Below are 72,089 nucleotides of genomic sequence, written 5' to 3'. Positions count from 1 at the left end.
TATATTGTAAGTTTCTGACCTTTCGACTTTATAACCAACATTATAAACATGACACTTTATGTTAAAAAATATTGAACTTGTTTTAATATTTGCCGACTGCTACGTGATGTCTGTATTGGTGGTTTTGTTTCAGATTTTCCGGTAACAGTTCTTGTACAGCTCCATATTACTAATATAGACAGCATCAGTGAATCAAACATGGTAAGGAACACAATAACATTTGTCAGGACATATATATATACTTTCTAAATATGATGAAAAAAATGAAGATTTTTAACGATTAAAGTTTTTAAAGCGTTTTACTGTACCTAAAATTGAATTGATAGTGCAACTTCATCTATACTACATTTAACTAGTATGTAATTTATGTTGTTTTTTTTTACCAGTGACTTAATTCCTATATAGCATATATACAAAATGTAATGCTAAACATTTTGGCTACAATTTTGAACCATTACCAGGATCCGTATTTATAATATTTTACTCAATTTCATTCATATCTGTGTAGGACTATTCTATTGGAATGTTTCTTCGACAAACATGGAACGATAGTAGATTAGCCTACAAGAAAATTCCTGAACTCAGATCTTTGGAGCTTGACTCTCGTCTAATTAGCAGTATCTGGGTTCCTGACCTATTTATAACCAATGAAAAGAAAGCTCAGTTTCATACAGTTACAGTGCCAAATAAACTGATGCACATTTATCCGGAGGGACGAGTTCAGTACAGTATAAGGTAATTTATATAATGATGCTTATTTACAAAAAGTAAAATGCTTGACAACACAATGTCTAATTATCACGGTATGTTTCTGCATATTAAGCAAACAACCTTTGCCTAGTCCCTCTTAAGATTTACATGTTGGCTAAGTATTTATTTTCGGCTTAATTTATATAGAAATGATAACTTTCTTTGGAACCTGCTAGTAAATTTATGCCCAGAATAATGTGGACATATAATGAAATGTTAGATGTCAGGGGACGGCTATTTGATATTCTAGGGAGAGGGCTGGACCCTGACACTGGATTTGCTTAAAAATAATGCTCTTAAAAATGTAGATCTAACACTTATTAAATCGTACAAAATTAAAACAAATTCTAACACGACCGGCAAATAACTTACATACATGTAGAGCAAAATCTATCTCGGGTTATTCTGCAACATACCACTTGCGTGCAATAACGTCATCCGATCCGGTGCGTAGCGCGGTCGTAAAAAGTAGTTACTATTTCTTCTAACACTGTTGATGCTAGTATACCGTGTTAGAATCGAAATGATAAGTTCCCAAGTGTGATTTATCATAGAATAACCCGAGTTTTTCGTTCTTATGCGAAAAAATATATCACTCAGGCCTACGGCCTTCGTGATATATTCTTACGCATAAGAACGAAAAACTCGGGTTAAACAACGTTTGGGAACTTATTATTTCTTAATTAAAACATTTTAAAAAAGAATCTTTGGTTTACTTTAAAAACATATATACGGACCTTCAAGTTCTGAATAAAATGAATATAAATGAAAGCAAAACAAGAACAAAAAAACAACAAAAAACACTTGGCCCCAAGTAATATCCAGCACCCCCTCCCCCACTTATGAAATTATTCGTCTATAGATATATGCTATACAAACTAATGTTATTTATATTTCCTACGCAGTATACTTGCACATGCTTCAGGATATCCGCCACATTACATTGCAATATGGACTTACGGAAATACCCGCTTGATTCACAGACGTGTTACGTTATGATGGAAAGCTGTAAGTCTGGAGAACGATATCACCCTTATGCATTTTACACTAGACAAGAAACAGATCATTTCTATATGCATTTGTTATCATGTAAAATATCTAAATGACTATACTACGCAATACCGGGTTGCATAATAATACAGGCTTAAAACAAAAGATAAATCTCTGCCAGAAATTATCATTGTACTTTTGTATGACCTTATGATTACAACTTTGTGAGTTAAAGCTATTCAGATGTGAAATAGATTGGTTAAGATCTTTAGAAGCCTTATCTATTGAACTAAACTAATGGAATTCTGCAGTAAAGCGTTTCATAAACTATATTAAAAAATTATTCAAAACAATATATGTATATCATAATGACGGGTTACATATGTCTTCGTAAATCTGTATCAATCAAAGAGACACTTAACATAAACATCCTAAACAAATTACAATTACAGGGGTAATGTCTTCTGGTGGTCGATATTAATATGCTTTCAGATGGATATAGCACAGACATCCTAGAATTTCGCTGGAATCCAAGTCCTGTATCGCGAGACACAAGACTTGCTCTTGCACAATTTGACCTTGGAGAAATGAAAAGATTCCAGTGTGATAAAGAATATATTTCAGGTTTGAAGTTTTGAAAAAAAAAATAGATTTTCGACAGTTTGCTTTGCAACTACTATCGACTTCACGATCTTTTTGCAGTTACTAAAGTGATTTACAATTTATAGATTAATAAATTAAATGCATTTTGACATTAAAACAATTTCTGCGCAATTGTGAAAATGTTAATAGAACAAGTAGCTTGTTTTCATAAATGCATTTACGTATTTTTCTAGTACAGATGTTGATATAAGTGTTGTCATTTCAACAATCGTCTCGCTGTAAAAAAGTTTATATTTTCCTAATATCAGTAACAACTCAGTATGTACTTTAGCAACATTCAGCCTATGATTTAGCAACAAAAGTTGTGCATATAGGACATTTAATTTGATTTGATATTAAACGTAGCTTATGATTGTATAACTTGTGTTGCATTTTCCATTACTGCTCATAAACAGACTCAAACCGAGTCTGCAGTTTTCACTGTTTGTCTTGTTTTCGGTGCTTCCGAGGGATCTACTTTCCAGATCTACTTTCCAGATTTCAATTAATCATGAAATTCGCTGCTTGTTTCAGTTACATACACATGCATAATGTTAGAACTGAAACTGACGAGACAGTTTGGTTACTACATAACACAAATCTACATTCCAAGCATGTTGATTGTAATACTGTCCTGGGTGTCTTTCTGGTTGGACAAGGAGGCCGTACCTGCCAGAATATCACTTGGATTGCTGACCGTTCTCACAATGACAACACAAAGTTCTGGTGCGCGAGCGTCTCTACCAAAAGTGTCTTACGTAAAAGGTAATATTAATTTCAGAAAGTAATACATGTCTACATATTAAATAAATGTTCCTTTGTAAATACTTAGACCAAACTGAAAGTCAATTCTATTTGATCAACTTACACCGGATGACAAGTCGAAAGCGTTTTTATGTATGTCACCATCTCAGAAAAGGTTATTATTGTAGCAAATGTTAAGCTCTTAATTAAAAACCCAGACATTTGCCCCTCCGTGTATTATTTCATGTGTGGGCGGGCACCTTAGTAGAATCACGAACTTAACGAGCGGGGACCCAACCAACAACTATGAGCTTATCAATCAGATTAGGAGAGCTTCGAAAGCCTATGAATTTAACAACTAAACATACTCCTATATTTGTACCATTTATCAACATAGTGGTAGGACAAATAGAATAGATAACACACGGGTAAATAATTTCAAACTGGCAAATGCAAACGACATATTTCAAAATCTTATATAGATGTTCAGTATTACGAAGGTATTAATATTATCATGCGAAATGTTAGGTTTACTTACGACTCCCTCAGTTAAAGATGTATTATGCTTTTCTTTATCAAGATTATTTTATCGTTAGATATTAAGTCTGATCTAGAACCTCTGATCAAATATATTAGCTTAGGCAAAGGTATAAACTAAGTGTTTAATACAGAGTGCATTTTACAATTTAATGTCATATTCAGTAACAGCATTTTGTTAAAATAGCTGCTAATGTTTTAGTTGCATTACATCTATTTACTGTAATATCGTGTACACTACTTAGTCTGAGTATGCGGTATTTCAAATATAAAACATAGTAATGTTTATATACACAAATACATTTTGATATTGTGCAAACATATTCCCGTTTTCAAATGTACTGAATGTGTAAATATACATTTTTATGATCTGACAATAGATCCATTGTCTTAAAGTGGCTAAGAGCTATAGGATCATAAAGTTTAATAAGCAGTAAAGAAGACAAAATATAAAAAAAATTTTAACATTATAGGTATTGACGTATGGATGGCAACGTGCTTGTTATTTGTGTTTGCCGCTTTGATTGAATTTGCATTCGTGAATGTGCATACTCGTGTTGAGAAACGCCGACAACAAAAAACAATACCAGAAAATGAAAAAATGCAGAATGTGAAAGACGCTGGTAATGAGGTAATTGCTTTCCATTGTTTTAAATATGATTTGATGATTGCGTTGAATCATATATACAATATCGTGCTTTGTAAGAGTAAATGGTGTTTTAATGTTGATGACAAAAAAGAGCTTTTGTGTGTTTAAACCTATTGCAAATGTTTCAATTTCATTTGCTTGTTATTAGAGATGCATTAGACTGTATTGTGACACAAAACATTTTTAAGTTAAACGTAAACTAGATATATATTCTTACAAGTATATATAAACAGTTACAACAATCATAGCTTCGCCTAAATTTCAACAGGTATGAATGTCTATATTGAAATTCAGGTAAATGTTATGTAACATGGACAAGTTGTCATTGTTTTTGTTGGTTTTAAGGTCATGCCGATGCAATTGTATGTCATATGGCGACTTTCTCCTTTTTGATGACCCATTAGGGCTTCTTAAATAGAATTTAATTGTTCAACACTTTTAGGCACATACCGCAATGACAACTTCTCTTGAAGATTTAATAGTTTTATAGACATTCAGATTTCGGTTATAAAAGTGTTTATGAATAAACTTTAGAATTTCTATCTGCCTGTTGAAACTGTAATGTATGCATTTTTTTCTGATTTACAGAAAACAGAATTGGACGAGAAAGAACATTCAAGATTTCAAATGTTTATGCCAGGTCGCGAGGTAGCTCATACTTGTGATCGTATATCCAGACTGGTTTTTCCCCTTGTCTTTCTGCTTTTTAATATAATACACTGGTGTGTCTACACATTATGGATTCCAAACAGTACTACCATTTCCTAAAGAGAAGTAAACGATATCGTATTTGCCAGACTGTTTGCAATGCAGCTATTTCTGAATTTGTGAGAAGCATCAGGAAAGAACTTAAATGTACAAATTGCTTGTTTGATACATGCACAATCACCGCCTACATAGTTTATAATCATTACGAACGTTTTTCGGTATTCGGCATTTTTGTCAGCTTACTGTTGATTATTCAATTGTTTATTTGTTGTTTGTTTTGTTTTATCAATAAACTTCATGTATATCAATTACACTGTCAGTTTTAATTAAAGATACAACTAAACTTGATTGTAAGCCTTCTTTCAAATATACTAAAAATTATCTTTTATGTAAGAAATTAATAGTGGCGAGAATTTGACTTTGACGGATCATTAACATACAGTGGCAATTGATACACACAGCTACAATGCGAACAAAACTATGATAATTAGTACAGTATAATATGATTTTGTCGCAGAAAATGCATCAATATATCATTTCATTACAGTCTCTTAAAATATTAGCATGTGAAAAGATAACATGAATACAAAACTGATTCATGTCTTCCCAAATTGTGGCAGTTGTGCTGGTTTTGTGCTGTCTATCTGTCTGTCCGTCTATCACAGAGTGACGTTTGTCCAGCTTACTCATCTGAACAAAACACCTCTGTAGGTGTTGCCAATTTCATTACTTCTCATGAAATGACAGTAAAACCGAACCCGTTTATATTTTGCTTAGGTCCGATCGCCGCTTTCAAAATGCTTGTCTTTAAGATTTCATTTCACCATTCGCACCTCTGACACTGGCCAAGAGACCATCCATAACTTACTAATAGGGATTTGCTTTTTCCCTAAATAAAATAACGATATAACATACTACAAAATGATACTTGGAAATTGTAAGTCAACTTCAGGGTTAATGTATTTACATATTCTTCACAGCTTTTTCATTCAGTCAGCCTTATGTAAATATCTATTAAGTTGAGACACATCTCAGTAAATATCTCGCACTGTTGAAACAAAGTGTGATGTAACCCTAATTATACTTAAAACACGATAATTTGGTTTTATAGACAAACAATATCAGCCAATATTTAAATAATGTTAAAGGTCACACTTGTGAAAGTGATATTACTTTATATCTATATACACTACAGTCGAAATTCCTTCAAGTTGTATTGTTAGAGAAAATCTTATGCTGTATTGAGACACATTGTGTGTTTAGCCCTCCCTTAGGTGATCACTTTATGCATTTTATACTTAGTCTAACAAAACAAAAAGTGGTAAAATGAGTTTATCTTACAGTTGCAATAATTGTTATCGGAAAAGACATTACAGGATACAATCAGTTCACTGTGTTTCATCTACAAATACACCAAGTATTGTGTTTACCATTACATTAATTGAATTTAACGTTCAGATAGTACACATCCAAGTATTTGACTCAAAAAGTAACGAATAAGTCACAGTAGATTATGTATTTCTCTTTGTTTTCAATGCAAATAATGCAAAAATTGATATAATGGAAACACGTTTGGATATTTTATAGTGGTCTTTTTGGCAGAGATCTATTACTACATAACATTGAAGGTGCTCTTTGTTTACATACAATGTAAATCAACAACACTGAGTCCATGTGCGGGGTGACTGTATATGACCCACCTCAAAGAACAAAACGGCACCTGATTTTAAAGCTAAAGAAATATATGTAAGAAGATCCATGGCTAGTTTTAAATATTATTAGTGTTTTCTGTTGTGGCCCCTTAAGAAATAATTATCAGAATAAGAATTATTTATATGTGACATATGCTGGTGGAGGGTAAGGAGTTTTAATCATGAATATTAAAAAAAGGAAATGTCACAACATTTAAAACATGCATGGCACATTGCGGCAAAATGTGGACACTGTGTAAGGACTATATGTTTTAAGTAAGTTTCAATGAGTCTTACGCTAGAGTACTCATTGCATCCGTTTGCATTTTCATGAATCAGTAGTAAAACTTAGCACTAGATTTTTGGTGTTCGTATTAACTTAACGGAAACCTAGTTGGACATCTGATTTGGAATCACCATATATTATAACGGTTATTACAAAAAATTCTCTCTTTCATTTGTATCCGTTTTAATAAACTATCTAAAGTCACTAGTCATGATGTCAGATATTAAGACCTAGGTGTTACTACGTTTTTCATCGATACCCCTCCCAAGCCCCCAACCCGGAATGCCAAAGGTTTGTTCTGTTTTGGGAGTATTAGGTTTAATCAAGATTCCAAATAAGTTTCCATTACTTTTTACTACTTAATGCTCGATCTGCTGACAGGCGACAGGTCGTTAAAAAAAAGCCAAAGTGTCACGCTTTTCCTACGGATGAATACGTTTTACTAAGTTTCTTTTACGATTATATGCGTTTGCAACGATTTAGTACGTTTTCACATGTGATTACTAGTAAGATAAAAGAAATACAAAAATTGCAGGAAAACGTAGCTTTTCGTACCAATGTGTACTAATACGAAGTGATGTCAAGCAATACCGACCGAAAATCTGAGAAACGTACTTAATCTAATATGAAGTGATACCTAGCAATACCTATCAAGACATAGTGAGCACGTATTAAAGCTTAAATACTGGCCGTCATAAGCAAGTACCCACTTAGTAATGTTGGTTTAAAATAAACAAAGCGCAAGTAATCAAGATAAATTTCATTTTGGAAATAGATTTAACATTTCAAAATATATTTTAGCACCGAAAAGTGATTTAATTCCAAACTAAAGTTCTCACTGTATTGAAATGTGCACAAGGAAACTAAAAGTCACAGACCTAATAGCAAGTGTGTCCGCCTCTAACATCAATACATGCTTGGCATCTTCTGCGCACATTGTATACGATACTGTGGGATGGCATTTCATTCATTTACGAGCATAGCTACGTAACCCAGTTTAATGAAAGCGGCGGCGTTTGCTGACTCACTGACACGTTGTGCATGGACACTTACAGTCTCTCGAGCAACCTGTACTGCAGTGCAAAAACTGTTACGCATTTGTTGACGTGATGTGCTTCTCTGACGTCCAGAACTTTCTCTGTCACTCACAGACCCAGTTGCATTGTGCCGTTCGGCAAGTTTTCTTATTGTACGATGTGTGCAATTCATTGACGTACCACCTCCCGATATGACATACCTCCTTCAATCATCCCAACGGCGTAGTTACGTTGAACGTCATTCCAACGTGCCATTTTAGTGCAGTTATGCACAAAAACCATGGCGTTTATCTGTAATATCCATACACTGATTAATAACACATAAAAAACTGTGTTATTCGTGAAAAGGCTCATTTTGCACGTGCACCACGAGCAAGCCAATCGACCGTTATATTCCGTTTATTTAACCTTAATGTATAGTCCAGTATTGACCATAAAACCAATTTATACCATTTAAATTTCAATCTCGATTGCTTAGGCTAAACAAAACAATTTTCAGAATGGGTACTTTCTTATGACGACAATTATATATTACGTAGTCGTACATAGATGGAAGCCGAGTTTCAAAATGATTTATTACGTCAATTAACGTTCTTAATATGTTTTTCTATGTTTTAATACGGATTACTATTTTTTAGTAGTACGTATGTTTGGAACCCCGAGTTTGTTGAACAAATGAACCTTGTTTAATCAACGTTGCATGCATAGCTGTATCTAACACCTTTTCCTACTAATTTTGCCGTCCGACATCGTTTAAAAGCCTACGCATTAATACCTAGTCCGTAATACGCAACAGTGTGACTGGGCCTTAAATATTTTCGCCGAATGCCGTACTAAGATTGAATTCATGACATGGACCGACCCATGCCACGTGACTTAAGTTAGTAAATCAGACTACTTGATAACGCATTTAGTGATTTATCAAAATGAACGATTTTTTTTACAATGCTCTGCCTGATTGGAAGAGAGTGTCTGTTTTATCTCTCTGCTAATTGTGCAACGCTGATTGAAATGTCAGACAAAGCGTTTATCCTTAATGACGCTGTTTACAGTTTTAAAGCTACCTTTCTCTCAGTATATTTAGCAAGAATATTGAGATATCAAAAAAAGATCAAGGGTAATAAATCGATTTACAGAAAGAGCTGAATATGGCCTGTGTATCATATAAATAAGGTTGGTGTGATTAGCCGATCTATCAAAGTTTTCTAGGTAGAGATGTGACTTCCAGACCACTTCTGTAATTATTCGTCGTAGAATAAACGAAACAAAATATTGCACACATACGAAAACTTTGCGAACCATTTAAATTGTTAAAATCAGGTGTTTAGTTTAATTTTTCTGTTTTCAAAATATTAGACAGATGACAGAATAACACAAATTCCATGAAATCCTCATAAACTTCCTTTTATACTCAAACTACATAAGCAGGCGAGAAATAACCAAAACACGAGTAATTCTAACTTATTTATTTGGCAAAACTGGCTTGATACACCATGACTAAAACAATATGCTAAATTTCATTGCAGGCAACATAAATTGAAGTAATTGAAAGTATAAGTTTGGTGTAATCGAGCCAGTCTGCTGCAATCTTTCTTGGGGACGAGGCTATTAATGAATAGCCGAATGACCGCAGAAAGTGCAGACCAACCCGAGACAGCCAGTATGGCGTTGCTCAATGAGGTAAGGTGGTGGGGATGGATGGAGGTTACAAGCCTCTGGAGTTCGAAATGCAACTGACAAAATCGTTAAACCGCGTGTAATGATATGCGTGCCGCTTCCAATGAATATTAAGCTATATGTCACATTACTCAGTTCTATATTAGAGGTAGACCTAAGGAATCGAAAGTGAATGCAGATGACCATTTATTTCATTTTTGTATAAACCATGTTTATTACATAAACAACAATTTATACTCAAACTACATAAGCAGGCGAGAAATAACCAAAACACGAGTAATTCTAACTTATTTATTTGGCAAAACTGGCTTGATACACCATGACTAAAACAATATGCTAAATTTCATTGCAGGTAACATAAATTGAAGTAATTAAATGTATAAGTCTGGTGTAATCCAGCCAGTCTGCTGCAATCTTTCTTGCGGACGAGGCTATAAATTAATAGCCGAATGCCCAAAAAGAACCTCCCTGGCTGCATCCAACTGCAGCTGGAAGCGGCAGGAGGTTTAGCCCCATGAAAGGTTGCTAAGACCCCACTGAGCAATACAAAAGAAGAAGAACATAACAAAGCAGATGTAATAATATAAATAGTGCTAATAATGCAAAAAGTCTACATTGATAAGCCAGACTCTGTGCGAGCAAATGATGTTTAAGTCTACAGTCTACGATGGCAGACTATGGCAGACATCAAAAAGCCTACGGTGGCAGGCTGCGGGCAAATGAAATTGAAGTCTACAGTCTACGATGGCAGACTATGGCAGACATCAAAAAGCCTACGGTGGCAGGCTACGGGCAACGGATGCAAAAGTCTACGATGGCAGACTTGGTTGTTATAGCCTACGATGGCAGGCTGCGGGCAACGGATACATAGGTCTACGATAGCAGACCTGATGTTGAAGTCTACAGTCTAAGATGGCAGACTATAGCAGACATCAAAAAGCCTACGGTGGCAGGCTGCGGGCAACGGATGCAAAAGTCTACGATGGCAGACTTGGTTGTTATAGCTTACGATGGCAGGCTGCGGGGAACGGATGCATAGGTCTACGATGGCAGACCTTACTGAAAAAGCCTACGATGGCAGGCTGCGGGCAAACGATGTTGAAGTCTACAGTCTACGATGGCAGACTATGAGACTATGGCAGACATCAAAAAGCCTACGGTGGCAGGCTGCGGGCAACGGATGCAAAAGTCTACGATGGCAGACTTGGTTGTTATAGCCTACGATGGCAGGCTGCGGGCAACGGATGCAGAAGTCTACGATGGCAGACTTGGTTGTGATAGCCTACGATGGCAGGCTGCGGGCAACGGATGCATAGGTCTACGATGGCAGACCTGATGTTGAAGTCTACAGTCTACGATGGCAGACTACGGCAGACATCAACAAGCCTACGGTGGCAGGCTGCGGCCAACGGATGCAAAAGTCTACGATGGCAAACTTGGTTGTTATAGCCTACGGTGGCAGGCTGCGGGCAACGGATGAAAAAGTCTACGATGGCAGACTTGGTTGTTATAGCCTACGATGGCAGGCTGCGGGCAACGGATGCATAGGTCTACGATGGCAGACCTTACTGGAAAAGCCTACGATGGCAGGCTGCGGGCAAATGATGTTGAAGTCTACAGTCTACGATGGTAGACTATGGCAGACAACAAAAAGCCTACGGTGGCAGGCTGCGGGCAACGGATGCAAAAGTCTACGATGGCAGACTTGGTTGTTATAGCCTACGGTGGCAGGCTGAGGGCAACGGATGCAAAAGTCTACGATGGCAGACTTGGTTGTTATAGCCTACGGTGGCAGGCTGAGGGCAACGGATGCAAAAGTCTACGATGGCAAACTTGGTTGTTATAGCCTACGGTGGCAGGCTGAGGGCAACGGATGAAAAAGTCTACGATGGCAGACTTGGTTGTTATAGCCTACGATGGCAGGATGCGGGCAACGGATGCAGAGGTCTACTATGGCAGACCTTACTGAAAAAGCCTACGATGGCAACAGGCTGCGGGCAAATGATGTTGAAGTCTACAGTCTACGATGGCAGACTATGGCAAACTTCAAAAAGCCTACGGTGGCAGGCTGGGGGCAACGGATGCAAAAGTCTACGATGTCAGACTTGGTAGTAATAGCCTACGATGGCAGGCTGCGGGCAACGGTGCAAAAGTCTACGATGGCAGACTTGGCCGTTATAGCTCTGAATGGCAGGCTACGGGCAAAGTCTAGTGTGGTAGACCTTATCGAACCAGCCTACGATGGGAGGCTTCGGGCAAATGATGTTGAAGTCTACAGTCCACGGTCCGCGGTGCCAGACTATGGCAGACTTAAAAATGGGCTACGATGACAGGCTGCGGGCAACGGATGCAAAAGTCTACGATAGCTGACTTAGTTATAATAGCCTACGATGGCAGGCAGCGGGCAACGATAGGTCTACGATAGCAAACCTTATCGAAAAAGCCCACGATTAAAAACTGCGGGCAAATGATGTAGAAGTCTACGATGGCAGACTATAACAGACTTCAAAAAGCCTATGGTAGCAGGCTGCGGGCAGCGGATGCAAAAGTCTCTTTGGCAGACTTGATTGTTATAGCCTACAATGGCAGGCTACGGGCAACGGATGCAGAGATCTACAATGGGAGACCTTATCGAACAAGCATACGATGGCAGGCTTCGGACAAATGATGCTGAAGTCTACATTCCACGGTGGCAGACTATGGCAGACTGCCGACAACGGATGCAAAAGTCTCTGATAGCAGACTTGGTAGTAATAGCCTTTGATGGCAGGCTGCGGGCAACGGATGCAAAAGTCTACACTGACAGACTTGGTTGCTATAGCATGGCAGGTTGCGGGCAAATGATGTTGAAGTCTACAGTCCACGGTGCCAGACTATGGCATACTTTAAAAAGCCTACGGTGACATGCTGCGGGCAATGGATTCAAAAGTCTACGATAGCAGACTTAGTTGTTATAGCCTACGATGACAGTCTGCAGGCAACGGATGCATAGATCTGCGATAGCAGACCATTCTGAAAAAGCTTACGATGGCAGGCTGCAGGCAAATGAAGTTGAAGTCTACAGTTCAAGGTGGCAGCCTATGTCATACTTCAAAAGCATGCGGTTGCAGGCTGTGGACAACAGATGCAAAGTCTACGATGGCAGACTAGGTCGTTATAGCCTACGATGTCAGGCTGCGGGCAACGGATGCAAAGTCTAAGATGGCAGACTAGATTGTATTAGCCTACAATGACAGGCTGCGGGCAACGGATGCAAACCTTATTAAAAAGTCTACCATGGCAGGTTGCGGGCAAATGATGTTGAAGTCTACAGTCTTCGGTGACAGACTATTACAGAGTTCAAAAACCTACGGTAGTAGACTGCGGGCAACGGATGCATAGTCTAGTCTACGATCACAGATCTGGTTGTAAAAGCCTACGAAGACAGGCTGCGGGCAACGGAATCAAGTTTACGATGGCAGACTTGGTTGGAATAGCCTACGATGGCAGGCTAAGGACAAGGGATGCAGAGGTCTACAATGGCAGACCTACCGAAATAGCCTATGATTGCAAGCTGCGTCCAATTGATGGTAAAGTCTACAGTCTACGGTGGCAGATTAAGACTCCCAAAAATATGCATAAAGTAGCGGACTATCTACGATGTTTACGACAGACAAACACCATTGAAGAAGCGGACGATGGCAGGCTGCTGGCCAATTATACAGACAATACATTCAACGGTGACAAAGTATGGCAGACTTCCATGTTAAGCCTAATGTGACAGGCTGCGAGCAACGGATGCAAAAGGTACTGCTGAGACTTCATTGCAGACGATGCCAGGCTGCGGAGGCAGACCTGATTATAAAGTCAACTTGGGTAGGCTGCTGACAGTAGATGTAGAAGTCCACAGCGGAAGACTTGATTGTAAAGCCGACGAGGGCAGACAACGGCTAGCGGATGCAGACATGTTAGCGACAGACCGATGTGTATATGCATAATCATATAATTCCAGGCTTTTAGTAAGCAGTTGCATAGGGAACACTCTAAAGTTGTATTGATATCACAGCAGACAACTGATTTGGTAGAAATAACTATTTTAGCGGGAACAGTGAGAGCCGAAGGACGCAAAAGTCAACTAAGATAAGTAAATAGATCATAAATAAATAAATAAACTAAATATCCGATTGCTAGAATAAAAGAAATAGCAATATACGCTACATCCCAATATATACAAATATAAGATACAGGTATATCTTCATGAAATTGCGAACAATTGTTAACTTTAGTGAAAGAAAAATGCATATGTATGATAATGGTAATTGATCATAGAAATAGCTAAGAGAGAAGAAACGAAGAATGATTAACTTTACGGTCATCCTGAAAGATAAACGTTCTCATGTCAACGTTTAACAGGTGGGCCGGTGCTTTGTCTCAGCTGCATCAAATACTGTAAATAAGTAAAAGGGCCTTTGGTAACGGGAAAGTATTACTTGCTAGTGTAATGCGTTGTTTGCATTAATATTGCCAATTACCATTGAGTTTAAAATACAGTGATTAAAAATGTTTACTTAAGTTCGCGATTCCCTGCCTGTAATGTGAGCACAAACGCGGCGCCGATTAAACAAATACTTACATAACTTAAGCGGAGTGTGAATGTCATTGTTTATAATAGCGTCAGCTCTATGCTTAACAGTACACGATTGCGGTTAATCAAACAAAACAAATACACGAATGTCATGAAATTCAGTCCCCTCAATTTATTAACCGAACTTTCACAAGAATTCTGAGATTGAGAGATTAGAGTCCTGAGTTTTTTTTAGTCAGTACTTACGTAACGCGTATATAATCTGAAGACCATCTGTGCCAAGTGTTTTATCAAATGACCTTCCATTCAAAGTTTCGAACACATGCTGCACCTATACGAAAACTATGACAATTATATTTTGTGACAACAAAACCCATATGTTTTAAAACAAAATTAAGATTGCAAATAAACTTGTTCTTGTGATAGGCACACCATCATTTGACACATAGAGAGATGATGTAGACTGTGAGAAAGTTCTGCTGTTTCGAAGCTTCAAGTACGCTGTAGTTGCCGATAAAGGACACTTCGTAAACATAAATGTCGGAGCCAGCTCTAAATGGATCAGTTTTTGATCTCCTAAATTGACTACAGTTCCAACACCGCTGGGCACGGATCTGGATGATGTTTTGCTGAACCAGGTGCTGCTTTGCGGAAGTGATCCATCTGGAACCAGGATAAAGACTCTGCTATTACGTTATTTTTCACGGAATGTTTTGATTTCAAGGTGAAATTATTTTTGACTGCTAGCCAAGTTAATTTTCTCACAAGCTGCATGATTTTGAGACACTTGGATTGACCTTTGTTCAAAATGTTAAGCGTCATTATCACAGGAAGATAAAGTGCCCTATCAGCAGACGTTGAGAACTTGTGTTCATAGAACATAGACACGCCATTCCGCTTGTATAGAAATAGAAACAGATAAGAAAGGTCTTCTGGACATTCTTTACTCAAATGCACGTGACGGTATAATTCTAAGATTTTTCTTTTAATAATCCATCTATGAACTGAATGATTCACTCAATTCACCCCTCGAAAGTCTTGTTTTCTGCGTAACTGAATCAAGTTATAGTATATATCCTAATACTGCAGTTGGCCTACAGTTTTTCGATTTTGAAAGAAGTACTTTAAGTTTATTGAATATAAGCTTCAGTCCCTAACCTGTCGTATGCCAGCTGTAACCATTACATTCCGGGTTTTGCACAGTAAGCAAATCATCTAGCAGATGAAAATATTTCTACTCCGCTATCTAGCATTCCTTGCGAATATTTTGGAGAAGACAAGGTGCACATGTGAACACGTAGAATTTTTCTCCTTGTTTTTCATTTACTAAGTTCCTTTATTGTTTTGTTTCTGCTACGAGACGCATTCCTTTGACTCGGTATCGTTTATAGTGAAACACAAATATTCCGAAATTAAGTATATAGATATACGATTGACTATTTATTGAAGTGAACACTGTTTAGACATCCAGTAAACACATTGTACTTTACGATTAACGATGAGAAAAGTGCAAATTTAATATTACAAGCTTCTGGAGTTCAAAATCGTTAAACCGCGTGTAATGATATGCGTGCCGCTTCCAATGAATATTAAGCTGTATGTCAAATGACTCAGTTCTATATTTACTAAAGGTAGACCTAAGGAATCGAAAGTGAAAGCAGATGACCATTTATTTCATTTTTGTATAAACCATGTTTATTACATAAACATCAGTTCTTACTACAATTCGACAACCATCTTTTTTAAAGATAATTCTTGTTTCGCTTGTAATACAGATAATTTTATGTCGCCTTTCAAATTCAGAATCAAATGAACCTATAGTTTGAAAATGAGTCATATATAAATATGTCTACCACACATATGAAGATATTGCACTGTAAATAAGATTCCCTGTATACAGCTTAGAAAGTCTTCCAGTATTTGATTAAAATGACTTCTGTGTTTGATTATCCGTATTTTATTCAAAACTTCACCGTGGTAGGAAAGGAATGCTATTAGAAGTGTATTAAGAGCTGGACCAATCTAAAGCAGGATACAAAACATAACAAAACACATGTATATTTTTTGCACACAATTTAATTGATAAAACACATCTTAAAGATATATAAAGTATACATACAGTGTATGATTTTGCTTTGTTTAACATTACTAATTTAAACAATAAATATTTAATAAGTGATTTTCAAATTATAGCTCAACGATACCGATAATTAATAAGTAAATGTTTAAGGAAATTTTTGTCCTATTTGTATATTTACATGTTTATTTGTAAAGTTGTTTTACTTTTCATCCGCTTCGATATGACTGAAACTGAACTTGTACATAGACTTGTTTGTAATTATATTTAAACTGTTTGTATTTTCTACACACTTCTGATCAGAGGTATTTTGTATACCTAGGAATCGTTAAATTTAGATGGATTATACATAGCTATAACAGACATCTTATCAAAACATAGCAACACTGGACAAGGTGTGTGAATTACAAATGATACAGATAAGGATTAACTTGATAAAAATTCATTGGAATGATACTTCATTTATAATAAGATTTTTCCTTAATTTACTGTTTGTTTCAGGAGTAACCCATGTAGCAACTAACGGCTTTACGTAAAGCATTTGGGGTTCAAAGAGGGTTTATAGTATATAATTGATTTATCTAGTGTCAAGTGAAATCAAAATTTATCTATATATGTGTTGAAAAATAAAACTTATATATATCATTCATGAAATTTTAAACAAAATAATGTATTTTCAAATATTATAAATTTTTAAGGATCTACTCGAGACAGTAAATTCAAAAACAACAGTTATTTCCTATGAGTAAATACGTTTCAATAAAACACAGCAATAATTAGTCTATAGGTTTTTTTTTGTTAACCAGGCAAATAAGGTATTCTTAGAGTATGTTTGTTGCTTTTGTAACATATTAAGCAATTATCTCTGAATGAGGAATGTATCATTTTTTTAAATGTTAGGCTACCCTTCTTAATGCTTAAAATTCGTGATCATTTATGACGAGTACTTTTACTGAGTATATATTTACATCTAGTAGTAAATTTATATGCAAGACCTAGTATTCCTATAGGAATATTAAACACAACAGTGATTTAATAAATTATAAACGTTTTCTGCTACAGAAACATGAAACAACAACAAAACACGATATTTAAACAACACAGACAAGAACTCTATTTTTTCGTTATTGATTTTCAAACGCAAAAAGTTCTTGTGGGAAACGACATTATCGGCATAAAAGCTCTGACGGGTTCTGTATCTATTAGAGGGGAAATAAATCGGATATAACTTCCTATGCACGTCTTGCTGTTTCATATTTCTATTCCAGTTATATATATATATATAAAAAGCGCCAGACTTTGCTTACGGAATCACTGTGTATTCCAATGAACCGAAGAAACATTTATCACATGTTTGACGTCGCGGAAATGTAATAAAACCATTACTCAAAAGTGATAATAGACTAGTGTTATAAAGCTTTGACGGCGACGTCGTTTATAGTATAGGAAACGTTGGTCAAACTGACTTGTTTATATAGTAAAAGAAAGTAGAATTGTTTTATGTTTAGACAGGAAAAGCTAACATTTATTAAACTCGTTGAATAAAATTGATAAAATGCTTGGCAATCCTTGCATTTCATTATTTTATTGAACTTGTTTACTAAATATAATCTGAAAAGACACTCGTTTTATTTCTTACATTTATTTCACAATTTTATCACAATGCAAACGACATAATTCAAAAATACTTACCATCACAGACAGTTGTTTTGCTTCTATCCCATTTCTATATGATACCAAAAATGAAAGTGTTCATGTAATTGTAATTTTGAATGGCGCTTATAAAAGTGTTAAAAGGTTTATAAACTAACGGACGTGAACAATGTTAAGTAAACGTATTTTTTTTTGAAATATGGAGAAAGTTTTACGCCACTTTATAAATAAGCGACTTTCACGTAAGTACAAGTTTTAGGCATTTTTGTAAAGTCAAAGGTAATTAGAATATCATTGTATGAATCTATTTATTCATCTTTCAATCCATTTAGATTGTTTTTCAACAAAGACACATATAAAGCCATACTGCAAGCTTGAACAGACATAGGCGGGAGCAGGTGATTCGAAGTCAATTGAATCCTTTTCCAGACCAGGTGCCCCCTTTTGTCGTGAATACTAACGAATGTACGTTTATTACTAATGCTCCGCTCACAGTACATTGTTTATAATAGGTCTTTTGTTGTTACATTTCGCTAGATAAATGGGCGAGGTATGTAATACACTACTTCGTATGAAACTTTGTCTATGTGACTGTATACGTTACGCATTCATTCTCCGTCCAAGCAGTGGCGGGAAATTACTTACATATCATGTCACTTGGCTGCCATTTATGCCATGTTTCTCGAGCTGTTTAATATTCTGTGTTCATCGTGTAATCCTCATGGCTTTTCAGGCTTTTCTTATTTTTGGCGGTTAAAAAAATATATATGCGCCCGACGAGAATAGAGTTAGTTAAAAATCGCAAAATGGTTTAGTTATACGTATGTCTGTATCTGTGTTTGATTCGTGATAATGAGAATAAATTTAACTGCGAAGGTACACACTAGTCAGGAAAATCGCGATGATGCGAATAAAGGTGACATTTCCAAAAACAAAACAATAGATCTAACCCCCGTATTATAAATTGTTAACAGTTTCTGAAATAATTTTGAACATAAACTTACAGACACATGTATAATGAATTTTGTATCATCCTGAAAAAATGTCAGACAAAATAAGAAACACGAAAAATCTACATGTAATATAGACAAAATGCATGCATTTGTACATAATTATGTTTTAAATTATATATAAAGTATGTATAAAAAGCATTGTATATAAAATATTTAAGATGCATTAATGCTTATCCAGATAGTTGACAGGTTATAGTCATTCACTTTTCGGTTCCCAGAATATGTATGTAAACCAGTAAACGATGTTGAAGATTAGGAATGCTGTAGGGAACAGAATGCGGGATACTCTATCAACATTTCTCGCCTTTTCACGGTCTTCTTTCATTATTCTGCGAACATCAAGCTGCTTTAGGTAACCAGGCAGTTTTAGCTGTAAATAACAAGTATACTTTTGTTACTCTTTAATCAATCATATGTTTCGTTATACAACCATTTTTAGAAGCGATCTAAATGTGTTGTAAATAGAAGTTGTCACTTTCATTTGATTTAATATAGTAATTGCAGATATAATAAGAGCTTGTGTGTATTTCTTTCCTCCAGATTAGTGTGCATGAATTATGAAATACTGCGGATCTCATAATATTATAGTCTGATGTTTACAGATTTACATCTGCATATCTTATCATATAAAGGTTTAGTCTGATGTTTACAGATTTACATATGCATATCTTATCATATAAAGGTATCTGTTAATGTATTTGTTAATTACAATACCTTTTCTTTCAATATATCCTTGGGCACTTTGTCGTTAGCAAGTTCCGCATCATTTACTGAACTTGGAGAAAGCTTGTCTTCGCCCAATTCAGAGAACGTTCTGCTAACAGGCATGTGTTCTTCAGTAGTGTGTTTCCTTCTCTTTTCCACTCGGGACAAAACGTTTACGTAGGCAAACTGAACTAAGGCAAGGAAGACGAATCCCAAACATACGGCCATCCAAACATCAATAGCTAAAACAAGAAAAGGTGTTTAGCGTTTCTTCCAATTAAAGTTGAAACGATAGTGAATAGTGAATTTACAACATTCAATGATCATTTAATTGTGATGTTTATTCCAACATGATGACATAACGATATGAGAGAAACAAATTAAGAGAATTAAATGATTTATTAATAATGATATAGGTGGTGGGGGGGGGGTAGGGGGGTGGGGGGAGCAATAGGGTCTACCATGCACCCCCGCCCCCTAGACTTTTTTCATAGGTACCAAATTGTTCGGTAGGATCAACCCTTTCGAAATAAAAATGTTCCTATTAAAAAAAACTCTTTTCAACTATATAAGATTTCACTGTTTCCATGGCAACCGTTCATTTTTGGAAAATACGACCATATAGAGGATAAACAGTCATATCTTGGTCGGTCAGGTTTGGTGATAAAACAATAAAAGTGGTGTCAAAATGAAGCTAAGACATTGGCCATTAAAGTGCATTAAAAGTAATTAACTAATTTGCATATTCATAAATATTAATGAAAATGTTACAAAATGACAAAATTTTATTAGAAAATAATATTTTTAAATTTTAAATCAATTTAAATGTACCAAACAGTTTTGATCTGATCTGAAAGTCTCTCAGTGTTGTCTTAAATAGTACTTTGTAACACTGATGGTAACTTATTCATTCCAAAATAGGTATGTTTAGCTAATTTGCATAATATTAACCATAACCACAACCAACATCTCAGGAAACAAGATACCACTAAAATTTAATAAAAATTATATAATTAAATATTATCAATGAAATAACAATTATATGAGCTATATTGTTTTGAAATGAAGTTTGACACCTTTCTGGAGAAGGAATCAGTATGTAGCAAACTTTAAACATGCTACGTTACCATTTCAATAACCTTGTTTTGTTACATCAATTATTTAGAAAATATAGATCAGACAGTTTGATCTGGTCTTCATTTCTCACAGTATTTTCTAGAATAGCATTTTATTACTGTGAAGATAACTAATTTTTCTACATTATGTATTTTAGCAAATTTGCTTAAATTAATCATGCTGAAACAGACATCTCTGAAAACAAGATCTAACTAAAACTGAATAACATGTTGAACTAAACTGTGATCAATAAACTTGTGTTATTTGATCTAGAGCACATGAAAATATAATGTAAACACGTATTTGAAGGAGGAATTTGTTTGTAACATACTTAACACATGTTACATTTCCATCCAGTAATCTTGTTTTATTGTATCGTTATTTTCTCAGAAAATGGTAGAGATATATTTAGTTATCAAAGTGTTAAATACTTCTACAAAATAGTACAGCTCCATACTTTCCAAGCAATGAGATTTTTTCCATAACGGCGCTTTAACGTACGTTACCACTGTACTTTGCTGTATTTAGAAATATATTTGAAGAAATCTGAACCATTGGTTTCAATATTATGATATCATGGATTTGTTAAAACTTTAAAGTATTAATTCTAACATTCTTTCTTCACTTTTGTCAACAAAGAAATTATCTAAAACATTCAATGTTCCTTTTTTATTTTGAATTAATTCATCAATCAGTTAAATTATACTAATATCTGTTTCTTAAATATGTTGTTCTTTTATTTGATGGTTTCAATATTGTTGTCAATAGTTATATTTTACATTGATTATACATTTTTATGTACATATTCTGTATATATTAATAATGTATACATCCCTGCTAACATTCATACACTGATAATAGGGTTACAAGTTGGGGCTTCCTTTCAAGGAAATCGTTTTAATGGAATATTTATCTCGTTTTGTGTTATTGTGAAGTGCATCAATGCAGTTATTTACGTGAGAAATAAAGCATTTTATTTTTTAGTTTCAGAAACACATGAATTGTATTGACATATTCATTGGGTAATTGATGAAATATTCACTGTTGAAAAGCCGCACTGAACAAAAACTGAAAAACAAAATGAAATTTCAGATACTTCAAGTAATCTTTAGATTAAAACTTATAAAATTGGAAAAAGCAGTCAAGAAATTCAATGTGAATGATATTAAGCCTATGAAAACCACATTGTTAGGAAAACAGTCACAATGCTATTTAAAACTGACAGAAAAATACTGAGTGCTGTATGAACGACACTTATGAGTTGCTGAAAACATTTTGCAATAGACTTTAAGAAGATCATTTTGAAGCAAAGATCGCAACCAAGCAAATAAATAGCAAACTCAGTTGGATCATGGCTCTTTATGAGAGGTAATGAAGTGTGACCTTACGCCCCCTAGCACTGGCTTAAGAGGTATTCTATTTTAGTAAGTTTGGTCCAAAAAGACCAGAAAACCAAACAACACTGAAAGTGAGAACGAGGATTTTTTACAACCATCATATGGCACTTTATTAAGTATTAAGGTAGAACGCGACACTTTACGAACTTTCGAGTAGCGCCTTGAAATTTTGCATGTGTGAAGTTGACCATATTTCAAACAAGATGCAGTTTATTTTATACCAATAGAGCCAACCAGTTTTTGTACACGAGACGTTAAAGTTGACCACCAAAGCCCGTTTTTGAATCTGACGTTGCCGCGTATCCTTGGCAACTGTTACATGTACTCCAACGGCACCAGCCAAAAAATTTTCTTAAATTATACATTATTCGACGACAATTATTTTTTCCTTTATGGTGATGTAAAAATCATTGTTTTACACCGACAAATATTTGAAAAATGGAAAGAAAATCGCCGTTTTTGACTAAAAATTGACGTTCAGTTTCGCAGCATTTTTCGGCTTTAGATAAGCATATTACAAAATCCCTGAATTAAATTTTTGATTTTTTTCAATAAACGGTGTTTAAAATGTATACCAAGTCCAAATGACAAATAAAACTGGGAGTTCATCGACTTAGTTTTTTCTGTACATGTGCTTTTATTTCCCCCAACCCCTTGCGTAAATTTTGTACTGTAATTCGACGTCTGCAGATACGTTTGAGACATCATAATTTGGCCATTGTGTTAAGCTCATCTCCTGCAACTTTAGTGTTTTACCGGTTCTTAAAGAACTTTATACAAAACAAGAACAAACATTTTGTTCCATGGCAAGACGTTTATATATAAACAATGATGAAAGCGTATTAAAAAGTGAAATCTTAGTACATTTCAATATATTATATTACGTACCACTGGTGCAAAAAAAAAAAATCCGAAGCGTTTGGTATATTAAAATACGTCAAGTGGACACAATTTGCTATAATTAAGATGGAATGCGCCTAAATTCAGAAGTTATTGGGTTCCGTTTCGACATTTTGGTTTATTTAAAATCCAGCATATTCCTCATATAATGCGTATTTTACATTTTTGACATTTCTGTAACTTTTTTCACTGCAAACCTTAGACGTCCATTTTTGATGAAATGGTATATAATTTGTGGTGATCACTTAACCTTAGACTCGATATTTACGTTAAAGTTACGTCAGAGCGACAAATATGACGTTGAGTTTTGAATAAAAAATATGCTTTAATCTTGTCTTAAGTAAAACCCGAGCAATATAATTTGACTAAAAAGTAATATGATGATGAAAACTTTATTTAATCGCAATGAGTATTTGTTTCTGTAAATCTTATTTTAAGATAAACTCTACTTTTAGATCAAAATAGCCTTTAAAGCTCTGTTACCGTGGGCGAAATTATTACGCCGAATTACATTACTCTACCCCTACCCCAGATAAAAATAATTAAATGGGTTCTCGTATGTCTTGTGATCAATTTTGAACCTATTTTAAGAAGAATTTAGTCAAAAGAGTCCTTTACAACTTTGTAAGGATTTCTTGAATTACCTCTTAAGTTCATGATTATACATGATTGATACACACGATATTGTAAACATTTGCAAAAATAATAAGAAAAAATAAAAGCCCTAATATCGTTATGTCATCATGTTGGAATAAACATCACAAATTAATTTAACTTTATTATAAATTTTACGTTTTGGAAATATTTCGATTGTTTCGAGAGTAGTTAGACACCCCGATTCCAAGTAAAGTGCAGCCACTGGGAAACAGAATTTATATTCATTGTACGGAGGCTGTTGCTCTGAAAAGGTTAATATATTAACAACGCTAGATAGAAACACTATCCTTTACAAAGAGGTTTTAGCTCTCCAGAGATGTGTTTAAGAAAGGTAATCCTTGTATTCATAGACACATAATAGAAACATATTCCATATATAATATTTTTCCTAATATTAGAGACCTATCAAACATAACAAGTACGAGTAAATACTCTGCTAAAAATGATAAATATTCCATAAAATAAAAAATAACGAAAACTGCTTGTTAGTTTTAGGTTTAGCGCTGTTTTCTGTTACGATAGGCGGTTAACCTAACCAGTGTTCCTCAACAAGTAACTTTCAACTTCACCACATAACATCGGAGGTGGAGGACGGATGATTTTGGACAGATACCTTCTACCAAATTGTCACGCCCTACCCAGGGATCGAAAAGCGATTCATAAAACTGAGCTAAGCGGATGGGGTAAAAGAAAGAAACACAGAAAACAGTTGTTGTGATGGAAACTCGCTGTAACTCATCAGCGGTTAAACATATATAATTCTATGTTGCAATTATCTATATGAGCGTCTCAAGAATCGTAACTTTGTACATAGGACCGACGGCTCAAACTTGCTGGTCCTGGTTTCGTATTTACGAGATACTAGGATTTGTACCAGTATATGTATATTTGTAAGATTTTATTTTTTATTTATTTTTATTTTAATAAGCGTCTGAGATATCAACATTCATAATGTAACAATTTTCAAGCAATTAAGCAGTTCACTCATCAGAATTTTATAAAGCTACACTTATGCGTTAATGTGACTTTAGGATAGTATTCAAAGCGATACCTCTTATTGAGCCGTGTCATGGAAAAACCAACATAGTGCATTTGCGACAAGCATGGATCCAGACCAGCCTGCGCATACGCGCAGTCTGGTCAAGATCCATGCTGTTCGCTAAGGGTTTCTGTTATTACAATAGGCTTTGAAAGCGAACAGCACTGATCCTGACAAGACTGCGCGGATGCGCTGGCTAGTCTGGATCTATGCTGATTGCAAACGCGCTATGTTGGTTTTCTCACGGCGCGGCTCATATCATGATTGTCCTGGAACTCATATCTCAAATAGTGCCCTTTGCTATAAAATTTCAAAATACTCGGACTAGTAAAACCAAATCCCACCGTCAAAATATGTGAACATTTGCGTGGAGATGATAATTAACCGGAAGAGACCATAGAAACTAATCTTATTGTCATATGTTACTAGGCTTGAAGTAAGAAACGAAATAGTAAACATATATGATATTGGGATGTGCGGGCGTGCGTGCGTGTGTGCTTATGGAGGAAAAGGGATAATATCAAGAAAAACACGAAACAATTAAGCTTTACTCTCGTGGAGGGCTAACTTAACAAGAGGGCCATGATGGCCCTATATCGCTCACCTGTTATCATTGTACTTGAGGACAAGAAGGTCCTCAGAAAAAATATCTAAGTCCAAAGGACAGGTACAACAAAGGGAAGAAATTTAATCAAAAAGAAAAAAAAATCTTACAAGGTACAGATATGTCAAAATACACCTAAAAGTTGGAGGTACCATCCATGTTGTACCACAGAAAAGTGGTTTCGGTCTTTCCCTACGGCCAATTATAAAACAGTTACTAAAAATAAGCTATTTATAGTAACGTAAAAGGGAAGTAATTAAAAAAAAGTATTGTAAGTGAACAAAAGAAGAATCTGCCAAATAAATCTGTAGACATAAATGAAATTTCAGATCAGTATCTTCATTAGTTACGGAGATATACCCATTTTAATTTGAAATAAAGGGAGGTAATTTGACATAAAATCAGTCCATAGTTATCTACCCTGATTGGCTCAGTCCAACTAATGACAATAATGAAATTTCAAATAAGTCATATAAGTACTTACTGATATAAATCCATTTTGATTACAATTAGGGGAGGTTATCAGATATAAAATAACTCTGGAACCTACGATTGGATCTGATTTGTCATGGAATCCAAGATTTATTGTTGTTGAAGATATTTTGGAAGTTTGTATCAAATAAAACCATAAATGAAGTATCTATATGGCTGCAAAAGCCAAAATAGCCAATTTTAATTGCCAGTTCAAGAAAGGAACCAAGATCTTGTGGTAATACAAGTTGTGTGCAAGTTTGGTTAAAATCAAATTATAAATGAAGCTGCTATTGTGCAGACAAGGTCAAAATAGCTAATTTTGACCCTTTCAGGGGCCATAACTCTGGAACCCATTAAGGGATCTGGCCGGTTTAAAAAGGAACCAAGATCTTATAGTGACACAAGTTTTGTGCAAGTTTGATTAAATTCAAATCATAAATGAAGCTGCTGTTGTGCAGACAATGTCAAAATAGCTAATTTTGGACCTTTCAGGGGCCATAACTCTGGAACCCATAATGGAATTTCGCCAGTTGAAAAAAGAAACCAAGATCTTATGGTAATACAAGTTGTGTGCAAGTTTGGTTAAAATAAAATCATAATTGAAGCTGCTATTGTGCAGACAAGGTCAAAATAGCTAATTTTGGCCCTTTCAGGAGCCATAACTTTGGAACCCATATCGGAATCTCGCCAGTTCAAGAAAGAAACCAAGATCCTATAGTGATACAAGTTGTGTGCTAGTCTGGTAAAAATCAAGTTATAAATAAAGCTGCTATTTTGCAGACAAGGTCAAAATAGCTAATTATGGCCCTTTCAGGGGCCATAACTCTGGAACCCATAATGGAATCTGGCCAGTTCAACAAAGAAACCGAGATCTTATGGTGATACAAATTGTGTGCAAGTTTGGTTAAAATAAAATCATAAATGAAACCACTATCGTGCAGACAAGAAATTGTTGACGCACGGACGGACGCACGGACTTACTGACGACGGACGAAGGGTGATCACAAAAGTTCACCTTGTCACTATGTGACAGGTGAGCTAAAATATATGAAACTGCTGTACAATACTGATCTATGATATCTAACAATAATTATGCTTTAACTTTTTGTTTCAAATGTGAAATTTTCGAACTATCTACACAATTGCATATGTATAAATTCTTCATTTTAGCAGTGTATTACAACGGAAAACTTGTTAAATTGGTACTTTGAATAAGAAAAAGATAAAAAAAATCATTATTATATAGAAAATATATTAAAAGCGATTTTCAAAATGGCTGAATTATGATGTCTCGGACGTATCTGCAGACGTCGAATTATGGTACAAAATTTACGCATGGGGGTAGGGGTAATAAAATCACATGTACAGAAAAAACTAAGTCGGTGACCCCCCAGTTTTATTTGTCATTTGGACTTGGTATACATTTTAAACACCGTTTATTGAAAAAAAATCAAAAATTTAATTCAGGGATTTTGTAATATGCTTATTTAAAGCCGAAAAATGCTGCGAAACTGAAAGTCAATTTTTAGTCAAAAACGGCGATTTTCTTTCCATTTTTCAAATATTTGTCGGTGTAAAACAATGATTTTACATCACCTTATAGGAAAAAATAATTGTCGTCGAATAATGTATACTTTAAGAAAATTTGTTGGCTGGTGCCGTTGCAGTACCCGTAACAGTTATGCGGCAACGTCAGTTTAAAAAACGGGCTTTGGTGGTCAACTTTAACGTCTCGTGTACAAAAACTGGTCGGCTCTATTGGTATAAAATAAACTGCATCTTGTTTAAAATATGGTCAACTTTACACATGCAAAATTTCAAGACGCTACTCGAAAGTTCGCGAAGTGTCGCGTTCTACTTTAAGTATTTAAGGGATAGCAAATTGTTTTTTAAGCTCATTCTTTTGAAGCACAACAACACAATCGAGCAGAATAATAGCTGACTTGATCTAATTATGTCTGTTCGTTAGATGTAACGAAATGTGAAACTGCCCTCATACCCCTAGCACTAGCTTAAAATTGTTCTGTTATAGTGAAATTTTATGGATTACTTAAAATTTGAACTTAAAATCAAAATAAATGTCTGAAAAATATGGAATGCATAAATTATGGGGCAGAAGTGTTACAGGAATCAAATTCTGCACGTCTTGATTAAGATGTTACTTACGATGCTTTCACTTTAATGTTACCTAATTTAGCATATGTGATCTCTTGTTTCTGTTATGAATTATATTTTGTTTTATAGCATATTATTCATAAATTAGAAAGGAAATGACAAAAAAAGTCATAGGCTCTCAAAATCACTTTATTTTTATGAATGAAATTTGATTACACTTTGATTCGGAAGCAATTTGTATTATATTCTTGCTACAGTTTGAACTTTTGACAAAGAGAGGTAATGCCTTTTTCATAACCTTAAGTATGTAACTTAATTGATAACTTTTTTTGTTATGATTGATGCATTGTTTCTTTTAGTAATGTTTCTCTTGATGTTACTGTATATCAAGGAATATTCCAACACATAATATAATTTATTCCTTGTCTGTACAATTTAGAATACCGAAAATATTTTGTACATTCTTGTAAATGTTTCAAAACGACTACAATAGTCTTCTTTATTTCATATGTATACAGTTTTATATATTTCTTATTTTCTTGATTTGGTATCACTAAAACAATTTTGTCCAACTGCTTTTAGTTTTAAATCTAAAGTTTATACTTTAAATACCAGCATATTTTCTTTTGTTTATTAGTTTTGATTTAGCACAATTTTATAAAAGAAATTCAGTCATATAATGTTGAGCAGTTACCCTAACAAGTGTCTATGGATTCTGTACTGGAACTACTCAGTTCTCTGCAGGCAAGTGCTTAGTTCTCCGTATTGTACGGATGGGTGTAAGTCTACTTCTACAAAGCTGACTTTAGACACGATGTCTTTTTTTAATCGTCACGGAGAGCAAAGACCTCATCCAGAAATCTGACTAATCTGACCCTATGATTCATCCGTAAGGCTAGGGTTGGTTTTGTATATGTTCTTTTGATGCTACTTTTTTTAAAATTCAAAAAGTACTTTTTATAAAACTTGACTTTTACTAACAGGAAGACTGAAATGCTGTATGATTATAACGTAATGGATGCACAAATGGATATTATTGCGTGTTTTATTGAAATTCCATCTAAAATTAGAGTTCAGGGATGGTAAATTATTTTGGTATTTCTACATTAAGAGAAACTTCAAACTACAGAAGTTTAGATAAATCGGTATCAATTGGGCTTCAACTTCTTGCAAAATATCTTTTTAAAAAGCAATGGTAGTGGTAACGTATTTTAAAGTGTGTTACGGAAAACATATCACACTCTTTGACAAGTAAAGAAGTATATTGTATTATTATAGTACAAAATAATTAATATTAACCATGTTGATAATTAATCATATCATTTTATTCGACTATAGGGGTTTCAGAATTTTATTCGTTGTTTGTGACACTGGTTCATTTTAAACAAATTGGCTGAGCACATCCAGTTTTGAGTAAACAAATGTGCCATAAAAGTAACAAAATGATATATTACAAAGCACTGGGAGACTTTAAGACCAGAACAAAGCTGATTAGTACATTTGAATTGATTTGAAACTTTGAAAATGTTTTTTAAAATTGTGTTAACCTTTAACATTCTCATTAATGTTCATGAAACTGCAAAATAATTAATTAATATACAGATGCTGCTTTTAAATGCCAATGTCTTAGCTCCAATTTGACATCATTTTTATTGTTTTATCACCAAAACTAACCAAGTTATGACTGATTATTCTCTATATGGTAGTATTTTCCTAAAATGAACTGTTGCCATGGAAACAGTACACGTGAATTCTTATATAGTTGAAAAGAGGTTTTCATGGGAACATTTTTTATTTTGAAAGAGTTAGTATCATGAAGCCAAAAGTATATTATACATTCCGCTTGCTTTTGTTAAAATACGTTTCTTATTCAATGGAAGGATTATGCATTAAAGCATACTTACTTACTCATTGCTTTTTACTGAGCTGTACCTTTCAGATAAGAAACCTTTGGGAGATTATTTCTCGCACCGGAACTTTGTGTGGTCATTGTGAGTACAGTAAGAAGACCCAGAGATATTCGTGCTGGCACTGCGTCTATGTCGAGCCAAAATGACACCCAAGATAGAAACACTATCAGAATACTTGGGATGAACACCTGAGTTATATAATATCCCATGCTTCTCTGCATCCAGAAATCAAATCTGACACAGGAGAAACCGACTGAAAAGACACAAACGCATGTAAACATACAGATAACAAAGAAACACTTCATTTACGAAGGGCGTTCAGTATGCAATGTTACTCCGCATGTAGTCCCATAACCACTTATCATTTTTAGATGCGGGTTTCAGCACATTATAGAGCAATTTATTGCCAACACAATAATATTTAAATTTAAAAAATCGATTCATAGTAAAAACATAATCATTTGAGTGAGGTGTACGCGGGTATACTAGACAATTCTATTTTCAAAATATTGAGATTGTAATGTGCAATTCCTTGGTTCTACTATTCAACACCTAGAACTATAGTTCATTTTTTCAGTTAAAACAGATAAAAGAAATCATGATCTTCACAAAAAGCATATGAAAACTAAAATAAAAATGTTTATAACAGTTTTAAATTGAGTGTGTATATTTTACTCGAAAAATGAAATGAGTACAATAAGCCTCTGCAATTTTGCCAGGCGCGATATTCATCGTTTAAAAAGTTCTTGTATTTTAAGTTGATACTAGTATCTTAATTCTCGATTGCGAAACTAGTTCTTACAACTTTGATTAATCGCTCTCAACACCAATTCCAGATGGAATCAACCTCGAGTTTAGATTTTTTAGTTGTGTTGTAAAATTAAAAATGCAATAAATAGTTTAAAACAAACGCAAACTCATAATAAATTTCTGTACCTCGTAGAAAAATGATAGAAGTTTGTGGTTTCACAAGTTATTCCTTTTTCTGATACTCATGATGCCCAGGACAAATTTAAATTATAATTATGGTCCAGTATACCTGAACACACCTAACAAAAATGATTATATTTTTACTATGAACATGCCGATTTTTATAATTTATATAGCATTTTGTTTTCAATAAATTGCTTTATAATGTGTCGAAAACCGCATCTAAAAATGATAAACGGTTACGGAAGTACATACGCAGTATCATTACATATTGAACGACCCTCGTATTTTACATGGTTACTTACTTAGTATCTACAACATTAGATAGACAGTGAGGTGTTTGAACATTTTTACGGTTCAGTGTCATTTAAAGCAACATACAGTCATTTTTCAAAGGACGTCCATTCTTAAAATGTACACAAATAAATGGTCTGAAAGGATGTCGTTTAATATATTAAAAGATTAGCAACTTGAAATTGTTTGTGAGGAAACACGTACTACCTTCGAAATAGGTTTTATCACATTGTCTAGTGGTCAGTTCCTGTAAGTAAAATTGCGGGATCTTCATGCTTTTGTCTATATTTATTGATTTTTCATCCCACTCAAACCTTAATGTATCCGTTGTATATCCGTCTGAAAATGCGAAAACATATACTGAATAGTAATAAAACAAAAGAATACTTTGAACATTTATAATAACAAGAGCATATACTGAACAGTAGTGAAACAAGAGCATATTTTGAACATTAATAATAGCAGGAGATTATACTAAACAGTAATAAAACAAGAGGATATTTTGAACATTAATGATAACAGGAGATTATACTGAACAGTAATAAAACAAGAGGATATTTTGAACATTAATAATAACAGGAGATTATACTGAACAGAAATAAAACAAGAGGATATTTTGAACATGATTAATAACAAAAGCATATAATGAACAGTAGTAGAACAAGACCATATTTTGAACATTAGAATATCAGGAGATTATACTGAACAGTAATAAAACAAGAGGATATTTTGAACATTAATAATAACAAAAGCATATAATGAACAGTAGTAGAACAAGAGCATATTTTAAACATTAATAATAACAAAAGCATATACTAAACAGTAATAAATCAAGGACAAAGATCAAATCGTCAAACATTTAGAAGACAGTCCCTTTAAACCCAAAAGCAACAGCAATATTTGTTTGGACGTGTACATAAATATACATGGATAGAAAAATATATACAGACAACGTGTATTTAAGCAATAATTAACAAAATCTAGTTCCTGCTCAGTAATGAAATATCTAAATTGCAAATGATAGCACTTAAAGTATGTTTGCAAAGTTTGCACTTTATTGATAAGTTCCAGACGTATGCGTAACAAACGAGCCATTGATAGCAGAATTAAATGCGTTATTTCTGGACTGAATAAATTAAATATAATTCTATTCCAATTTTCATTGATACCGATTGATACGTTATTGATTAACTTACAGCTTTCCATTTCTACGAAACAATGCTGTAAATCCATCGGAAACTTCCGTAGGTCAAAGTTGCACTTAACAGTTGCTGAAATCCTACAACGAGGAAAGGCATTATATCATTGGAAGTCTGATATGGCGTTTTAACAATGACCTACGTATACTTCCATTACGCTAAGGTAAAAAAGAATTGTTATTATTTCGCCTACCTTCTACACAACAGTAACTCAGATAAACACAATCAAGAAATCTTGATTCAGCTGAAGTTGCGACACGAAATATATTTTGACGTCTCGGGAATGAAATAAAGTCATAACAAATCTGATAATACAATAGTGTAAAAAAGCTTTGACGTTGACGTCATTTTCAGTAAGGTGAAGTTGGTCGTATTGATGTTTAAGCAGGAAAGGATAACACGCAGTAAAAAGAACTTTACAGGTATCTTTCCATGTTGAATTAACTCGTTGAATAAAACTGATCAAATGCTCGGCAAAGCCTCGCATTTTATTATCTTATTCAACTAATTTATTTAATTTAGTATGAAATTACATTAATGTAATATCCTCTATATCTTCATTTTTGTCATTAAGATACATTAACGTGCATATGCATATTAACAAGCCTTAGAATGCCTACCTGAGACTATATTGAATTTTGCCATTAGGAAAAACGTGCATGAGTTTGTTCGGAACCGTAACATGGTGCACCATTGCTCTTTTCTCGGATGGAATATAAAGATCAGGTATCCACACTTTTTCTATGGAGGCTGTGTCTAATTCAAGGGATCTCATGGCTACAAACATACAAGGTATTCTGTTCAATTCAGATTTTGTAATATCAATTATAACACTTGTATTTTATGGCGGAAGCTATTTGCGCACGTTTGGAATGCCAATTTTAAATTCAATCTTTGAACTTTATTAAAGTATTTCAGTTTAAAACATTTAGAAGGCTTCAAACGTTCACTCTTTAGTCACAAAAGTTTGCTAGCAGATATTTTAGCTCACTTTAAAAACAATTAATTTACATACTGTTAACAGGTGTATATACTAATCGAGAATCACTCCAGCTTTGCCTTAGAAACATACTTATTGAGAAGTCCTGAAAAGTAAATGGAAAATGTAATACAATGTATCCAAAAAGTAAGCCACCATTCATAATTTCTGAACAGAACTATATGTATTTGTAATCAAACTTTGCATACTATTTGTAAGAAAGAATGAACACTTTTCGTTTCAAGTGATCTGATATTACCCAGTTATTTAATTTAATGACTATTTAGTGTGTCTGACTGGCCTATGGTTTAATTTAGGTTAAAGGCTTATATATTTATCAGTTACGATATATACGCGTGAATAAGTCATTATCTTAACAAACACTCCATGATACAGTTTGTTCATTTCGTATGATGCCTGTTTCTTTTTTATCCCTAAATATTTTCGAAACAAAAAAAATAGAAAAACAGTTTATTGAGAAACTTACCATGTTTGTTTCACTTATTGTGTCAATACTAGTGACGAGGATTTGTACCGACACGTTTGTTGAACCTCCTAGAAAACAAGTTCTTTATATTATTTACATATATTTACGTCAAAAGTGTACGTGACAGTTAAACCAAAGTTGGCCTTAAATTGTCAAAAATGGAACTTAAAAAAGCAGAAAAATCTAGAAAGCGAATATTCAACAGTCCATACATGCCATAGGATAACCATGCAGTTGTTTTCAATGTCCGGAAATATATTCCCGAAGTTTTCCATGTATCTCAAAGAAATTAGTGGAAGAGTTCCAAAATTAATTTCAGTTATCAAGAACAATTCAAAGTGATTTTATCAAGAACAATGCAAAGTGTTTTAATGTTTAAATTTAAACCCGTACAGAAGTGGTCGAATATTTATGTTTTTGTATGTTTTCGGCTCTTTAGGTAAAACTGACCTTTTTCAAAGAGCTACGAAACATAGCTAGACCCATTTCAGAGAACAAATCCTTACCTCATTTTAAAGAGTTATGATAAAACTGATATAAAATGAAGAGAAAAGTAGGGGTCATGTATCTTCTAAGAAAGATTTCTCTGGTCACATTTACTTACTGTAAACTGACATCAAATTCACACTGCTGTGACCTGGAAGTACTACTCATACTAAAATGGAGCTTGACTTCACCAAATACAACCTGCTCTCCCATTTTTTCCTACCAAAATGTCAACAATACATCCACAATGAAATTTAAACAAAAACTAGCCTCAATTTAGATCTCTGTTGCCATGCCAAGTGAAAAATTAGTGTTCAAATACTTTAGGGCCATGTAATTCTCAGGAAATATAAAAACTAAAAATGGCTACGTTTTTCATCACAAACACTTCTTTTGAATCAACTATCAAGTATCAGTACTGACTATATTTCTTGAGCAGTAAACTATCTTAAATGTTTGATTAAATCTTTGAATAATGTCTATTTCGAATGTAGTGGTTAACATGTTTTCTAATGTTAATAAAAATATACTATGATCCCTCGGAGTATAGAACATAACCAACAAAAAAAAACAACAAAAGTAGCAGAATCTATTCATGAGAGACAATTAAATGTGCAACAGCCATTCCGCGATAGCACTAACATAAGAGTAATCATAGTAAAATTGTAAGGACTACATGATCCTAAAATATGACAACACTGAGTCTAAATACGGAGAGCTCTATTGCTTCCGCCATACGACATTTAAAGGCTGCTTTTGTAAGAGTTAAAATATTCAAAAAGTTGTATGCTAGAAAGCATCTGCAGAATTCCGAGGAATTGGTTGTATTCCTTGGGTCTGCTTAGTGTTAGGACACCAAAGTATCCCTGGCGGTCCCTGTATATGTTATAATAAATTTTGCTACTCCAAGCAAATATATAAAAAGGTGGATTAGGTAGCACGCTTAACACCACATGAAAACGACACTACCGTTCGTTATAAAACATAGTTATTACACGAGCATTCATTAATGCTCTTTATTTAAACAACGCATTACAACCATTGCCAAGTATTTCCAATTTAGGAAAAGTTTATTCAACCGTTTTCCACAATTCTTCATTTTCTTAAAAATGCTTATTAAATACATGCATCTGATATTCGTTTTTAGAATATGTAATCACGAACTTTTTCACTTTTGCATAACACATTGAGTACAATATCAAGTCATCAAGATGATTTTTAGATCGATGCATTTATACTAAAATATACATTTGTAAATATACTTTTATTGTATGGCTTCCAAATATGTTAATTGCGCGGTTCTACACAAGGAAAATCGGTTCGGTTCTGGAACGACTTATTAACACTTGGATGACCTTAGGTTTTGAAAATGCACTGAGTAGTGTGTACTGCTTATGGTTTGGAGGTTACTAATTTACCAAATGGCATCAGATAGATTTCACCCATTAGTTGCTTTGAGATATTAATGAAATGAGATATCCAAATGACGTATCAAGTACCAGGATGAGACCTGCACACAAAGGACACGTCCTGTATCATAATTATTGTTGTAATTATATTGATGACCAAAGATAATGTCCGAAAATGACCAAATCAATAATTCATTATCCTAAATATACTCAGCAGTATATACATTTGTCGATGTAACTGATAACAGAATAGTCACCCGAGAGCATGACCGAAAACATTAATTAATTATCCATTGTTTATTGCACACACTTTTGGGGGCACTCTAAGATATTTATTGTGACAGAAAAGTATGACAATGTATGGATTCCGTACATTGTTATACCCGACACGTCATTCAAAAACCGAATCAGAAAAATATTGTTAGATATTTTGGTTTTTGACTGTGTAATATGAATAGTATGTTTGCCACTGTTTTTAACTTAACGGGCAGTACATCTTTGAAATAGATTTAAGAAATAATAAATCTGTTCCTATATTTTATCAGTTAATAAAATATGGGCAGGAGTTTGGATGTGTAATAATTAAATCACGAGTAGCACGAGTGATTTAATTATTCGCATCCAAACGACTGCCCATGTTTTATTAATTGATAAAATTATTGGAACGTATTTATTATTTCGATTCTAACAACGCAAATAATTCACATTTTACAGTACTACATTTTCAGCGTAATACGTCATTCGGGTCATATGCTGTTACAATTTACCCCCTATGGTTAGAAAGTGTTGCATAGCCAATGGAAAGTATAGATATTTGTTTCTTTTTTATCAGAATTTTGAGAAGTATTCATAAATTAGTAATCTAACAGCTCGCAAACTAATTATGAACAGAATCATCAAATTAGGCGAGTTGACACTGTGTTACGAGTGAATTGCTTAACTTTTATATGACGTCACATCATTATGACGTCATACTTTATGTCATACATTTATGACGTCACCGCTGAATCATAATTAGGCTAATTGAATTCTCTCGTAGAGATCAGAACGTGTTTTACGGACCTACACATAAGTCAGTATGACTTTTTATTATATTTATGTTTTTGAAATGCTGTTTTCAACCGTTTGGCCCTGAAATAATTCGTATGTAATGGAACTGAAGTAGAATCTCTTATGTTACAATCATAGGGGGTGAAATGTAACAGCCAACAATATTTTATCGTAGATTCATGTATAGGCGATTTCACTATATGTTTATATAGCAATTGCTGCGGATCGTGTTAGAATAAGCATCATTCCGAGGAAAGGCAAGAAAATCTGAATACTTAAAATACGTAAAATTGTACTAGCTAAGCACCATCAGCCAATTTATTGGGATGTCACAATGTGCACATAAAAGTGTTAGAAATGCGCGAATTCTGTCAATGTTACATGTATAAAAGAAGTCGCCTGAATGAATGTTTACTATAAATTAAATATGGTCATATACTGCACTGTTTTCAGTATATCAGTCAACGGTCTAATATCTTCATACTTTTCTTTGCTTACTATAAAATGTGCTGGTTTATATGGTCCTTCGGGATCATTTATTTCAATTAATTTAGATTTGAAGATTGAATACAGCTTAAATCGGTGCTAGGGGGCGTTGACAGTGTTGCATTTTCCATTACTGCTCATGAACAGACTCAATCAAACCGAGTCTGCAATTTTCACTGTTTGCCTTGTTCCCGGTGCTTCCGAGGGATCTACTTTTTTTTGATTCAACAAAGTGTGTTTCAGAAAGGGCGTGTTATAAAATAAATAAAATCTCATGTACACATTATTTGACGTCGTAGTACGCTTGGACTTTTGGATAACAAATGTAACAAGTTTCGTTCACTGTAGAGAGCATGTATATTCGTGTGTTAAAACAAAATCCAGAAGGGCTCTGCAAATGCTGTAACAGGAAACAAACATGCGTTCATGTTAATCCATAAAACGTTTCAAATGCTAAATTACTTTGATATTATTTAAATAAGTGTCTTTCAATTAAGGCATTACATTACTTCATTTACGAGCAAATGTAAAGTGGTGCGTTAACAACATGTGATCTCCTTAATTAGGACAATTTTACCATTCCGTTAATTTACCATCCAGTTAGAACACCCTTTACTATATGTAACTGTTGTTATTGTCGGTTTAGGATTTAGCATACTTGCATACAATGGCGAAACGGAATCCTAAACGCATAATCAATACACGGGTGGAAGCCAATGACAAATTTCATTTGATCTTTTTCACACGTTTCAAGCTAGAATAGTGTTGGATTCTGCAGATATTATATCACGAAAGAGCATGAAAAGCGACAGTACTAGCGTGCAGAAAGTCACTAAGTTTAAACTAGAACTGTTGTAAACGACTCTGCACGTATATTCAAGCTGCCAAAGCCTTTACCAAGGCCGCTTCAAGTCTGTTCATAATGAAGATTTCTCAACTAATCATTAACAGAAATATACGGGCTAATATCTGTGTAGCTTTAAGTTACTGAAATCATACTAAATAAATTCAAACAATTATTATACACAAGATCATCGCTTTTCTCAACAAAATCAAACCTCCTCAAACGATACCTTATTGGGTTGATTTATTTATTTAGATTTGATTTCGCCGACAAGTTCTATGAGGCAGGTGTTTCTTCCTTGTAGAATGAAACACTTAAAATAGCTTTACTCAGTGAGATTTATTTTTTTAAATTCATTCTGATATCAGTTTTCTTTCCGATGAGTCTAATCTCCAACGAACCAGACCAGGTAAACGTTTTCAATGTATCAACAGGGATGAAATATGGATTACACCAAAGCAATGAAAGCCCTAACGTTTACTTATATTTGAGAGAAATTGAAAAGTTTATCAGTTAATTCTTATTGAGTATGAAATTGCAATAACCTTCATAGTTGAACGAGTATTATACATTATTGTGAATATTACTTACTTTGTGTCAGTGTCTGTTCACGGAAGAGAGAATGTTTACAATTTGATTATTACAACATTTCATGGTAATTAACGTATTAATCAAAGGCAATAAGATAACTACAACACACGGCTATTGTGTCATAGCACAAAATCTACTTTAGTATCAAAATAAAATTATGTCGGTTTAACTCCAGTGATTATAATGAGTTACAAGCCTAATCAGGGAGATGTTACATCTACAGTAAATTAATATATAATTTAATCAGCACTATTGGTCCTAATATATTTCCGTTCACTTGCTCGTCAGTATGAAATATGAGATATTGTTTGACAATCTCATATAAACCATTACGTACAGCGTAACAACTGTTTATGTTACCTTAATTAAACAGCCAGTAGTTTATGTTGTAATGCGTAATCTTCAAAAAAAATAAAAAGAAAATGTACATCAAACATATTTTGTTAATTCAGGGGTATTCAGGGGGTTTTATCTTCATTTAATTGTCATTTTTTGCCAAAATGAAGATGTTTATGTGATGACTTGCTTTATGTTTAGGCGGAAATGAGGCCTTTGTAATTTTTAAAGAATGTAAAACTTGTCGATGTGTAGATGTAACCAGTCCCTCGGTAGCATGGCTGAAAAGAGTAATGGAGGCAGATATTTGGAGGTACTCTAAGATATTAATTGTGACGAACATGATGACTAATATATAATATATTTATTATTATAAGTTAGCACTTCACTTATATCATAATAATTTCAAAAAGTGAAATATGAGATGACAGATATTTTCACATGTTTCAGTGCACAATTAATTTATTAATGCAACCGCCACGAATTTAATGTCTTTGAAATATCAAATTGATTTTGTTTATAAACTGCAGTCCCTGAAGCAAGATTCTAAACATAATTTTTAAAAACCTGTCATTACATTTGATATTTAGAAAACTATATCCTGATCTGTTCTCGCCCGTTTTAATTCATTAGGTCCGGCTATATTTCTGAAGTCTAAATAAAGAGGCCACAAAATTTTAGATTACATCAGAAAAGTAAACATGAAATGATGCCAGAAACATTTTTGTGAGAAACGTGTAATAGGTCGCACATAGTCGGGAACAGATACGAGTTGAAAAGGTATATAAATTTTTTTTTTGCGAAAATGTGACACCTCAAAAAATATGTGACATATATATATCTTATATACAATGTAACTGAAGATATGTCAAACATTTTTAATTCTGATTAAAGTTATAGAAACGTTAAGTTTTCATTCAAGTACTATGGATAATTACAAACAAACAGAGTTTTTCAGATGAACAAGATGGTTGATATTCGTAGGCTATTAAATTTGTATCAATAAACAACACGAATATTAATTGAATGATGTCATAAAAGGCATTTACACACACGATCTGAATTTTAACGGATTTATCATCCGAGTACATCTTGACATTTACTTACGGATATTTCTTTGAAAGATTTGACTCATATTCTGTGACAGATAACACCTTAAATACTATTTCTATGAACATGGTATAAAACAAACCTTCTGGCGGGTTTGGTGTCAGTCTATTGTCATAATGTGAAAACAACTCTTGAATGAGCTTCTTTCTGAAAAAGGAAACATATATTAGCATAAGGTTTATAGAGCAACAATGGTATGATGAAAATCTATTTTTTTTAAGATGTTTAAAGCATTGTTATAAGTCAGGTGGAAATAAAAGTTATTCAGTGAGCTGAAAACATTTATTTTAAAATAAAAAATCTTAAGACCGCCTGGGATCTTTATATGTATGTAAACAAACTTCTTCCGCAGCGTTAAATATGTAGCAAAAACGAATTAATGGTACTGGACCCACAATTGCAATTTCCATTATATTCTCCATTTACTCGTTATGAACCCCATTTTAAAGGGAAAGACATATGCTACATTTTCCTCCAAGGGATACCGAGGCGCCATAAAAGAATATTGAATTACACCAAAATTATCGGTCGCCATAACGTGTCCTTAAATGTATGTACAAGAATATGGCTTTGTTCAATTAAAATATTCATATGTTTTAAACATTTTGATATTGTCATGTTCATTTCGATGCATGCCACGTTAGTACCTTAATAGTAAAATAGTAAATTATCAGAAAAAGTGCATCTGAAGCTCGTATCAAAACCATCAACTTCAGTTACAATAGAAAGACATGTTTTACTTTAACTTTTTTTCTGGACTGGTCACGATACGATCTGCTTTTTAAATGGCCGTCGGCGTTAGTCTACGTTTTTGTCGTGTAAGAAGAGATACACACATGACACTAGTCAGAAGAAATCATTAAAAAAAGGAAATTACGCTACCAATGTTTATAATTCAACAGATGTGTTTTTCACAACTTTACTGTGGCAGAAATTGACAAACTGAATGCGTTCGATGGAATTACGCATGTACACTACCTTGATAATGTTAAATCAGCAATTTCTATTGATGCAACTTCTTCTACACTATTTTGCTTACTTATAAAAAAAAAGAGACATAACTAATTGGTGATTAACTGAAAAACAAGTAATTTTCAAACAAGTTTTTCTCATGGTAATTCTTCTATGTCCACTTGTCTTTGCAGGCTCATTTTTAGATATTTCCTTGATAGGTATTTTTCAACGAATTGTATAAAAAAGGATCTATTTCGTTGAAAGATTTTAATGAGAAGAGTTTCAAGCTAAGTAACATTTGGCAAAATATAGACTAACTTTCAGATTGATTTCTTCTAAATTTTTCATGGCCTACCTGCAGCTCCAATACGGGTTCATTTCCTCCGCATTGCATACAATTCTGCAAAAACTTAAGCTATACTATTTATAAATGTATAAGAAATGAGATCTAATCTCCTTTACGCAAAAGTATTTTACAAAAAGTGTCATCCAATCAGTTATCAGACTGATGACTGAAAACAATACATGTAGTCAATCCGATTAATGTCATTATATAGGATTATTAATGAGAAGGACAACGATTGAATTCGCTTACGAAAACATATCATACAATTTTAGCATACGACCACCTGTAAACAGAGATCACTTCTAAAGGTCATGATATATATTTATGATATAACTTTACTTTATCTTTATTTTAGAACTAATACAATTTTGCAATTGTTCGTTCGGTCGCTATAGACAGGTTTGACTTTGTTTGCCATTGAGGTGATTCTTCACGTCCGGATAAATCATGTTTCTATAATGTAGAACTGGATTAAACCCTGATCTTTGATTTGAAAAAGTAGGACCTACCTCACGCAAGTTTTCATAATTGGAGTCTATAGAAAAATCACAATTTTCGTAACATTTTCACAAATAGAAAGTTTTCTACAGTGTAGACTTTAATGAAACTTCTCACACTTGTAAATAAACATTTGGCCTATAATACTGTGAAATGAAATGTATAGGTCCCTGTGCTTGTTTGGGGGTATTTGCCCATAATGTGATCCGCACATTTCAAGCTGTTTTTTTTTTATTTTTCAGACATCATTTTGAATTATTTTACGTGTCAGATGATTTAATATGATATTTTAACTTTAGAAAGATAGTTACGTTGCCATTGTAGTAAATTTACTCACGGATTCCATCAAATCATAAAATGGTTTTCATTTCCGGACGCCGAATCCAGGATTTATTCTACGTTATCTGGATAAATGACGTTACGCCATCACTTTCGGTTTATCGGACATGCAGAAATAGGCCTTCCTTAAGACACTGAACAAACGACATATCGAAGGAAATTCTTATTCAACGTACAGCAATTGTTGTTAATCATTGATTATAGAAATATAAATTGATGCGATGCTGGAAATTCTAAGAATTAAAATATGAAAATGAAATATTTATTTCGAGTAAATACATGTCATATTGCAATTCAAAATTGTTGAATGTAAACAATAATTTTTAACACAAATATTCTCTTAAGTGTTCGATATAATAATAAACGTTTTAGGGAATTTGCATCAATATACTGTCTGATTATACAAACTGTTTTGCTTGAAATTTCTTATTATTGGATAAAAACAAAAACAAGAGCTTTACATTCCTAATTGAAAGGAAAATAAATAAATGTGTGTGGTACATACCTGAAGCTTTGGTCCGTGTGGGTTCCATTTTGTAAACAGGATATATATGAAACACATACAGTCATTGCCATCAAAAGGCACAAAAAGGTGAATGAATTCATTTTCTTGCTTTTGTTTGTGTGTTTCTCCGTGCAAACAAATATAATATTGCTTCACAAAATGTATTACTTACTATCATGAACAAATGTTATGTTTTTGTATCACAAATTACATTTCCGTAGTAATTAACGATGTGAATTTATTGTATCTAATTCAGACTGATACGAATAATAACCAAATGTAGATGTGTCACTCAAGTTCCTTGTTCTGAAAACCAATACCGATGGAAATAAAATGTGGCAATTATGGTAGTGTTTCTTCTCCTATATTAGCCAGAGCATGTCATGGGTGAATTCAAGCTGAAATAAGGTTAAGAATAAATGTATGCTTTTTTGGCTAGAATTAATGCTATTTGTCGCATAAAGCGTTTTACTTACGGGAATGTGATTAAAAATCAGTATAAGATAACCGTCTGTATTACATTAAAAGACTTCCAAACGCTATTTACTTTTCAATAATGTAAAACGACATTCTTACAATAAGTACAATAATAAACTCTTGTGTTGTTATACGTTGAAAGACGTTGGTGTTTTTACTCTGTACTTAAAGAAAAGTCAATGGTTACTAAAATGAACAATATGGCCACTAATTAGAGCAATAAAAACGATTCGTTTCCGCTAATGATATACATATTAAGGTTAATTACGTAATCAGCGTCAATTTGATACGCGCTTTTAAAAACATACATTTTGTAATTTGTTTGGCAAAAATGACACCGTCATACATATTTATTTTTCTACCATGGTTATCAAAATAGGAGAAATATCTGTATAAATCTTAACAAAAACAAACATTAAAACAAATGAAAACAAATAAATGTTGGGATCACATGTCAAACTGTGATTTATTCAATGCATCAAGTATGATCTGTCTCTTACAGCCCGACACCGGCCATATACCGACTACATGCACTCTTAGCACGAGACCTAATGTTTGTATGCTTAAGGCTTTTGAACTTACATTCCAGTGAAATCTACAAGAAACAGTTTATACTCTTTGCCATTGACTGTTAACATACCAATCCCATTGCAGCTTGTTTAACAGGGACAAGGAAAGGTAAATGGAAATACTGAGACGTTGTTTATCGTTGGTGGTTAGTGTTTCTCAGGTTTTAGTCAGAAATCGTATTCAAGCCTAGGGATAGTTACTTTGAGCAACTTCAAAATAGTAACAGAGTGCGTTTTCTTTTGTGGAAAGAGTTATTAATGTAAAGGTAATTTTTGCCCTCTCTCTTACTGACTCCAAAACAAAAGGCTCATGCTTCTCCCAATAAACAGTTATCCTAACGTAATGATTCAGGACCGTTTGTGCAGTCGACTGAAACTACGAGCAAAGACTATTGCAATTCCTGATCTCGCTCTCCACTCTATCCACTGAACAGATATAAAAAAAATCTACGGCTAAGGATAACGGATATAACGAGCAAATTCCGAACACAAAATGCATTGTCAAAGAAAATTCAATATGCAAAAATCGAAAGTGAACGGAATGAATTTTTATTATTAGCTGTAATTGCGCAGGCAGATATGAAAATAAAGTATTGACCGCAACAATTACAATTTTATTCGCATTTAGGGAGGAAAGATCAAACTGAAGTTTTGTTAAGACTTAGTATTAAATTTGCAATGTAAATGTGCTAATATTGCAGCAAACGTATAATCAATCAACTGCCCTAATGCCTCTATGAATAATTCAGAACATATAAATGCAGGCTTTCACATAGGCTTTATTAAGGAAGCGTTACTAAAATAGATCTTTGAAAGCTATAATTATGCGGTTTAGATTATTCCATATCGGTGTATTTTGTCATTTATCTGCAAAATGATAATTATTAAATTATAAATGAGTGGCCAAATGTTACATGTACTATTTTAATCAAAGCACTGAGAGGACTGATGTGGGCAGCGGTTGACAGCTTCTGGTAATGGGCATGAGCAGTTAGCTTAAGTTTGGTGATTTTAGTTAAACTACTTTTGATTAATAAGCGTTTTCAACCTTTCTTTTACCAAATCAAGTGGTAAAACTCTGCTTTTACTCTGTTAAAGGGGATAAAATAATATATGAGCAAAGCTCATGTGCTTTTTGAAAATTTTGTGAGGTTTGGTTAATTTTGCTCAAAATCTTTTTTGAATTATAAGCATTTTTTAACAAATCAATGGGAAACACCCTGCTTTTACTGGAACAAGGGGAATAACAGTAAATGTGAGCAAAGGTCATGGACTAATTGATAATTATATGATGTTTGGAGATTCTAGTAATAACAAGAGCTTGTAGAACACTTGCATGAATTAACTGACAAGGAACAGAAATTATTTTGTCACTGCCTACTGGACATATAACGTATTGACCTTAAATCAATCATGTGTCATTTAACAGTCTTAAATGACCTCCGTATCAAATGTAATCTTAGACCAAAGCATAATCTAGTTTTCTGGCAAAAAGTTCTATTGTCAATGTGATATTGACCTTTGACCTACTGAACTCAAAATCAATAGGGGTCATTTGCTGGTCATGACAAATCTCCTGATCTCATTATCCTAGGCCCAAGCGTTCTCCAGTTATCATCCGGAAACTGATTTGTCTACAGACCGACCAACATCCATCACCAAACATTAGTATTTACAATATACCCCTTCTCCTTCGAATAAGGTCAATTAAATTTCAAATAAGAAGATGCCCATGTCTCCCTAGCCCCCCAATGCATAGTCGTAATAGGCAAGAAGTCAATAGACGATAGGAGCGAAAGACAAAAAGACACTGATGTTTGGCTGCAATAGAGATCATTTACCTGGCATGTCCAATCACCCCATGAAGTTACAAAATTCTGGGTCAAATGGTTCTCAAGTAAACCTTTTTCCATGTTCAGGCCTCTGTGACCTTGATCTTTGATAGAGTGAGTCAAAAATCAACAGGGGTCATATACTCTGCATGTATAATCATCCTTTGAAGTTTCAACTTTCTGGGTCAAGTGATTCTCAATTTATTGATCCAGAAAGAGTTTTTCCATCTTAATGCCTCTGTGACCTTTCCCTTAAGTCAAGTGACCCCAGAACATTAAGGGTCAACGACTTTGTAATTCCTATCATTGTGATTGAAGGTTCTGGGACAAATGATTCTAAAGTTATTGGTTGGAAACTGTTTTCAAAGTTCTGGTTCCTGTGACCTTAACTTTTGATCTAGTGATTCAAAAATCAATAGGGCTCATTTACTCTACATGTCCAATCATCGTATGAAGTTTCAACATTCTGGGTCAAGTGGTCCTCAAGTTATTGATCAGAAACGGGTTTCCACGTTCAGGCCCCTGTGACATTGACAGGTGATTTTTTTTATTGATTTCTATTTTCAAATGAGATCGCATTCAATCATTTTTCAGCTGTGTACATGTATTAATATAATAAGCCTCATAATCATGACAGTATGCATGTTTCAGCACTGTGTTGTTATATTTTCTGGTCCTTTGGGATCATGGAGTCCATTCAACATATTTTCTTATTTAAACATCTTTTGTCTTATCAGTTCTAAAAAGATAGAAAATACAACGGATTTGTATACAAAAATCTCTCCTATAGAGTTCTGCTTAAGCCGGTGCTAGCGGGTGTAAGAGGTGTTGCACATTTCATTACCTGTCATGAACAAACTTAATCAAACCGAGTCTGCCATTATTATTATTCTTGATTGCATTCTATGCTTCAGAAGGTTCTTTTTTCGAATTTTATTTTCAAATTTAAATATTTAAAATTGAAATTTTTCTAACTTAGTTTGAATGATCTCAAATGATTTCACTGCAGTCTAAATCCCGAATCCCGCTATTGTATAATTATCCGAGAAGAAATCTTACGCCAGAACGTAAATATTTGGGGACGTAAACACCGCAAATCTACTGGCAATTAAAAGGCGAATTTGATAAAAATAATGTTTCTTTCGAATTAATTATACCATTTAATGATATGTCGAGCACAAACACCAGCTGGTATGTAATATTAAATGAAAATGAAGTGCATACGTTCGTATTTCGGGAAACAAGTACGAAATTTTCGCCCCCTCCGTTACGGCTGCAATTATTTTCCTAAGTCGTGCAAATAAAAATTATTTACAAATGATGAAAGGCTCGTATCTTTCTCTATGAAAAATAAATAGGATATCACATCTTCTGTTGATTTCATGCAATATATCTTTCCATAAGCCAATTTCTATGCTACAAAGTTCAACGGATACACGGGTGCAATTTTATCCGAAAATAGAACGCACGCCGTGCTAGTTAGATGTTTTCTGATCATGTGACCAAAACAAGCTCTTTGGTGTTGTTATTAGTAATAAAATTTCGATTAACTTTTCCAGCAGGAACTGAGTTTTAATTTAAAACGTTTACAATAGACGTTACTTGGTTTTAATACCGATTATAGATCTACGCGTATGGTGCTGAAGTACTATATCATTTTTGTAGGTTATTTATAGTTTATTTTGGTCACATGATGAAGAATTGTTTTGGTCATGTGATCAAAGCTGCATGCTCATTTTCATACGCGTTGTTTTTGTTATAAAATATAGATTACGACAAATTTGTACTTAAGCAGTGCATTTTTTGATAAAGTTGAATCTCAGAAGCTGTCTGAAAGTTAAACAGACTTGAATTACGTAAAATTTATGGAGGACATAGAACTACTTGTTCTTCGGTTTCGGATACACGGTTTGACCGTAAATTTGTGGTATGGTAAATCTGTGTTTACGCTTCGCTGCCCACAAAAACTGAATTGTCTTGTTCTAATCATGGAGATATCTTCTCGACAATATGTTGTAGTCATTAATAACATAGGTTTACGGGTCCCATGGGTTTTGATTTATATATTTATAAACATATTTATGTTTTACCACGTTTTTATTTGTTTCCTTTAACATGTTCAAGGGATTCCCATGACAGCGGTAATTTATTCACACTTTCTTGTGATAATAGGAGCAGACTATGGTTTACAGACTGTGCTTTGATGCCACTAGATTGGTTTAAGCTCAAAAGTGGTGTTTTGCAACTGAATGTTCCAAAGCAGTGTCCTGCTTTTTTACATCCTTGTGAATGAGAATGTCTGTCTGCCGTTCCTATGTTATCATTACTGCATTCGTTCGTGCTAATGTGTCTACCTATATTTCTATGTGGACTACTGTATGAGAAGCTGTGTTTTTATTTTTGTTTTGTTTTAATTTGAATGTGGCCTGTCAATTTAGAATATTATTCTGTTTTTTGTCAACACTTCCAGTCCCCAGTATAGAGGAAACCAAAAAGTTATTTTGTTGAAAATATCTGAACCATATGATGGTGCTTCTGCATAAAATACGTATAAGCCATGTGTCTATTTGCAAAAATATATATCAATTAAATATCTTGACAAAGTATAGGTCATATATCGTTGAAAACGAGCCTTTCTTGTAAGTCTTGGGCTCCCTTGCTTTCGCATCCCCTCTCCTTTTACCACCTTACGTTTGGCTGCAGGAATCCTTAGGCGGTGCCCGATTGTTGTTTTTTCCTGCTATGTGTGTGCGTTTGCGTGCTTTTGCGTCTTTGTGTCTTGGGCGGTGCCCTACAGTGTTGTTATATCTTACTTGTCTGTTTGTTTATCTATGTGAGTAAGTTATATGTAATTGCGTGCGTGCTTGTGTGTGTGTGTGTGTGTGTGTGTCTTTTGTACATGAGTGTCTGCGCTGCTGTGATTTACGTTGTAGGGTAGCTGTGATGAAAAACGTAGCTCTTTCCCTTTTGAATATTCATCCTTGTTTCACTTTCCCCTTCCACCACCCCCACTCCCTTTCTACCACCTACCAACTTTCCCCCTTTTCTAAATTTTGCATAAATTCAAAATGTATTTGCTGGATTTTTGAAGCAACCTGTCTATAACATTTTTCCGTTACGGCTTATTTTGTTGCCTATACTATACTGTATGGTAAGGGTGAACCCCGCAAATTGTACCCCGAATACTGTCACAACCTACCCAAGAGCGGGGCAGGTTGTGACGTTTGACAGGCCACGTTTATACTACCAGTATTCTTAAACTAAAGACTATATCCGCTGTTGTTACATCTCTTTTTTTAACGGAAAAGTTATTTCATGTTAACATGGTCTTGATGTACTGATAAACTGAAACAGCGCCCGAGAAGAAGGCAAAATATGAAAAATGGCACATTCAACCCCGTTCTCCCCTACTATGCAAATGCGTGGCTCTGAGGCTGTATTTGTGGTGTTCTGAGCTTCCGCGAAATTTACCCTTACCTGTGATCGTTTTCATTATCCTCAATGGACTTATCAAGTCATATAGTTGCCTCGGTAGTGCAATTAGCAGTATTTAGTGCATGTTAATTGCAAACATTCAAATCAGTATTTCTTACAAATGTATGGACATAATTTGAAAGAAAGTGTTGTCTCACTGAATTTATAAGTATTCAAAGTTTGCTGATCAATAATTTTTGTCAATGATAATATTATTTTTTTATCTAGGAAATTTTGACTCCGTGTGTATGGAAACTATTTTCATTGTACTGACCACAAAGCGTTTCCACACTGAACAACGATATTTAATTTAGTAATGATATAGAGTGGTAGCACAATGTACTTACGATTGCTGCTTGTCAAAAATAAATCATCTACAAATGAGAAAAATGTATCAAAGTTCGCAATGTTATCCATGCAGTTAGCGAATACTTTTCATGAGCTATTGTTACGAATATAGCACAAAATTGATGTAACCACTAAAATTTTTATAGAAATACCACACACAGAAGTAAACGGTATTGTCTTAATACCCTTAGGAATATAGTCCAGAGGCAACAGAACTATTTTGTATCCCGTCAGAAATGCAAGATATTAGTATTGACCGAGTCTTGTAATAATCAATTACCCATTTCCTTTATCAATACTTATATTTCTCTTGTATTTTAAGAATGATCTTAACATAAAACATACTTGAATTTAGAGTAACGACGAAAAAGCAACTTGACATATTAATATTGTAGACACATTTTCAATATCTAGAGCTAATAACAATTTAATATTGAGCGTGCCGGTATACACTTTCCATTCCAAAAGCAAATATATAGGAGCCGCGTCAAGCAATTTCATGTCTTACAACCCGGGACTAGTTGAGGGCGTGGTGGTAGCATGCATTTCCACTACCGTCCATGAACAGGCTCAATCAAACCGAGCCTGCAACATTTTCGTTTTTGTTGTGTTGAGCGACATGTGGAGTTTCCACATTTCTATTTATGGTATTTATGACGTAAGCGAGAAAAGTGACGTCAATGTCGAGCGAGATGAAAATAAAATGGCGGCGCCCTTGAAATTTACACGTGAAAAATAAACAAAGGAAATGGATACTTTTGATGTGAGTATGAGTGCTATTTTCTTTTATAAATCATGAACACATTTCAATTATAGATGATGCTGAAGTCACAATCTCTCCGGGCTGCTAGAATTTGTAGAAATAAGTTTAAATTTCCGAGGCAGTTTGTGTTGATTTGACATTGCGCTTGCTTGCAGTATGGAAATCACCATGGGATTTTACGTACTTTTTGTGTGCATATAGAATGTTAACTTTGTCTGGTGGTCCTGTAACATCATTATGATACCTATAGTAACGACCGTTTCGCAGAATTTTGCGCGAAAGAGCCAGCTTGGACTAATGATGCAATTATTCGACCGAACCAAGTATCTCAGTCTTTTGGTGATATTCTTATTATTCATTGATTCCATTCGATTTTATTAAGGAGTATTAAAGCTTTAAATCGGAATTTTATAGAAATTTGAGAGGCACTATGGTCAAAAAGTAAAAGGAAGATATAGATCTAGTTTATATATAAGTAGTGACATCCACGACGCTAAGGTCGGAATGGCCGAGAGGTTAACATTCTCGACTTGTGAGCGAAGGTACCGGAGACTGATTTCTATGAGTGCCTTTTATTTTTTTTTTCTCTTTTTTTTGAGCATTTTTTGTGACCATTGTTTCTTTTTTTAAAATATTTTAAATATAAAGAAATAAACTATGTTTAAATATAAAGAAATAAACTATGTTTCAATACATGAATATAAATGCAAAACAATGTGTACAATACCCTTCTCTATATTGAAACTGAAAACTGAAACTGTTTTATTTGATTAAACGCCTATTTTTACGCAAAACATATTCAATGGCGTTTTACAAATACATAAAAATACGACAAAAATTAAGATATTTAATGACATATAACATAAATGAGCATAAATACCATTGTGAATAAACTATTTAGTAAGCAATAAAAGAAAAAAAAAAAAAAAAAAAAAGATCAGACATCAGATAAGATTAATAAAATATTAAAATATTAAGATATACAGTAAGACAGCTGTTTGTTATTAAGTAAGAATAAGTGGGTTATTGCGACATGTCCTGAAGGTATTACAAACAACTGTATTTTGTATTTGTTATAATATAGTTCATATTCGAATGTATTTACAAAATAAAATCATCCAGTTCACGTTACTTCAATTTCTTAAACATAACAGTCACAGTCTCTAAAAGAGTGCAAAGTAATTTCCAAAATAATGAGTTTTCAACTTCTTTTTGAAAACATCTATTGTGTGTGAGTTCCTTATTTCGAGAGGCAATTCATTCCAGAAACACCCAGTAACGGAGTTTGAAGAACGCAAGTTTCTTGTCTGTGTTTGTTTTATGAGAAGTTCAGAAAGATATTCTGGAGAGTTTCCAACTGAACAATTATACATGTAGGTGAGCATTTTGAATGTGATTCTGGCTTGATTGGTAGCCAGTGAAGGTCATACAGCGCTTGCTTGGAACTGTCATATTTTCTTCGATTTAGGACAAGTTTTGCACACATGTTCGTTGCATTTTGTTTACTTCGCTTTGAGCAATACCATACAGAATGACATTACAATAATCTAAATGGGATATCACCAATGACAGGACGAGGGTTTCGGTAGCCTCTTTGGTAAGATATTTCCGGATACATTTTATTCTGAAGTAGTTGAGCATTGCTGTTCTACACTTTCGTTTTACATGCTCTTTTAGATTCAAGTTTTCATCCAGGAATGCACCTAGATATCGAATAAAGCTCACTGATTTCACTTCATTCTACACTTCATGAACATGAGAGCTGTTGCCTACTACCAAACATGATGAACTCGGTCTTGGAAGTGTTCATCTTAAGCTTATTTTCATTCATCCAGTTGTTGATTGTTTTAGCACATTGTTCAAGTTCTCGTATTGCCTGGAATTCTACTGTTGGAGATGATGGTTTAAAGCGTTTATTAGCAGTGTGGTCATCCGCAAAGCCGTAAACTGAAATCGACGGCGGAATAACATCAAAAGGTGTCCCCGCATATTTTAAATATAGCCAAGTTCCTAAGCAGCTCCCTTGTGGAACGCTACAATTTAATTGGCGTGGAAATGACATGGCTGAATTGACACATACACGACAATTTCTGGGGCGCAGATAGGAATTAACCCAGCTCAGTGCCGTTCCACGAACGCCATACTGCTTGTTTAACACATCAACAAGAATGTCATGATCTGCAGTATCAAAAGCTGCACTGTGATCGATGGCAATTAGCGCCGTAACTTCTTTCTTCTCCATAGCATCCAGTAAATCATTTACAAGACGTAACAGTGCTGATTCGCAAGAATGGTTTTTCCTGTAAGCAGATTGGTTTTTTGGTAGAAGATTGTGTTTGTTTACATGATCATTGAGCCTGAACAGAGCTGCTTTTTCAATTAATTTTGACAGAAACGATAGATTACTAACAGGCCTGTAGTTTGCGAATTCAAGTTCCAGTCCCATTTTCTTCAACAAAGGTCTTACAATTGCCTGTTTCCATTTTGTTAGAAAGATGCCGTCGCGCAACGACAAATTAACCAATTTGGTAATAACAGGCAACAGCTCATCCATGTATGATTTTAGCACTTTTGTTGGTAGAATATCAAGTTCACATGATTTTGTCTGTAGTTGGTTTATAAGTTTTCTAACTTCTTCCTCGCTCAGATCTTTAAAACTGTCAATACAAGGAATATCTTTTTCGCATGGTTGAAACTTATCGAAATGTTTCATCGATTCTCGAATTTTTTTCGATTTTATTCATGAAATGATTTGCAAATATCTCAGCCAGTGTACTGTCATGTCCAGTTGGCATAGGGTTCTCAGACCTAGTGCCTGTTGTCTCAGATACAAATCTATAAAGCTTTTTCGAGTCACCTTTTGCATTAAGAACTTTTTCACTCAGAGATGATTTTTTCTCATGTTTGAGTTCTTTTTCGTAGTTTTTACGTGCTGTTTTGAAGTCTTCATGCAGATGTGATTGTCTATGTTTCTTCCACAAACGTTCAGATTTGCGAGCCACTCTTTTAAGGTGAAGAAGTTTTTCTGTGAACCAGGGTTTTGGAGCGCGATGGATGATTGTTTTTTCTATAAATGGTGCGTGTGAGTTCATAATCTTTTCTACTGCTGTCTGAAATTCTTCAACAAAAAGGTCGACATTATCACTTTCGATTGTCATTTTTCTCAGATCGTTTGAAAATGTGTTCGTATCCATGTCTTGGAAATTTCTAAAAATCACCACCTCACTTGTTATATTTTCCTTTCTAACATTTGTCACAATTTTGATTGCACAGTGATCAGAAATATATGGACCCTGTTCACAAGAAACTACTTCAACACCATTTACGAATTCCGTAAGGACCAAATCAAGAATGTTACCACCAGTGTGTGTACTAAATTGTACATGTTGTTGTAAACCCACGGCGTACAAAGAATTATTGAATTCTGTTACTGCATTTGTGTCATCGTGGATGAGAAGATTAAAGTCACCCATGACCATTACATTTGAGTACTGTGATAGTACTTCCTCCATATATTGAAAGAAGTCTGTGACGAACTGGGAACAAGTGGATAAAGACGGAGGTCTGTAAATCCCAACTACATGCATAGTAATGTTCTTGAAAATCAACTGCCAAATACCATATTCAAAACTGTGAGAATTTCCTGCCGAAAGTCTGCGCATGTTTACAGTAGATCTACACGTCAGTGCAACACCACCACCCACCCTATTTTGCCTGTTTGTAACACTCAGTTTGTAGCCATTTTGATTGAGATCAGACGTTTCATATTGGTGTTGTTTGTCGTCCGAAAACCAAGTCTCTGTAAGAAGAGCAAAATCTATCTTTTCCTCGCGTAATAATTGACCAATAAGAACATCCTTGTTTACTGCCGAGCGACAATTTAGCGTCAAACATGTAAGCTGTTCATTTTGTCCATTCAATTTATTTCCATTTTTCTTAGGGTATATAAGGTTGCTTAAGTTTACACCTTTGAAAACCACTGGTTTACCGTAACCACTTTTGCTATTGTTCAAGGATTGTGCCTTCAGGCGACCAGCTCTTTTTCCTCTGTACTGTTTCAATATTCTCAAATCTTTTAACCTTGATAACACAATAGGATTAAGTCTACACCTTGTTGATTGTCCAATTTTGTGTAAGAAATTGCTGTCATACATAATAAAATCCATGATTGAAAACTACAATGGTGAACGAAAGTTCACAAAGTGTTTATCAATAATAAATATTTCAAGTTTATATATGTGATTGTTTCTGATGCTGATTCTGAATCAACACATGCAGCAATCCAAAATATAATGACACAAATTATATTCTCTATATTCCTTGATAAAATCGTTATTAACACACTATATTAACTTACTCTAAATTGTAAATAAAATGGCATTTTTATTTTTTTATTTTTCAGGAATCTTTAAAAAAATTCTAAAAATAAACCAGAAGGCCTAGAGCTTAGATATTTGACATGTAGCATTGCCTAGAGGACCTCTACACAATTTGTTCAAATCATGACCCCCGGTGTCAAATTGGCCCCGCCCCAGGGGTTACTTGATTGTACGTTGATCGATGCAGGATTTGGGAACATTTAGACACTGTACCGAAGGAAGGATTGTGACACATTACAACATATAGCTGAAGTCGTTAGCAACAGTTCCAATAGTAACCAGCCTGTTACCTATGACGAAGGAAGTGGATGGGTTTGGAGGGCATGGAAAACTTTCATTGGTGATAGATTTAAGAAAGTGCCAAATGTCACAAAATATCACTTCTTCCGTTTTAATTCTGAGGAGCCAGGGATTGTGTACATGAGGCAGTCAGCTGTTGACGAAAACGAGGTGCGCTTCGTTATTTGCAAAACGCACCTGTTGGAGATGGCCAGAGATGACGTCCCGTATCAGATAGTTCCTCCCGGCCTTTCTGCTGAACGTGTGCGTTACCTGTACCGGCACGTCCGTCCTCTAGTCAGACGACAATTTCAGGATGTTTTATATCCTGCTCCAGAAGAGTCGTAAGGTGTTCGGACTGTTTTAGTTTAGTTTTATAAATGACAGTTATAAATGACAAAAGTAAACCTGTGTTATTTTATGTCGCTATGAATTAGGCATTTAGATCATCAAATTAAATAAAGACTAAAGGTTTACATAGTTTTAGTTTGACAAAACGGTGTTGTATGGATAAAATTGAATAAAGATATACATAACGTCGTAAGAACATAATCTAGACGTTTAACGTTTTAAACGACGTCATGTACTTCCACGTTACGTCACTAGGCATTCTTACTGCCAAAATTATATAATTTTTAACATTTTAGTACCCTATGATGTATACATTTTCTTAAAGCTAATGAAATGGGCATTTTGAAACTGTAAAAATCTGAAAAAGGTAAAAAATTATCATAAGACATGAAATTGCTTAGAATATAGAACATGTTCATATATATGAATAACAGTAAATGGACTGTAACTCTCCTCTTGTATGTAAAAAATGTAAACACTATTACAGCTTCTTCTATAAAATGTTCGTTTTTCGTTTACTATAGCTGCAGGTTTAGTATTAACACCAAAAGTGAAGAGCATCAGCATAGACGTGGTAACTATTTACATGAAATAATTTATCTAAAATCATAAGTTATCATAATCTGCAAAAGTTTGGTATATTAAACGCTAAAGCATGCATTCTGTTGAGTTTTAAGAGAAAGAACTTTCTGTCATTCAGTGTTTTGCATTTCTTTACCAGAAGAAAAGTTTGCATTTTAAGTGATATTTTTAGAATAAGGAATTAAAAATTAAAATAGTGTCATTCAATTTTTGTCCAACTGTATGAGAACTGCTTGCAATAATTTAAAAATGGTCTTCTTATTTTCAAAATGTTACTACTGTATAAGGAGAATACTGAGGTACCTTCCTCGGAAATTTTCGAAATTTGTGCAAAACAAATCATGAATTCTATTAGGAATATGGCGATTTGTTGGTCTAGGTTTAAATCATATCCTTAAATTATCCTTAAAGAAAAGATATTTTTAGTTTGAATTTTTATTTGGGCGCTATGAGACCCTTATAGGAAGTGGTACCATCGACGATTGTTTCGAAAGTCAAATGCAGAATTCTAGTGAGTTTTTAAGATAAAAATATAATCAATAAGAAGGAAACATATACACGCTCAATAAGACCTCCCTGCTCCCATGACTAAGTTTACATTATAGGTTACTTTTCTAATAGTTTTGACAAAAATATCTGACATAGAGCCAATATTTATATTCTGTTCAGTGATTTGGGAGTAAGAATCTGTTTTCATTAAGTTGAAGCCAGAATATTGTTTCAAGCAAATCCAAAGTTGGGATTTTGCCACACAACCCTAAGAATATCAAATGGTCGATCCCTTAGGTACAAAATTGTTAAATTGGTGCAAACATAAATCTGGTGTAGTAAATCTGATTGAATAATTACATCTCAGTACAGTGACACTTAATCAAAATTAACTGTTATATGTCAATTATAATTATTGATCATTTTTGCAATTTTTCAGGAATATAGCAAACTTTAAGTGTGACATAATGCTGTCAAATATGCTTGAATATATGCAAAGACCCTTTAGAAGCACTGAGCAAAGCCAGACCTCGGTTTTATTGAGTCTGTTCTTGAGAGGTAATAAAATGTGTTACATCCCTCATGCCCCCTACATGTAGCACAGGCTTATGCGGTCTTCTTTTATAGTAAAATTAAATGCTCTTTATGATAACAAAGGAACAAAACATATAACAACACTGTGTCAAAGTAAGCGTAGAATTTTTACAGTCGTCACATTGCACTTTAAGTCTGCTATTGTAACTGTTCATATGTTCATTTGGAAGCGTAAATGCAAACTAGTAACATAATAGCAGACACAGTTGAACAAACACAAAATCAATATAAAAGTTTGACGGAAAAGTGTTCAAGGAAGCTCGTGGTATGTCCAAATATTTCCAAGTGAAGGAATTTTAATTTTGGTTTTTGGTAAAACATATTGCTTTCTCGTCATTTTATGTAAGTTTTAAGATTATTCATCAAAATCTGGTAAGCATCTAAAATGGACCCAACTATCCATGAACAATGTTAATGTTACTTATGATGTATAGAGAAAAGGATTAATTAAATGCATCAAAACATATCAGCGTATTTTGAGCCAAACTCCTGCCCTTACAACTATACTATTACCCCTTTTTTAAAGGATGAAGTAACATCCATTTTCTAGTATGAATAATTAAAAAAAGCAATGTAGTGCTTTTTGAACTTAATTGTAGGCACTGCTTATCGCCGTTTTTATATCTAATTTAGCTGAATTAAGGTATGTTTTCTATGAGAATGAATCAGAGCTAACACAAGAAAAATCCAGCGCTCCTGCGTTGCTACATTTTGCAGTCGGTAATCTTATGTAATTGGTCAATTCCTTTATGAAACGTCATATATCGGTCTTACAAAGATTATGACAAAAACATGTTACATGAATATATCAGGGATATCGTGGAAGTAATTATACTTTATAATTAAGAAATAATAAATATGTGCCTATATTTTATCAGTTAATAAAATATGGACAGGAGTTCGGATACGGAATAATTAAATTACGAGTGGTTTACATCACATATCAGTAGGTCCAAGCTTTGAATGATTAAACCGGATCTATAGTAATTACTGAAATGATTCTATACAGTTCTCAAGTGTAATGACACACGAAACGGTACTTTCTTGGATGAGTTATCAAACAACCATGAAAGTCAGAAACAACTTTAATGAGCACATTATTGTTTCTCACTTCCATTTTATAGACACAGACAAAATAACACCTTGCATAATCCATCATATCAATCCTATCAAACAGATCATACACATATTTTATTGATATATATGACTGCTACATAAACGAAATCCAGGATCACAAATTTTACTACCTCTGGTCTTCTGCTGAACTACACTTAATTTTGTAACAAAGGATTTAGAAGAAATACGAGAATAAAAGAGGGACACAGACACTGCTTGAGTACATTTAGTTACATATTAAGTTCATATTGATTCATATCAGAGATAATAGTAGTCGATCACTCAAATATGTTGATAAAAGTATGAACGAAATCTATTATAAAATAATTTAATGAACTTGTATTCTACACAAACTGTTTTAGCGTATCATCCAAGTTGCAAATATTGCCAGAATTATACATTGTTTTATGATTATTTCCATAGTTAGGATTTAAGGTACAAACCAACACAGTAATAGCTCATATGACGACCAGACTTTTGTATCGGGGGAGGGGGCGCATACACAAGGTGCCCAGGTGCACAGTGGTAGAAACACCGATTTTCCCCAATCCAAATAGATGTCCTCACATATTCTACACCACAAAGAGGTTCCAAAGACTACAGCGGTGAAGGACACGCGATAAGAAGTGAGCGACCTTACCACTTATGCTTACCTATTCATAGACAATTTCTATATGTTACCTGATGCATACCACTTCAGACGATTCTTTCGACCCTAAAGGTGAAGAATTATAGAGATAACAAAACTCACAATTAGTTACAATTGTTCCATACATTACGCCGCTGTTTGAATAAAAGTACATTTTATCACTGATGTTGCCTATGACGAATTTGTGTTGTGACGTAATTAACGATTGTGTGCTATTCCAATAAAAAAGCATTACATTAATATCAACGTGTAAAAGTATAAAAGATAAAAGGTAAGGGTAGATTTTCCGGAAGCTCAGAGCACCCCAAACTTAGCTCTTGTGTTATGCATCGCACAGTAGGCCCGCATCAAAAAATCAAATAGAAGCTGTAACGGAAAAATGTTGTAGAAAAGTCCGACGTGTACATTTGAATTGTATGCAAAATACAGAAAGAGGTAAAAGGGTAAGGGGTGACTCACAGTACTGCTCGAAACTTTTAATATGGCATTTGGAAAAATTTAATAATACACATAGCGGGTGTGTAATAGATCCCAGGCTCTATGTAATAGAAAGAGCATGGAAACTCGAGGGTAAACGATTTGTACGAGGGGGCGTAGCCCCCGAGTATAAATTGTTTACCCGAGAGTTTTAATGTTCTTTCTGTTTTGTATCATAGCCATCCATATATGGTAGTTGTAGGCGTTCCACATTGCCATATACAGCAGTTCAGTGGGTACTTAAAATCCTTGCTTTACAAATGTGTAAAGCCCAGGTAAAATAAACCAATGCTAGAGCAGAAAATCAATAAAATACACTTCACTGTCTACTGTTCCAGACACGCTGGCATACTTTTCTATCCAACAGTGCGGTAACTAGCGTGCGGGTATTAAATACCTGCACACTTTTAGTTACCGTACCCTGTACTCAGTGTATACGAATTACCTGCACCAAATTTGTTAAGAAAACACACCGAGCTATGATACAACTACTGGTACTTCACCGAAAATAATTTACCACATTATGAAAATGGGCAATTTCAATTTGCATCTTGACAGTTACACTTCTAGGGCTCCCTAGTAGCAATGGGCCAGTAGAAACATGTTGATTTCAGTACTCATACAGGAGGACATAGCTCGGATGTAATCATTACTAAATCACTTAAAGGTGTCCTGAACAAAAATGTGAACTTTGACCATTTTATCTGATCACTGTGTTAAGGTTCTCTCAGATGTTCAAAAGAGACTATTACCGGTAGGAGTTTATGATTTCAACAGGCAACTACTTGATGTATGCCTTCAATGATGTAGATAGAAGTCATGTCGATGTGATATGATTCTCGAAATAAGATATCTTAAACGGAGGTTTTCTGTTGAATAAACTATTCAGTATTGTCGTGCTTTTACCACTGGATTGCACTCTCGTCATTATATTATGTTCTCACGATCTGAAATCCACACAAATAGCGCCATTTTTGAGAAAAACACGTTTAATGGCGCTCTACATATAGGATGCAAATTTATCGTCTACTAGTATAGATGCTGAGCAATATGATCTGAAGGAAGGCCCTCAAACGCGAAAGAGAGAGAGAGAGAGAGAGAGAGAGAGAGAGAGAGAGAGAGAGAGAGAGAGAGATGCTGAGCAATATGATCTGAAGGAAGGCCCTCAAACGCGAAAGAGAGAGAGAGAGAGAGTGAGAGAGATACAAACATATCCAGCTAACTATGTCTAGTTATTTGCAAGTTAAATAGGCAGTTCATGAGTAGAACAGATATGCACGAAGCCGTCATTCCCGGGAAGGATCAATACTGGCCACGTTTTAAACAACAAAATCACTGTGACATTTTTCTTACGTAACTTTGCCAAGGAGTGCAAAATTCGTTGTCTTGGTACATACCTCGCCTTAGTAGTGAAGCTTCAAAAGAAATTGTTTTGAACTTCAGTAAGTAGACTAAGATGTTTAGAAAAGCACGCACACGATATTGGAAGTGAAACTTCCTGTGAAGTTTCCTGGTATAAAACCAAGGGTTCCTGAGAAATATTCTGGGCAAGAATGCAGTTCTAGGACAAGGGGTAGATGGAGAATCAGTTTTGATTTGGAAGTTTTAGGCTATTTGTCCTGTCAGCATGATGCCCCATTAAGAATCAGATAATGTGAATTAATGGCACTGACCATCTGATAAGCTTGAAATATGTTCTAACTGTGGTAAGTGAATTTTAGTACATGTTTAATGATTGTGAAACTTTTAGTAAATTTTAAATTTTGTGTCTCACAACAAGAAAGCGTGTGGTAACTCAGTTGTTGTTTTTATTTTACGTTATGAAATTAAGAATAAACGATGTAATAAATATTGTTACATGTGTTAAAGTATAATTTACATTGTAAATGGCAAGGTTTTATAATGCTATAATATGAATGCAACTTTGAATCACAAGCCCTAAAGCTTGTTTTTCATAATTCAGGGGCGTAATTAGGCCAAAATCGAATTGCAGGCCACTGTACAAGGAAGGTACGGTATGCTTCCACAGAAAATGTTCACATTATGAGGCAAAAGGCAAAGTGGTGCTTTTTGCTTTATATCTGGACTTCAATGTTTTTAACTTTTCCAAATAATATTGTACAATTTCAAAAGTTCACCAGTATCAAAGGTGTAGCTGGACCAAAATAGAAGTATAAGTCACTCTTCTAAGGCGGATTTGGGGAATGTTAACCCCCCCCCCCCCTCACAACAAAAAAAAAAATACTTTCTAGATAAAACATGATGTGTTTTGGGTAAAATTCATAATTCAGGGGCGTTGCTTGGTTAAAATGGAAGTGTATGCCACTGTCTTGGGGTTTTGGGGACATGCTTCCCTATAAAAATTGCACAATTTAGATGCTAAATGGTATATTTTAGCAAAATTCATAAGGGAAGCTAGACCAAGATGGAAGTGTAGGCCACTGGCCTAGCCGGTTCGGAAACAATTGCACATTATAGATACAAACTGGTGCGTTTTTGGTGTATATATGACATTTAAACTTTTATAAAGCGTAGGCCCTGTGGGAACTACTGCAGATTACTCTAGTGTCAAGTGCGTAGAAGCGTCAAAATGGAAGTGTAAGCTGCTGTTCTAGGGTGGTTGTTGGGGAAGGGTGGGGGGAGGGGGGCGCGTCCATTCTCCCCTGGAAGATTTTTACATTCTAAATGCAAAATATGGTTCTTTCTGGCAAAATTCATAATTCAGTGGCGTAGCTAGATTAAAATGGAAGTGTTAGCCACTGTTCTAAGAGGGTTTGGAAGCATGCTCCCTATAAAATTCTTACAGTTTAGATACAAAATTGTGCACACATTTGGTGCATATCAGTACGTTAAATTTTTTCCTAATGAAGTTTAGGTTAGTCTTGGGAGGGGGGGGGGACTACAGTAATTCAAAGAAAATAAAAATGGCCACAATGGAAGTCATTGCTCTAGGGGTCAGGGAGCATGCTCCCCTGAAACACTTTTACATTCTTAGTTAATTTCTAAATGCAAAGTGGTGCGTTTGGGTGCATTTTGAAACCTTTCTGTTGTGAAATTCGTTGATGCTGCAGACTAAAACCCTGGAAAGGGAAACATGACCAGTGTATAATAGTGATAAATTTTTCGCACTGCCTCTTTTCAAAAGTAAATACGCCACTGTTATATTTAGTACAGATATATATTTCCCTTTTTTCTATAAAACTGTATGTACATTTAGTGAAGAAATATCAGAAGTAATTTAATATTCAGTGTTTATTTTCTTCTAGTCAATTTTGGGTCAAAATTAGGCCCCAATCCCAATGGCAAATAGTACGTTTTTTTCCAATTTCAATGCTAAAATTTCCAAAGTTTAATTTATTTTCTTTTTTTTCAACTTTTTCAAACAAGGCTAAAACCTTAAGCATTTGAAACACAAGACAGTTTGCTATCTTAATGGATAAAGGTAAATTATGGTCATTTTTTTCTTAAATGTGACATACAAGGGGTAGGACGTGAAGTCGTTGCACACTTGGTTCAAGCGAGCGAAATGGTCGCAAACTTACAAAATGGCGGATATTTTCTGAAATCATCGCGTGTTCGCTTGCTTTTTTATCAGGTAAGTGGGTTTCTACGGTACTTTGAACTCTATGAATATGTGCATGCATCAGTTCTAAGTCTACGTCACACTCGGTTTTGCGTTTCAGGGTTGTAGATTTTAAATTCTCGAAGTTATTGAAGTTATAAAATGGTCATGTTCATGTTTTGAAATTTGAATTGTGTCGTTTCTTGCCGTTTTTAACACTCTAATGATTAAACTAGCCTGTTTTTGGACCCTTAAACGAGACAAAACAACTAATTTTGAAGAATTCTGTAAACGTTTGGCTCTGCATGTTTTCGGGATAGTGCTATACCCAAATAAATCTTGTTCAATCTCTTTTTTGTTGCAAACTTGTACTTCAAGCAATTTCTGTTGCAAACTTGTTCTGAAAACGTAGTGTCCGACTACATTTGTATCAGAGAATGTTTGTTGTGCAACTCGTGTACATTTCTTTTCTGTTTAGGGTCGTACATTTTTATAGCATCAAATAGCCCTTTGACATTTAATATAACTGTTGATAAAAAAACCTAATCATGTTTTCATGAAACCTGGTAGGATTAGGGTTAGTGTTCATACATAATTTTAACATCTTCCCTGTTTATAGATTCAGCTGTCTAGATTGCAAGCAGAAAACAAACTTTCGGAGACTACTGTGTATAGGAGCATTTTGTCTTTTGGATCTTGTCCATCTATACACACTATACAGATAACGACTTTAACATGCAGTTGTTTTCTTTCAGATCTTTTCAGGTCTAAATGCTATGAACATCAGACGCTATTATGACCCGAGAGCATGAACATGAATCTTCATTAGTTGAACAAACTACGCTAACACGTATATCAGAAATAACCGTTAGGTAAGTGTTACTGGTATCAAAGACAATTTATGAAATTTTGTAAGCCTATTCTTATTTTCTATTCCTTTTCTGAACCAACAATTTTAGCAACCTGAAGTCAGATACATTTTTTGAGTAATATTATAGTACACACAAGCAATGTTGGTTACCAACCAGTAATGAAAAGTAAATTAATTGCAGTGCCATAATACAGAAGACATATAACTATTGCTACAGAAATGAATGGCAAGGACCAACATAAATGCCGTTTACTTGCAAAATTTATCTTCATTGTTAGAAACAAAACAAAAGCGTCAAGTGAAACAGTGTATAATGTTGAATTTTCAGTTCTTTATATTGTATATTGTTAATTTTGCATTTACATTGCAATATATTACACAAATTACCAGTGTTACTTTTTATTGCAGAGATCACGAGTTTAACCGAAGGAAAGGAAGCATACCAAAGTATGGAACATTAAGAAAATTGAATGATAAACCAAGGGGTGTTCGGCCAGTTAAGTCACTTTACAGAGTTGATGAGTCCACTAAGACTATATTTTGAGCGAACTCACAAATTAAAATACAGCGCAACAGTTACGCTGTATACAGTGGATTGAAATTGATAAACTATAAAAGAAAATGTTCGGCTGCGATTAAATCTTCTCTGAAAATAAACAAACATAATTATGATGTTTTCTGTTGATTGCCACCACAAATTTAAATGCCAAATCTACTGTTTTCAATTTTGCCTTAATAAAATTGCTTGTGTCCAAGATTATATCTTTTTGGATACCGTGAAACTTGGATTTTGCCTTTTCCGAAGTTGTTTGTGGTACATCTTTCTGTTTAAAACCATTCGATTTTCCAACCAGAAACTTTAAACGAAAATATTAAGCACGTAACAAAATGATAAGAATTACATTCATGTTTCAGCAGATGCTACACTGTAACATAGATGAGTTAAACATTTTATCTCAGTTTTACTCTCATTGTACATCGTCTATGCGTTTTAGTGTTAGTATCGAATTATTTATTGTTTTGATACACAGTAGTATGACTTATAAGATATTCAAAGACGACTATTTATGTTTCAGAAACAAAATATGAACTATGCGAATGTCCGTAAAGTGGTATTTTACATGTATCACCAATACTCAAAAGCCTTGTTTCGTATTATGATCATGTTATATCGACACAAGATTGCGCAGGTGGATAAACAACTATTATAACTTCTAATGAGCTCAAAACATTTTGCATCATAATCATATCTTAAGACTGGGATATTTTTTTGTACAATTAATCTAGAAATGTAACATAAAGCGTACAGTTATGTCATTATGTTATTACATCACTGTTGTATATAAATGTGTTGTGTGTTTTTTGCTATCAAAACTACCTGTACTAATATTTTATGAAAAACAGTTTTTTATGAACAAATCATATATCCTGGAAGTTTGTTGTTTCATGTGACGACAAATGCGTTGAATCAAAGACCGTGAACGGGGTTTCTTTTCGCAAATACCACATTCCAGAGGAGAATTCCCATCGCTGTCTCAGTCTTGCGGTTTTACCTGAAAAATAAATTGAACAAGGAAATACAATACTGTAGATTTCAGATCGATTGAAATTAAAAATAAGTTTGCTATATATTAGTTCGATTATAATATTTCTTTTATGTAAAATATCTTTGGCAAGATACACAAAAGGCAAGTGCACACCATAGCAAAACCGGCTACATCGTATTATTTCACTGATCTTCCAAAATCACAAAAAGCTAAAAATAAGTCTCTGTTTAGTGCCCAAAAGTTGTTATACGTGATTAGAAATAGAAATCTGAAATTTCGCGCTATCTGTTGCAACTTTGAGGAAATTTATGATTTGCCTCTTCAACCAGTTGCACAATAAACATTCACTGAGAGTTGGACACTTTTTTAAGAAAAAGTTTGCAACAGAAATTGCTTGAAGTACAAGTTTGCAACAAAAAAGAGCTTGAACAAGATTTATTTGGGTATAGCACTATCCCGAAAACATGCAGACCCAAACGTTTACTTCTATAACTTCGAGAATTTAAAATCTACAACCCTGAAACGCAAAACCGAGTGTGACGTAGATACAGAACTGATGCATGCACATATTCATAGAGTTCAAAGTACCGTAGAAACCCACTTACCTGATAAAAAAGCAAGCGAACACGCGATGATTTCAGAAAATATCCGCCATTTTGTAAGTTTGCGACCATTTCGCTCGCTTGAACCAAGTGTGCAACGACTTCACGTCCTGCCCCTTGGACATATTAATAGAACATAATGACTTGTAACAATTCTCAATTTAGGCATTTTCCAACTCATTTTTCCCAACTGTAAAGGTCCCGGCCCCATTCCCAAATTGGTGGGAAAAACACTGATATTCAATTTATACTTTAAGAATATGTACAATAAATAACTAAAGGTCTTATGAATTTACTTACAGAATATAACTGTTTGTTGACTCTATCTGATAATAATTCACAACACCTATGGTCTTAAGCCAATAATTACGATATTAAGTTAGAATGCCTGCGAGACCTTCAGTCAGATTGACTGACCTTTACTCAGAATAACTGGGACTAATACTTTCAGAATGCCTTTGCCCTTAAGTAAAATGACTCCGATCACAAGTCAGAATGAGTTTGACCTTTATTCAGAATGTCTTTAAATCAAGTTCAGAATGCCTTATGCACTTAAATCAAAATGACTGCGATCAAAAGTCAGAACAACTGTGGCTTTTATTCAGAATGACTTTGAATTAAGTAAGTACAATGACAGTGACATTAATTCAGAATTATTACAGAATGACAATGTAATGTAAAAAGATCTACCTTAACTCAGAATGACTTTCATGAGTGACTGATAAAAATGAGACTAATTTTCAGTACAAAGAGTAACTCTTACGTGAAGTAAATAAAGGTGTGTCGATCATACAAAGACAAAATGTGTAGCAGTTGTCAGTCTAAAGATGAGAAGGCAGTGTAAATTGCCTCTTAGATTAACTCTCAGCGAATTGTAGTAAATGATATGTACCTCCACAAGCATGTAAATTCAAAGGAATAATTCAGGAAATCAAACAATGAACTTGTTGAAATAGTGTCGTGTGATTTTCATTGATTATAAAAACAAATCTGTGCTTTTGTTGTATACAGTTAGTTATGCGACACACATTCTTGATAGAAAAATGTACTTTACTGCATTTTATACATTTCTATATACATTAATAAAATTATGCAACGTTGAGACTAGAAATAGAAAGCTATGTCATCAACACTGCTATATACATGTATGGTTAGTTATTATTTAAACATGATGTAAAAATTCTTAAAAAATAATGAGCATTTTTACAGTAACACTTTTGACTGTATATAGGTAAGATTTATAATCACTGTATTTTCTTTTTTTTTTATTTCAACAGATTGACTGTGAACATTATGCTGTACTGTTCCTTTAAAATTTAAAACAGTCCTGTTTTAATGTGTTCTAATGTTAAATCAGTTTGTTACGTATGCACACTTGCAACAAATTATTATGTATATGTTTCTTTTCCGTAATTTCAGAATTCAAACATAATTGATTTAGTATCTGAGTTACAATTGAATCTATAGTTTTCTGTATGTCTTTTTCAAATATTTAAGTTTAAATTTAAATTTTAAATGTACAATGTATTTAAGTTCACAAATTTTTGTTTCATGTATATCATAGTATCTTTGATTATGACTTCACTGATGCTTGAACAGATTTGTTTCAAATTCATTTGCTATACATATGTATATTTTATACTGTATGGTACCACAATATTTTTGTTCTACACATTCCTTCTTTTCATTTCACACACTGTCCAGAGTTGACCACTGCAGTAATGTCCATTTTATTGACTTGGAGGTTAATATTAATTACATGCATCATCTTAGCAATCTAGGAGAAATTCCCTCTCTACCCTTGTCCTATAACTGAATGATCCTTTAGTTTACTAATGCTCAATACAAATGGAAAATAACGCAAGGAAAATCATCAAAAATGGAACCTAAGGACTAAGTTTCTCCAACTTTTGTGTTGGTTCTTCACATGCGTAGACTTGGTGACGCATCTGATTGTGTTTGGAATGGTTACCAAGGCAGTAACTGAAACCACTATCACTGTTTTTTCCTACGTTGTCATACACCCTGGCACAAATCATATAACGGCTTTACTGGGGTGACGAATATTCGTCCATTTGTCGTGTCCGCTCAATGGCTTTACTGTTAGGAAAAGTTTCATAGAACTAACATCATTTGTTGACCTCACCACGACGGCGCACATAGTCCAAAGGCAAGGTCAAGGTCACACATTAAGGTCAAAGATCAAATAGCTTAACTACGTGTTCGTGCTAATTCAATTTTCCTCTAGAATTTTCATAAACCTAGCATCATTTGTGAACCTCATCAAGACAAAGTGCACAACGTACAAACCAGATTTCTAGCTCCAAGGTCAAGGACACACTTGCAGCCAAAGGTCAGATCGATTTATTTTGTGCCTAGTATGCCTCTTTGTAACTTAAAAATTAGCATCAACCACTTACCTCTTCAAGACAACGTGCAAAGCATGTTACCTAGGTCATTTACTATAAGGTTAAAAATAATTTACTTTGATCTGTGTCCAACAATTACTTATAAACCGGCACAATTAATTTCATAGAATTAGACGGAATTGTTATCCTTATCCAGACGACATTCAGAATTCACAAACAAGACCATAAGGCCCAAGATCAAGTCAGACTAAGAAGCATAAATAGATAAATGTGTGTCAAATCCATATTTTCTTAACCACTGGAAGGATTTTAATAGAACTAAACTTAATTGTCAACCTGAACTAGACGACTTGCAGAGTGTACAACCAAGGTCACAAGGTCACGGTAAAGCTTTAAGATAAAAAGACATGATCACAACATTTCCCTGCCGGCTGTTGTCAATCGCTCTGGTTAAAAATATTAATTTTAAGATATTTTACGAGCGTTACACTGAATTATTAATACAAGTACACAATATATGGAACTACCGGCGACTTATCAATATTTCTGTAATAGTTGCAATGCATATATTTAATTTAAATAAAATTATGCATTTTTACTCCCGGTTATATATAAGTAAAAGAAATGTGATATTGAACAAAATAATACTTCCGAATAGAGGTTTTACATTTTACAGCAAACAGACTGAAGAACGCAGATATCTACTATAACTATTTCCTTTCAAGGAATATTCATTCAAATAAAATCACTAACCGATTGATTATTTTTCTTTTTAAGATATGGACATGGGAGAGTAACACTCTTTGATATGGAGAGTGCTAATTAAATAGATTTTGAAAGACAGTATGCGAGCTTTTACCTTGTTGTTTTTTTTAAACTTGCTTCTAATAAGTAAAGTTTTGTAATACTAATTACTAATACATATTAACAGTTTTGATATGATAACTGATTTGATGGTCGTTCAAACGGTGATTAACGTCTTAACTATATTACGTTGATGAATTAATATGCATGTTAAGTGTATTCTTATAGTATTTCTGAATTTAGAAACACTCATTTAGAAATGGACATTTAACTGGTTAACAGGTTGTTAAAATCACGTTTTCCATATATCTACTTTGGAAAGCCAATTCAGACATAAAATACCACATCAAACAAACAAGTTTTGCTTCTACGAGCATTACACTGAATTATTAATACTTCTTAAAGAGTTAAACTTCAATATCATTGATGTTTTCAACAAATAAGTTGCTTCTATGCAAACTCTTTGACAGTCATTGACAAATCTAAAAGAAATATTTATAAACAGGACTGACAAAAGGTCTCTGAACGTAGACTAACTGTATGTGAGTCAATAAATGTTTCGTTGATTATAATACGCAAAACAAGAAAAATGTAAACCGGTTGTTCTATACATTATAACGGCGATAAAAATATGAAAATGTTTTTGAAATTAGATGATCTTTAACCTTGCATAAATTACAGTCACCTGTAAGTTTGTCCGCTGAAATCGAAGAAAAAAATATACTCATCAAATATTAACATAATTATGTTGATAGTTTTTGTACAACAAAAATAATTTATGTTTGAAAAGCTTGTATTCGATATAACTACACTTCATAGAAGAAAAACATACATCCATGCAGAGTTCAATTGATAACAATGGAACTTGACTGATTTAGACGCATGTAAATATTCCAAAATACCAAAACACGATACGTTTGTATATTCAAAATTAAGCAAAGCTGAAACAGAGTGTAACAGATGGCCATATTTTTTACGGACTACTTATGCGGGTGACTGGATAGCACTATCTATAGTATAAACATGTGTACTGACTAATGAAATTAGAAAACGTACCAGAAGGACAAATAATAATTTAAGTTAACTTAATGTGTAATATAGAACCGAGGGGACTATAACAACAGAGCTAACGATTTTCTGTCAACAAACATCAAGATAACGTGCTCTGAAAGTGTGAAAGTTTCAATCTACTGTCCACAATAAAATAAGCGCATAAATGCTTTTGAGACAGTATCTAATTTCAAAGCATGTTTAAAGAATTAATATCATCCATTAGCTTGCTAAAGGCTGTTTATGAACACAATCAATCAATCTTAGACTAAAAACATAAACGACTGTTACACTCTTGTATACATATCGAAATTGATGTAGTCAGATTTATTTGCTGCAAACATCAATGATATTGAAGTTTAACTCCTTATGTTTTTAAGTTTGATTATATAACATGAAATAATCTATTGCTGTTACCCAACACGACAAAATATTGCTGGCTCTGATTGTGCTGAACGAGCTGAAATGGTCGATATATAACACCTCATATTGAATGAATAGGACGCTGCTGTGGCAATTAAACACAAATCATGGAGATCAACAAGTTGCTCAACACGGCAAACTGGAAAATGTTGCAGGATTGGTTTGAATGAGCCTATTATTGGACGGTAGCAGAAATGCAAACCACCTTCCACTGTCTTAGGTCTCTGTTTGAGCAGAGCTACTCGTTTGCACCTGTTGTAAATACCAAAATAAAATTTAACGACATTCTCGGATCTGTTCATACAGCGTTGTATATTGACCTTCAAACAGAGTGCAATTCTATGAAAGATGGCTTATGGTACCCATTAATAAAAGGTCACACATGGATCTTTCTATTCATTTGCCTTACAAAGAGAATAAACAAAATATCATTGTCAAAGATTTTTATGTGTTTACTGTTGTTTGGAAAGACATTCACTTGCCAAAGCACACTTGGCGTTAGTTGATCTCACTTTCGACTCCGTTGGCCCTTTCCTATATTTCAACTGTTTTAGCCATTATTCTATTTCCTCTAGAGACTCATTCTTTAATCCATATTTTCCAAAGGAAGGCATACCTGTTTTATTTTGAGGCATACCTGTTTTATTTTTTTCAAGAAATTATTGATTTCAAAGCTTGTTATCCTAGAGTTAGTTGACATCACTTTCAACTGATCAGGCCATACCCCTGTTTTTAGATATTATATTGATTTTTCTCATTGTTTAAATATTTGATGACAATATTTTGCAAAACCTGTCATTGGTGTTCGTATGACTAAATTATCTATCTGATCAAAACACTTTTAAGGTCATCCCTTCAAAGTGTTCTCCCTGAACTGAACGTAATAAGTCTTTTGGAATTGCTTTCCTTGAATTATAAGCTGCAAAGTAGTCCCTTCTCCTCTATGTATACTGTTCAGACACTGAAGAACTGCAGATCACTTCTAGCGGCATAGAATTATCTTCCAGCATTTTCTTTAGCAAAGAAAACTGGAGAAAAAAAGATGTGTTCTCAACCTGAATAACATTTTCGTGTTATAAAAAAGACTGTTCAATTTGATTTCTGAGGGCGAACGCATTATCATGAATAGGTTGCATAACGTTCTAACTTTGTGATATTTTTTCAGTAACTGAAAGTACTTTATTTTGAGAGTGTGTATAGTTTGAATAGATAGTTTATGGATAGTTTGCCTGTGATTGTTTTACAATGGAGGAACTAAAATTGCAGAGATAGCATATAAAACGTTCTTGTTATTTTATGGGTTTTTTTTTTTGCAATGACCGACCTTGACTTTAACTCAGCCATAATTTATTTTCCCGTTGCTGTGGTTAAAAATTCTTGTCCCATACATAATAATTTCAGTTTTAGACTGATTCATTTTCAGTATGAAGGCTGTCATCCATTTTATGATTTCATTAAGACAACTGTCGAGTTGTTGAAGAACAGTTGTCTCATTTTGAGAATTTCCCGCTTGAATCTTGTGGTCGTCCGCTTATCCACAGAGATCAGCTGGATATTTCTGCACCACGCGGTTGAGAGCCAATATATACAGGGTAAAGATCACCGGACCGGCACAAGAACCCTGCGGGACACCAAACCTCAGCGGCTCCGTGTCAGATGCTGACTGTTCCACTAAAACTTTAATTGTTCTGTCCGTGAGATAAG

At 34.1% G+C, this 72,089-nt stretch overlaps 2 protein-coding genes across 2 annotated transcripts in view; one reads left to right on the top strand and one right to left on the bottom strand.

Annotated features, from left to right (window-relative positions):
- Window positions 1-5,328, top strand: part of LOC123556550 (glycine receptor subunit alpha-2-like) — a 12,875-nt gene extending 7,547 nt beyond the window's left edge. Inside the window, exons 4-10 of the mRNA XM_053542833.1 lie at window positions 134-201; window positions 509-735; window positions 1,676-1,758; window positions 2,233-2,364; window positions 2,917-3,147; window positions 4,137-4,294; window positions 4,901-5,328. Of these exons, the coding sequence (XP_053398808.1) occupies window positions 134-201; window positions 509-735; window positions 1,676-1,758; window positions 2,233-2,364; window positions 2,917-3,147; window positions 4,137-4,294; window positions 4,901-5,080 (1,079 nt within the window). The 3' untranslated portion in view covers window positions 5,081-5,328. The remainder of the gene's footprint in view (window positions 1-133; window positions 202-508; window positions 736-1,675; window positions 1,759-2,232; window positions 2,365-2,916; window positions 3,148-4,136; window positions 4,295-4,900) is intronic.
- A 12,844-nt stretch (window positions 5,329-18,172) lies between these two features.
- On the bottom strand, window positions 18,173-43,893 carry LOC123558131 (glycine receptor subunit alpha-2-like). Its single transcript, XM_053544470.1, has 10 exons — window positions 43,838-43,893; window positions 40,219-40,283; window positions 33,825-33,892; window positions 33,374-33,443; window positions 32,979-33,135; window positions 32,356-32,438; window positions 31,367-31,498; window positions 29,958-30,188; window positions 19,895-19,965; window positions 18,173-19,361 (listed from the first exon to the last, which is right to left on the bottom strand). The coding sequence occupies exons 1-10, from the start codon at window positions 43,891-43,893 to the stop codon at window positions 19,215-19,217; spliced, it is 1,080 nt and encodes a 359-aa protein (XP_053400445.1). The 3' UTR covers window positions 18,173-19,214.
- Window positions 43,894-72,089: the final 28,196 nt, after the last annotated feature.

The sequence above is a fragment of the Mercenaria mercenaria genome, chromosome 5 (assembly GCF_021730395.1).
Source record: "Mercenaria mercenaria strain notata chromosome 5, MADL_Memer_1, whole genome shotgun sequence".
Classification (NCBI taxonomy): domain Eukaryota; kingdom Metazoa; phylum Mollusca; class Bivalvia; order Venerida; family Veneridae; genus Mercenaria; species Mercenaria mercenaria.
Note: the sequence above shows the minus strand (reverse complement) of the source record. Positions and strands in the feature narration are given on the sequence as shown.

Excerpts from the sequence above, each read along its gene's own strand:
- LOC123558131 (XM_053544470.1), bottom strand. The coding sequence starts at position 43,893 with ATGTTAACAGTCAATGGCAAAGAGTATAAACTGTTTCTTGTAGATTTC. Across the intron at positions 40,284-43,837 it reads CTTGTAGATTTCACTGGAAT|AAAGAAGCTCATTCAAGAGT; the intron begins GTAAGTTCAAAA and ends TTCCTTTTTCAG. Across the intron at positions 33,444-33,824 it reads CAATAAGTGAAACAAACATG|GACTTCTCAATAAGTATGTT; the intron begins GTAAGTTTCTCA and ends TTTACTTTTCAG.